Source organism: Tinamus guttatus, unplaced genomic scaffold (genome assembly GCF_059628265.1).
Source record: "Tinamus guttatus ecotype Peru unplaced genomic scaffold, ASM5962826v1 Tinamus_guttatus_pri_ptg000389l, whole genome shotgun sequence".
NCBI classification, from domain to species: Eukaryota; Metazoa; Chordata; class Aves; order Tinamiformes; family Tinamidae; genus Tinamus; species Tinamus guttatus.
In genome coordinates, this window is record NW_028288923.1 from 8,350,674 (window position 1) to 8,414,074 (window position 63,401).

At 40.4% G+C, this 63,401-nt stretch overlaps 1 protein-coding gene across 1 annotated transcript; it reads left to right on the top strand.

The window, feature by feature from the left end:
- The first annotated feature begins 27,294 nt into the window (after nucleotides 1-27,294).
- SMPD3 (sphingomyelin phosphodiesterase 3) lies at nucleotides 27,295-60,514 on the top strand. Its single transcript, XM_010221687.2, has 7 exons — nucleotides 27,295-28,768; nucleotides 41,872-41,947; nucleotides 49,726-49,881; nucleotides 54,248-54,337; nucleotides 55,512-55,575; nucleotides 58,674-58,836; nucleotides 60,017-60,514. Exons 1-7 carry the CDS (start codon nucleotides 27,434-27,436, stop codon nucleotides 60,116-60,118), a joined length of 1,986 nt encoding a protein of 661 aa, XP_010219989.2. The 5' UTR covers nucleotides 27,295-27,433; the 3' UTR covers nucleotides 60,119-60,514.
- The last annotated feature ends 2,887 nt before the right edge of the window (nucleotides 60,515-63,401 follow it).

A 63,401-nucleotide genomic window follows, 5' to 3' on the forward strand; every position in this document is an offset into this window, starting at 1 on the left:
TTTTTTATGCAGTGTCTGAATTAGTATAATCTTATTTCCTTTATTTCCTGTACTGCTTTTACTAAATCTTATTTTGATATAGCATATGATTAGGTCATGCTAAGAAATAACATGTCAGGGATTTCATTAAATGGTTTTAGTCATATTAATTCAGGCAGTGAAGGTTAGACTGGATATAAAGAGGAATCTTCTTTATATATAAAGAACTGAAATGCTTATAAATACTGTGGATTTTATATCAGTATGTGCAGTCATTTGCGGTCAGATCTTAGTGCGCTAATCAGTCTGGTCTACTGGGAACTTGGTAACAGAGTTCTGGACGTGAGCAGGTCTTCAGTTTATTCTGTATGCTCAGGTTTATGTAATCAGAGTGCTTCTTGAAACTGAATGCCAGCACGCACAACACTGAGAAGTGTTATGTTAAGTGTCAGCTTAAAACTGTAAAGTTGTTGTTGTTAGATTATTTTTTCTTAGCTGGAGAAAGAAGTGGTTTTGTGAGAAATGTGAGAATCCACAGTTCAGTTCACTATTAAGATATAAATGTATAAGTCTCACAGGAGAAGTATATCTAGATCCCTTAATCTAGGGGAGGAGGGGAGAAAACAGTGGAAGTACATTACTTTCATAGTAATGTATTTGTAGTAATGTACTGTGGTTTTTTTTGAGTCTTCGTTCTGAATTTAAAAAAAGGATGTGCTTATGTAACGCAAGCCTTGCTAGTTGACCAGTCTCAGCCTTCATAATTAATACAGCCTTATGCTGTTAGCTGAACTCTTGCCACGGCAAATGAACGCACAAATGTGCCTGGGCAGCCTTTGAGTTTTTCATAATAGTTTCTGGAGGCTTGTGGGTTGTCTTGCCATTGAAATGTGGACACTGTACTTGGCCATCTTTCACTCACATGTTTCCTAGACTATTCTGAAGTGAATGTGAAGAATTTGTACCTTGTTTATAACTCACATGCACTTGTCATTGTTTCCTTTTATTAACTCTGCAATACACTCTTGTTTTTTATTTTATTTTTGGAACTGTAGTAGCTGTGGAAGCAAGTGTACGCTATGGCTTGCCAGTCTGACTTTTATTAAAAAGAAGTAATGATAATAGTAAATGGAATAAAACTGCACCCAGTGTTGCTTCATATTCTAAATTTGCTGTTTGTAAACAAACAAGTCTTTCACTGAAATCTCCTTTGAGTCTAAAATGCATTTCCATTGCATGCACTAAAAGTGTCCCCGTCACCCTCCTCTTCCTCTCCTAACAGAAATGGCCACATCTTTCTGTAATTTAGCATTCTTAATGTCTGCATATTCTAGAAGAACTAGATGATCATGCTGATTTTCAGAATAAAAGTTGAAGAAGGTATTTCTGTCCAGCAGGAATAATGTGGAAACCTAGGCACCAATGCTTCTGCAAACACTGGGCTCTAATACAGCACTCCGGGGTCAATGGCTTCTGTTTCACTGGTGCAATAAGTGTGTTAGAGCCTCGCAATTGCCATGTTATATGAGCAAGGAAGCCTTTGTACATCCACTTGTCCCTGCGGACTGTGACTGAGGCACTGTGCATGCTGCAGGGGAAGGTCCACTGTATGGGTGAAGAACAAGAAAGGGCTTTCAAGGGCTTTTGGAAATATCTGAGTTTGGAGAATGGAGGATGGAGAGGTCATAGGTGAAGTGGAAGCACGGAGATGTGGGAGAAATCTTAAGAGCAATCAATATAATTGTTAATTACATTGCTTTTCTTAGTGGGCTTTTTTTCCCCCCCCTTTTTTTTTTTTCTTTTTAATAAGATGTGAGAATCTGGGAAGGAATGACGTAGATTTGATTAATGGTTGCCTAGACTGCAGTGCGAACAGCATGGATGAAATGCTTTTGAAATAGATTTGACTTTTAAAAAAGAATCTTTTATTCCTGTTCTGCTCTGTATATCATCTTAGCTGCAAAACGAGGTATGCTTTGGAAAAGCAAATTCTAGTCAAGATAGCAATGTGAATGTGACAGCACCTCTTGTTCAAAGGGATAGAAAATTCCAGGGGTTCCCTGAATTGTATTTGCCCTTTGTCTTCTGAGGGGAGACGGGCTGTTGCTGCAGGAGGGTGCAGAGCGGCAGTGAATTTACACGTGTGGTGGGAGTGCCTGGGCTGTGCTTTTTGTTATTATTACTATTAAAGAATTTCCTTACTACTGATGTGGCAAATGTAAAGCTATGTATATCTTTAGATGGAAGGAAACTGTCATTAGTAGACTACTTTTTCCTAAGGATATCTTCCTAATAGGTAGTTTTTCATTAGCCTGCAAATTATTCTTCCATGATAAAATAATGGAAGTGAATATGAGGCACTGTTTTGAAAATGTTAAAAATAATTTGCATGTTTTTTCCTATGTATAAAATGGAGCTACAAATATGATGATTATTAAAGTAACTTCAGATCAAAGTATTTGAAAAAGATTCTTATTTTGGAAAATGAGTTTTTAAAATGAACTATTCAGCATCTTAGGACTTTTTATGATCCAACTCCTGTTGTGCCTTTTCTGCTGAGATTGATGGTGAAGTCATGTGAGAAAAATGAAATGTAGCTCCTCTGTCCTGAAGGTAACTGGGGTTGGATTGACAACGTCTTTGACATTTGCTCTTTCTTGACACTGTTTTGAGCATATCTGTAACTTTTCCTGACCTTTTTAAATCTAAGCTGTGTTGATGTTTTTACCTCCTGTGGGGTTGGTGGCAGTTTCTAGGTAAACCCCTTCCTGCCCCTTTTCCTCCCTCCATAAAGAGTGCTATTGGTCTAAATTTACTTGGTCCTGAGGCTAACAAAAAACTCCTATGACTGTTAATAGGAGAAAAAAGAAAGCTATAGAGCCTGTAGTTACCATGCCAACCCTGTTCCCCAGGGTGCAGCCACACAGAGATGAATGCTATGAAATTAAGCTCTGCTTGATAGGTAGGGACGTACCTTTCTGTGCATTATTTGAAGCTTTTGTGTTTGTTATTTTCTGCCATTTTTATGTTTAATGATATGCATGAGTGTGATCTCTCCATTGTTCCCTTGTCCCTGTAGGTGCATGCCTTAGTCTCTGGTTTTTGTGTAGTGTGAGGGAAGTTGATGCTTCAAAATGTACAGCATATAATTCCCGTGAAAATGGATTTTAAAATGGATGTGATACTGTGAAGAAAGAGCAAGTTCTGTCTCAAATTCTGCCTGGTATCTAGTTGTTTCTGTAAAGTTGTTGGAGTTGTACTCTGCTGTCATTTACTTCATATTTGCACTATCTGTTTGTGGTGGCAACACTGGGATAAGCAGAGGACTGCTAACACAACCAAAACATCAAGCACTGGTGCAGGACAGAGTTTACTCTGTGTGTTTGCATGTGTGTATTTGTACTTTTTTTGCTGCAGCTGTATTTGTCTTGGAGTCACGTGGCTGTCGCATGCATTCGCATAGTTCATGGGATCGACCAGATTGCATGTTTTCCTACAAGCAGGAGATCATGAGACTCATATAGTACCTTTTGTCATTCTTGTACTAGAGGGGCTGCAATATGCTAGGATTTCAAGTTGTTGATTCAAACATATTCTACAGATCGTCATTCCTGGGCAGACCTGTGAAAAATCTGTGGGAAGCAGGATCCCAGTGACCAACCGCTTCCAGGTCACAGATGCTTAAGGCCTTCTCAAAGCTTCGTTAGGGTTGTGTGCTAGGACTAGCCTCTTGGAACATTTAGATTTAGTGACTTTGAAAGCACTTGTTGAGAAGTGAGCAAACTGGCATTGGTATCGAAACAAATCCTCTCTCTGAGTGAAACAACTCAATTTTACTTAATTTGCTTCTCAGTCTTCCAATCACAAGTACATGCGAAGTACACGCAAAGCTGTTCATAATATGTTTAGCTTGCCAGGCTTAATTATTTGAACTATCCTGGAAAACCATTGATTGGTTATGTAAGTGGAAATTCTGTTGGATATTTTGCTAATGCTTTTTCAGCCATCTGAGAGGTTACTTTGTGCCCTATAAATGCCAGCCTGGAAGATATAGACTGAAAGCATGATAAAGGTCGTGCAGCTCCAAAGTTTCACAGTCTCTTTAGACTTTTCTTGGATTAGATTAAATAAAACAGTCTGACTTAATTGCACCCGGTTTAGAATATTGTGCCTAAATTACAGTATTTTTACATACTGATTTTTTTAAGGTAAAAAGCAACAGAGTGGAATTAATGCTAACTGCACTTATATAATGTCTTGATGCAGCTTCCCTCTAGACGAAGTAAGTGCTTTTCAGCAGTATTTATTATTTAGCTCTAAAAGTGTAGTCAACGTGTTAGATGTCAGCCAAAAAGATAACAAAATATATTACTCTTAGTTATGTATAAAATCACTTATTATATATGTAAATGAAATGCAAACAGCTGGTCTGCATAGTTAGAAGCTTATGAAACCAAAAGGTTCACGATGTTGTTTAGATCAACTGGGTGCAGATGTATATATTGGAGGGTTAAGAATTAGAATTTAAGATGAGTGAGATATTGGTGCATCTGAGTCTTTCTTGTCAGACAGAAGTTTCTTCTTGAACTGCCTTTCTGATAGGGCAGCCAGGGCTCTTGGTAATTAAGCGATTCTGGTAAGAAATATATATTAATTAAGCTGAGGGAAGGATTCTGAGCAATAACTTACCAGAAAAGGGCAAGTTTCAGTTTATGTAATTTCCCTGAACAGACTTTTTTTGTTTTTTTGTTTGTTTACTTTTTAAAATGTTGTAGCCCATAGGGATTGTGTACTGAACGACTGTATAAATGTAATGAACTCCTCCCTTGATGAAAATATCCATAAGTACCTACCAACTTTACAGAATCTTTCTCCTAAGGAAAGAAGCTTAGGGTCTAATCTTATATTGCCAACTTTAGATACCTGATGGCCTTTAAGAATTAACTGCTACTTGAAGGGCCAAATTTTACTGTTGATACATGAGTGAAATTTCTGTTTTCTGAAGGAATAACTACATGACACTGTTATATGTCATATATGATTGCCTGCTGCTACTATATTAAAAAGAATTCTGCTATTCTTATGATTACAACCTTGTGTTATTTGAAAAAATTTGCCTTTCTTCATATAAGTTAATGAGTTGAGCTAGCCTCAAATGTAATAATTTTGTAAAACAATGTATAATTTTTCTTCTTGTAAGGTCTAACACAGCCGCTTTTGCAGTTATTTGAATTATTGCAGCCAACAGTAAGACAGGGGAGGTAGGTGAAAGTGGCAGTACCTGAAATTTACCTTTTTTTTTTTTTTTTTTTTTCCCCCCTCTCTCTAGCTAGTGGTTAATGCAAAGCTTTTAATCTTGAATGGCAACAAAGCAGTACACAGAAAATACTTTATTCTTCACACCCGGTGTTATCAGGCAGAACACCTGAAACATGTTTTAAGTGGTAACTCTATTCACTGTTTCTGCCTCCGTCTATACAGGAAATGAACTTTGTATTCTGGAGCATAAGAGAAGCCCTGCCTCTGAATTAAAGCGCATCAGACTGTCTGAATGCGGAAATTAACCACCTGATTGAATGTGTGCCTCATAAATATTAACTCCAACTGCATTCTAAAAATGGAAAGCACATTACAACATCCAGTTAATGAACAGATACCGTCCCTTTAGCATGTGTTGTTCTTTATCCGCTCCCATTTTGATTAGGAATGTTTTTAGAAGTGTGTGTCGCTTGTCTCTTCTTTCAGTGGACTCATCTGTCAAATAAGGACCAGAGCTTTGGGGTGTGCAGCTGGGTGTGTGTGTAGTGTGCTAATCTGTGCTGAGCTGCTTTCAGGATTACATTCTGGAAGATGTGCTTAAAATGTGGATTGTATCTTACTAAATAAGCCTTGAATTGTGAAGGAGGACTGAGGGGAAAAAAATGAAGTCAAGGAAAGGGCTAAAAATGAGCTGGACAGCGCTGATTCTAATCCAGTGCAGGCAGTAGGGATTATAGTTAAAAATGTTGCTAGTCATATAAAATTGGAAATATGTTACTCTCAGAGGAATCCATTTGAATATTTAAAGCCAGTGCAGCAGAGTGCTGTGAATTAGGACTTCCCAAGATGATAATGAAGTCTGCATATCCCCATGGAATTCTATAATCTGAGAAGAAAATTTACTTTCACCTAATTATTGCCCAATTAATACAATGTGAATTAACCATATATCTGAGACCTTCTAATTAAGACCTGTGTAATATGTTTTTGATTTGCAAATGTCGGAGGAAGGTAGTTCTAAGTTTTCTTGTGACACCTGCTGTCAGATCTCTCTGCTGCTGGACTCCTTGCTTTTCTTGTTAGGAAAGCTGGTTGGTCTGCTCCTGCCAGCAGATTTTGCCAGCTATTGACAAATGGAAAAAAGGACTTAAAACTGTCCGAATATCTTTCCTGTGACGCAGGTAGTGGTAATGAGATGATGATTGTTGTACTTAATGAAGGACCAAAGTCTTCAAATGAATTCTTGATTATTTCTTTTTTAAAGGTGTTGTCTTAATACCACTGTTAAAAATTCCCTTTGGCTGTGTTAGTTGTCAGACTGTTTGGAATTTTATGTAGTTGTCACTCTGTAAAGTTATTTTACAGCATTGCTCTTACATTCTTTATAGCCAAGTGGCTAAGTGTGTTTCTTTTTCATAGTGTTCGGGTAATGAAATGCAGGGAACTAATGCAGCTTATTTTGGGGGACGAGAAAGGAATATAACAGTGTCAATATGATCTGTTGATACATTGGGGGGGGGGGTTGATAGTAATATAGGAGTTATTTTTAGCGTGCTTGTTATTCACATACAGTCAGTCAAGATAAACAGGTCTAGCTGAAATAAATGTAAGTGGTTGCAGTGCAAAAAGAGATGAAATAATGTAAGAATGTAAGAAATAAAAAATAACTGCAGGAAAAATGCTTGAAAATATGGTTAGGGATTCAGGATAAAGGATAGAGTTGGTCCATGTGAGGAAAATAACAGTTTAAGTTAATCACATACACTGCTTTTATCATAGAAGTACTAACAGAGAAAATATGAGATGTTGTTAGGTGTCTGCTATTTTATTTGAATACTTTTTAACATGAAACACTTCAATGATCCTGTTGTATAAATTGTGATTCTGTTATTGCTACTTAAAAAAGACAAAATGGGTGCTGGAACCTATCCCAGGTTTTTATTTCATTGTCTATTAAATTGTAAGCCCCTAAGAAGTGCCTGTGCTGTTTGTTTTTATTTTTGTCTGTTTATACGTTTATCTATCTTAGAGCTTATGCTTATACTTCTATCATTATCTATGTTTTATAGCTTATGCTGCACGTGTCTTTGCACAGAGGCTTATGAAGGCATGTTATGCTGATAACAAATAATAGTATTTGACATCTTTGGTCTGATTCCGACAGCAACATGTGTTCTGTTAGCCCTCTGATTGCCGTGCTCTTGTCAGGATTCCTGTTTTTGCTGCTGGAGGCTGAAAGCACTTGATCAATTGATCTTGGAAAACGTGCTGTGTTTTTTCCCAGAGCCTTTCAGACTGCCCATGTGCAGGTGAATTTTTTAACACTGTAATCCAATCTATAAATCACTGAAATAGAGGTGGAGTACATATTTTTTTTATTTGTTTATTGTTTGAACTAGAGAAGCAGGAATCTATATGTAAACAGAGAAATTTTCTGGTTTTGTATTATTTGTTTTCAAAACTAGGTGAATATACAAGGATCTCGATAGGAAACTGCATGCTTTTCCTTGCAGTCTCTTTTCTCACTTGATAGAAAACTTCCTTTACCATTATGGTTTGCATCTTACCTATTTTAGGTTACCCTTTATTTTAATTGATATATTTTTTAATGGAATATCTTCTCCATGCTGTGATGATTGTAGCTGTCTAAATTTTTTCTGATGAGCAATACTATTATCACAGGGCTCTAGAAAGTTTTTACCTTGTCTTTCTTGTGACAAGTGCTTTCAGCTTCTTACTGGGGCTCTTTTTTCCCAACTTCCCTATGTTTCTTTGTCTTCCTTATTGGAACTGATAAAGCTTCAGAATTTTTGTGCCCTATATAATTTAGTAGAACTAATTTCATTTAGATCTTCTTCATAAGCTCTTTGGATTACTGTGTGTTTGAATACTGAAGTAATCACTGCCATTGATGTAACTATTATGTAGCAAATGGGGGAAAACTTTGAATTTTCCAGTTCACTGCAATTAACTAACTTGTGTGTATGTTTTGATTGAGAGCATGATCTGAAGTTCAAGCTTTGCTGAGTTTGATGTGTCATGAATTAAGGCAGTGGAAGAATAAATAAGAAGCTATATGATATGAGAAGCCTACAAACTGAGTGAATTTTTCAATATTTAGCTGCACACATCAGTCTTCTGGTGTCATCTTGAAGCCACTTGAAAATATCAAATGAATGAGTGAATTTTGAGATGGGTTCAGAAATATTTTTCAGACAACAAAAAGACTATTTAACTCCATTTATTCAATTTTATGGTTCTCTGGTTCAGATCATATTTGTAAGAAGTTGTACAAAACAAAGCTAAATAATGATTTTTTCCCCTCCTTATTTTTCTCTCCCATTACCAAAGGATCATTTTTTACTTACCGTTTGCAGACTTCTGAAAATTTTAAGATGTAGTTCATTCTTAATGATGAGCAGGATCTTTTTGGAGTGTACATAAATAAACACAGTAAATTGTGTTAAGATGAGTAGATAAGATAAATAATAGGGTATTACATTTTGCATTTGGAATATGTCAGTGTGCCTGTGGAACAGCGGTCATTGGTGTAAGAGAATGGATTACAGAATTGCAATGTTGTGGGATTGCTTTGGTTGCTTTTGCATGTGAGATGAGAATCTCTGACAGTGACCATATAGTGTTGTAATCATAAGTGTGGCTATATAGCAAGGCACTTGGAATGCAATCACACCAAGTAGTGGAAAAGTTTTGATCAGTGAATAAAAACAGCTAGTGGGAAACCTCATCAGAAGGGAGGCAGGCACTTACAGAACATTTCTGTAGATTCACAGGTGATGGCAGATTTGTAAACAACTTACCTGCAAGACTTGCGTAAAAAGATCTGTGATCATAATATCCCCCTTGGGGTCATATTTTCTTGAGGGGTTGTATTACTTCATTGGGAATGACAAAGGGAAAACCCATAAAGAATTTGTTTATGAAAAGAAAGGGAGTTCTGCAAGTAGCAACCATATGCAAGTAATTGCATCCTTACCACTGCTGAATTCATAGCGTCAACCAAAGCAACTTGGGAAAATAATTTTTATTTAGGGGTTTACCATAGAAGCCCCACTGTCTGGTAATTGTGGGACACCTCAGGATATTTCTCCTGTTGGTTATATTACAAAAGAAAAATATGTTTTAGGCTCAAATCTGAAATTCATTCCCAGCCCTAACAAGGGGAAGGGATCACTGTAGATGGCAGTGAATATAGGTCTCTTCAGTTGCAAAGTAACATGTTGAGATCCCATGAGTGCTTCACAGACCTTGTCAAGTCAACTGGAATGTAAAACAGCTCCCTCTTTCTTGATTTTTAAAATGAACTGTTTAACAAACTTTTAATGAACAGCTAGGTATATCTCAGACTATTAACTGAGTTGATTTTTTAACTGAATCCTTCTTCTGCCAACAGATGTTGCTAAGGTCACAAACAAAGCTTCTCCATTTCTGTCTTTCCTGGGCTGCGTGGAAAAGATTTAATTTTCTGTATAATCATTTGCATGATTATATTACAAACTCAGTACAAAATACTCAAAAGCACAACTGTAATAGGAAAAGATAGTGAATATTAAAACATTGAAGCTACAAATGTGAGAAAGTAATAGTATAGACTGTGAGGCCCAAGTTAGACTTGAGCTGAAGAGTGACAGGCTTAGCAGCTGGTTCTTGTCCTTATGTCTGACACACGAAAACTTTGACTTCAGTAACATATACCCTAATAGTCCAAACATTATTTAGTTTATGTATGCATTAGAAAAGACCCTTTGCTGTTGAAATCATTAATTTTTAATCCTTTTGAGTACTTTACCAGTTCTCTGACCCTTATCCCAACCCATTAGTGCAAGTGTGGCTGGATAAATCAGTATATACCAGTCTGAATGGTGTGATGTAGTTCTGTTTGCACAAAATAGCTAATAGCTCTGTTCCTGTTGTCTTATCACTAAATGATCCCACCTCACTATTTGAGCACTGGTGATTTAGGAAAAGCTACAATTCTCAAGCCTAGGGATTTTGCTTTCCTTCAGCATATTTCTGAGTGTTTTTTTTTTCTTTCTTTTTTCTTTTTTTTCCCTGTCTTCTGCTCAATATTGGCATGCTTTGGCCTAATATTCCTTAGGTTCACTGAGGAGAACATCTGCCTTCATGCTCTAACTGGCACTTTGATCTTGGATCCTATCAGGGACAGAAAACTATTGACTGCCTTAATATCTGAGAAACGTTAGCTGAGAAAAGTAAATAAATTATTACGTTAATCACTGTTGCAGGCTGATATTACAGAATTTAAACAAGAAATATTTAAGAAGGAATGTTGAGAAAGAGAGAGAGTTGTAGAAACCAGCCAGAGTTGGTTGAAGAAAGCAGATGTTATACATCACCTGCTTACTGGCATAGCCACAATTGCGTGAGACCTTTTTTGAGTCATGTTGCCCTTCTGCTGCTTTCTCCAATTGATTCTTCAGAGAGTGTTTAAGATTTAAGGAATACACAACACAGTGTCTTGAAGATGGAGAGTGGGACTCCAGTTTGTATTCCAATTTTTACTTGTTTCTTCCAATTTTACTTGTTCTTTCTGTAGTTACCCAGTTGCTGTCAAATGCAGAGACTGTACAGTTGAAATTACTGCCAAGAGTGCTCTTGATAAATCTTTAACTGAGCCCTGCTGTGTCCTTTGAAAGTAAGTGCATCAAGACCTTTCTGCAAGGAAAAGTAAGCCTGTGGGTACTAGCATAGTGGCACAATTCCATGTAGCCTTGTGAGATAACTCTGAGTTTTAGCCAAGTAAAAGAATATCTCTGAACAGCTAGTTCCAGCTAATACCTTGCTTGGTTTATGAACTGTAAAATAATTTTCATCTCTCTTTCTTCCCCTCCTTCCCCCATGCATTGCTTTAAATTACAGAATAATTTACCTTTAAAGCACCTGAGATTTGATACCCTTATGAGGTCACACATAAGAGACTAATATGTGAAAATTAATTGCAACCATGTATTTAGTTAAAAGGGAGCATAGTATGCTTCAGAATAAAGAAAGAAGGGACTTTTTTTTTCTAAGCAACGCAGCGGCAATGTGGTAGGCATCTTGTACTCAGATTTTTCAGCAGCTGGGTATGCTGCAGGAACTGCCATGGCAAAGGAGATTAATGTCAAAACATAGAAGGTTTTTTTTTTTTTTTTTTTTTCTTCAAAGAACAATTTTACTGAAGTTTGTGTATTTTTGAAAATTATTCTGTGTACAGTTCGTTTTAAAAGTGCCAATTTGAATAATAGTTCCGGCTTTCAGTTAAATGAAAACTGATCCTTAAGGCAGCTGGAGCACCCGTTTTGAAACAGTGTATTTGGAATGTGTTGTGTTTGATCATTGTGATTTGAATGTCTCTTCATAAGATAGGGCTCACTACAGAATCCTCAGATTTATCATAATAAACGAGCTTTTTTTGTTTTTCATTTTCTGTTTTCTTTTTTTAATGGTCCTACTTACAAAGTAATCTGCCCCTTCTGGCTGTGTATTTAGTCTGTAGTATAAACCGAGAGCTTTAAAAGCATTAAGGTAGGAGCAACGGGTCAGAAATCAACTGAAAGGCTAAAGCATCTTCTTTTATCTTTATCTTTTGTATTGCATGGGTAGGTGCCTATAAATGAGAAGATTGGGAAAGTGTCTATAAATGTGTGTATCGTATGTAAAAAGGGGTAAAACCTTACATGCACAACTTTTATTTATAGGCGTGAAGAGAAATATGGCCTGACCTAGTATTTTACTTGAAACTTTTTTCCTTTCCTAAAAATGTAGAGTTCTGACTCCTTATTAAAGTCTGACTTGCTGGGACTCGGAGTAACCTGTTACATATGGTCATTCTTTATATTTTTATCATTATTTTGTATTTTTAGTATGTTACACATGGAATGTGTTTTAGCAGCAGCTATATTCCTAGGGTCCTGTTTGGGTCCACATTTGCCTTCAGAAATGGATTTTAGAAAAAAAAAATCTGAAAATCGTGTCACTTAACACAGATTTGCTGTCAAGTGATGACTGGTACGAATGGCACAGACTTTCTTCATGAAGGTGATTATTGTAAATGTTCCCAGTAGAGGAGTGACCTTGAAGAGTGAAATAGATCATTTTTCAAAGACTGACATGGAAAATGGATTTTGGGATACAGTCCAAACCTATTGGAAATTATATTTGGTCTCAGTTCAGAGGGAATATTAAGCCTTGAAAATACATTCCTTTCGACTAATCCAGGTCAAAAAGAGCAAACTGGTATATTTGGTATAATTTCTTGCCACAAAAGTAGAATTGACATGACCCCAAAAACATATATAAACTTTAACATGGATATACACGTGCATGGACGCGTGTATACGCACACACAGTCCTCTAGTAAAAAGATCTATAGCCAAGTTAAGATCCTTATGGTTTGTGCACTTTTTCTTCTCCCAGTACTTGCCTCTTCAACAGATGAGAAGTTATTGAAGTTTTTTTCCACTTAGCAGAGGCTGTTAAAATGCTATTTTCTCGCTGTTTTCAGAGGGTTTGTCATAGCTCAAACTTTGAAGTGAGGCAGACTCTTCTACCAGACCAGCCAATTTTTTTTTTTTGGTGGTCCCATCCTGGAGCAGTCACTGAATTTCTCATCTATAAGTGTTCTTGTGAACAAACCTGGGTAGTAAATCTTGCAAACGCTGTACTAATTCTTCAGCAGCTGCTCACAAGAGCTTTTACTTTTTCATCCATGCAAGCTCAACAAGGCTTCCTTGACTGCTAAAAAGTTTTAACTTTTGTTGCTTATTTCTTTCCAGTACCACTTAATACACTTTCCAAGAATTTTTCACATTCCCTTTGTTCTCATATTTTGCTGAATTAGGCCCCTGTGCATTTGGAAGGAGGCCAAGTTGATTGTCTTTGCAGCCCAGCACAGGTTAAGCTCTCTGAGCTTTTTCGAGTAAGATGGAAGTTTAGTTTTTCAAGCTACTGATCTCTACAGAAACCAGCAAATCCCATCTTGGGTATTTTGTGAATAGGGAGGGTACATTGCATTCTTAATTTCAAGAAACTGCGTAAATCTAGGTGGTTGTTTTTGTGCAAGTGGAACAATGCACAGACTGGTAATATCAGGGAAAAACAGTCAATGTGTAAGGCTGAATGAGTTTCCTGGCAGCTTTCTGTCAAAGACATTTTTAAAGGCATTTAAGCACTAAACTGTTCTTTGTGCCTTTTAAAAATCTCTCATGTGAAAACAAAGGTGGTTTAGAAGGGCTTTTCCATTGAAAAGATTTCATACTTGTTTCACAATGTCAGGACAAACATTCTTCATCTAATAGCTACTTGTTTAGAAGAAAAAAAAAAAAAAAAAAAAAAAAAAAAAAAAAGCCTTCCCAATTGCATTCTTAGTACTAAGGGAGCATTTGGATACCTGATCTGGATACCTAAAAAAGGGTGATTTGTAAGTGATGTACCCTGGAAGAGCTGCCTCATAGGCAGCAGTGCTTTATGTATTGTTGCCTAAAAGTGGATTAAGTTTTCTACTGAGCATCTTCAGTTTTACTGCAGACTGGATTTATTTGCTTTTCTTCCTGTGCTTCCTTACTGCTTTATTTCTTGCTATTAAATCATGCTGGCTTAGGTCCTGTTGAAGTCAACACTATTTTTTTTTTTTTGATATTGTATGTATGAATGGTGATTTTGATCATAAATATGAATAGTAGTCAGGGATATCAATCTGGAAGATCTTTTCAGTCTTGAACTACATATTACTAGCATAATTTCTGCAAAGGACTAAAATAGACACCAGACTAATTTCTCTTCTTGGACCTACAAACTCCATTCCCTACTAATTAAAATCAGTTACATCATTAATTTATACTGCATGCCATGCAGGGGGTACCTATATGGTCAGGACCTCACTATGATTCCTGGAATATTGACATGGTGTAAAAAACAATCCTTGCTCTGTTTTTGTTTGTTTGTGTGTGTTTTTTTTTTTTCCCTTTTTAAGAAAGCCTAAAATATTTGAAGACAAGGTAGAGGGCATAATAATGATTGTAAAGGGCTGCTTTTTCTGTATTTGTGAAATATTCATCTCCTCTTCATCAGTTCAGAGTACGTGGTGTCCTTTTTCAGGAGCGTAGGACTAGCAGGGGACCATCTGGGTTATCAGACACAAGTCCCCCACAATTGCGGGCAGGAGAGCAGCAGATCTGGTGTGGAGGGACCTGCAATTTACCCTCCTCACCGACGGTTAGAAAGAACATCCCAAAACCTTTAAAGAAACTTGAGCTGTCTTAAATTAGAAGAAAGTATATTAGACTACAGTTCCAACTTTATCATGGCTAATGAGAAAGACTAAAGTGTAATGAATTATGTATAAATTTTAAGGAGGAAAAAAAAAAGCATAATTAACTGAAAAGAGGATTCAGAAGTCTGAGAAATTTTGCAGTTTGCTTATTGCCAGCTACAGTTTTGAAAGCAAAAACAAGCCATGGCTGGCCCATCAAGTGTTTATAAACCTCTTGGCAGTTTATAAAGGATTGATAGAGTATTGGAGAATGGCTATCCTAAGCCCTGCCATTCTGAACTGCAAGAAATGCCTCATTTTGTAGTATAAATCTTCTGGAAGATGGATATAAAGTAACTATTATGAAGAGAGAGCAGAGTATAATGATATAAGCATTCGTTGTAAGCAGTATTTAGCGGGCTGAATTCAGTTAATTTGGGAAAAACAGCATCTTTTGTTCAGAGAAAGAAGCTCTATGTGTTACCATAACATTATGCAGATCAGCGCCCATTAGAGTAGCATTTAAGCTGATTTTTGTAGGAGGAGGTTTTCAGAGGCATAAAGGGGGCAGTCGGTTGTTTGGTTCCTTAATGAATTGAAAAGACTGAGGTTCTTGTTTCCTCTGTAGCTTTTTGAAAGTCATATCTTTTGTTTATAGTGGGGAGAAAATGAATAGGTGAATACTTACTCTGTGTGTCTGGAGTTTCCTTATCTATGGGGGTACATGCAATACTGAATTCATTTGCTAAAGTGTTTTCCACACTTTCTCCCTTGAGTTCTCTGCATATACTAGATCGATTCCTGCTGATTTTTAAGTATTTGTGATCTTCTTCAAAGTATCTATTATTAAAGTTTGCTTCTGTTGCTTTTAGGATACTTTTATGTCATAAAAAATTTTATATCATAAAATATTGCCCCTTTTCTGAAAGAAACAAATCACTCCCTGGATTTTAATAATACCAATTATTTTAATAATACCAAATACTGCTCCCAAAGAGATATTGGGTGATGAGTGTTTTGGGCTTGTGTGGTTTTTGTTTTTGTTTTGCGTTTTTTTTATTGTTGGTTGGTTTTGTTTTTTTGATTCATCAGAAAATTATTTTGATGAGACCACATAAATCAATGCAAAATTAGAGAAACTTCATGTGACTTTATTGTTAAATAACTATAGCTTCTATGAACTACTCCTGCATTTATTATGAGCTTCCCCTAAAATACAAACTCAGCATATATATTTAATGTGTTCTGTATTTATGCTGAAAATTTTATTGATTCTGAATCAACAGAGGTGAGAACTACACATTATGTGTCAATATTTTATTCTTTCCCAATGAACTTAATCAGTAACACCATAGTTGATTAATTTGAGCAAATCTAAGAAGGCTGAATCTAAGCAGGACCAAGCAAATATTCATAATAATTAGGCAACACCTATACTAAATGCTCAGATTAAAATTATAACTAGAATTAAAATTGAAGTGAAGCCTATTTGCCTTTAACCCGTTTCTTGGAAATAATTATTGCTGAAGTACATATTGAGCCATTTTGTGTGACCTTTAAAAGAATGCCTCTGAGTGCTGCTCCTTGGCTCACATGTTAATACGCTAGTCGTGCTGGTGACCTGCTCACAGGGGCTGAAATACCAGCTGCATTGGCACTGATCTGTGGATGAAGAGGGCTAGTGCAGAGCTGAGGGTGCTTCTCACATCACAACTGTGTATACTTAGTCAGTGGTAATACAACAAACACTAATTACGTTGATGAACATGCGTAAAGGTAATTTTTTTTTTTTTAGTATGATTAGTATGAAATATCTTTAGGTATATGACAGGAATTGTAGTACAACAGGAAATAATTTGTATGTTAAAGACAATTACAGCAACATCAATGTGTCTCAACATTAATCAGGACCGTTCTGACCGTTGCTGTACAAAGACACCAGGACAGACGGTTACTGTTTTCCCCAGAGCTTATGATGTGAATGGGTGAGCTGCAGGGTAAGAGGGAAAATGATCACAGTGGGGAAAAGTTTCTCAGCTAACATCACACATCTGGATATAGTCTGAAGGAACAAAATTGAATCTACTTGACTAGTCTGCATGTTACTCTGTTCCCCTTCTTAATTTCTTTTTAACTGATCAAATTAAGGAAGAAAAGGTCAGGAATAGGAGATCTTCTTAGGAGTTCGTGGCATCTGACACCAGTCTCAAAGTCCCTTGAATCCTTGTGACAGAAGCCAGCATTCAGATGCTTGAGTGTTCAAAAATGGCATCACCATTTGGCTTCAGTAATAAAAGGGCAAATGAACATATTGTATTCAGTGTTACTCAAGCCCTTAAGACTCTGACGTATATATAAATATAGCCCTGGTACTGATGAGGATTAATCTGTATTTCCAAGCATTTTGCTGTTATGATATATTCTGCCCCACGATCACAAAAGAAGGTCTGAGCTCTGTTCTGAGCCCCACTGGGGAGCAGCTTAAGTACATGCGTGGGTAGCAGGACAGAAAAAAACTGGGCCTTTATTAATATCATTATTATTACTACAAATTTTGCCCCCAGAAAGACCGTAAACTTTTTTTTTCTTTGCCTTTTCTGTTTGCTTTGCAAATATTCTACTGATGACCCATTAGGGAAGCATTTTGAGCTGAAATCTATGCTATCAGATAATTGGAGCCTCTGCTGCAAGAATAATGCAAATTTTGAGGTTCCTGATCTCTTTTCCTTCACCTCTGTCAAGTTGGGCTTCAAAGTACTTTTTCAGGTGGCTGATGCTACAGGTAGATGATGTTTGTCTCTGTGTAAACTGGCACTGATAGCTGCTGCCTGCAGAGTCAGTGTTTGAATGACATGTTTGAAAAGCTACAGGCCAAGGAAGCCTTAGATCTGACTGCGTTTTCTGTTGCAAATGAATTGTGTGGGGAATTAAGTCTTCTTTCTCTGTCTCATTTGTGGTGATCAGGAAGTGCTGGCTGCTCAATCCTGATTTGTGAACTGTTGTAGATGGCCTTGGTGAATGACTTTCAAAAGTGAATCCTTAGAAAGCAGTTAAAATAAATATTTCATGGTTTCCAGTGGATACTGGTTATGTAAGTTTAATGTAAGTTTCTATGTGTATTTTATAACTATTGCAAGGAGCTCTAATTTAAAGTAAATAGCTTACTAGAGCCCAAAGACATCATGAACACCCAATACACATTTGCCTATAGAGATGAATGTTGATAATAAAAGCAGCTAAATAGCATCTTACAAATACTCAAAACCACACATTTAGTGTGCTTACTTGTTCTGTTCTGTTTCCCGGTAATGTTGCTGCACAGAAAATCCTCAGGTGTGGGGGAAAAATACCAATAAACCTGCATATGAATATCTAAGAGTTGACTTTAGAGAACAACTTTATTGATGTACAAGCATTTCTGGAACTTAAAGGACTTTGATTTTTCCTTTGTTTGCATGCACACCTGTCTTCTGTCATTTCCTTCATATATATATATATATATATATATATATATATGAGTATACAGTAATACCAACTGTATATTTAAAAGTATGGTATACTGATAGCATAATACACATGCAAAGAAGCACATGAAACAACCTTGGCTGGCTTGTGGTTTACTAGGAAGGAGTTCTCAAACTGACTGATGCAAGTTGTTCATTTCTCTTAATGCTGAAAATTAAGTTGCAACATCAGCTGAGTCAGCAGCAAAATTCCATCTTCACTGCCTACTGCTGAGGCCTCTCTGCCCTACTAGAGACAGTCAGGATTCACTAACAGATTCTCCTCTCTGAGCCAAGTCTGCTGCTTGCAGCTAAGGCAGTTACTTGTCCAGCTCACACCAGGAGTTGTGCTGTTGGGGTGCAAAGTGTGGTTTCTTGTTAGCTCTCTGCAGCTCCCTGTCAGTGCTTAGGAGGCCTTGGTCTCTAGGGCTGTCAGATTTTTATAGCCAGAATAAAAATGAACAGTCTTTTTTGTGCAATTCCTTCATCAGAGGTAATCCAAAAACTTTATTTTTTCAGCTTTGCTGGTGCATTTAACTGTACAAGGCAATAATTATCTGAGATAAAAATCTGTTGTACTTTGACTCCCATTGGTAGAGAAGCTCATTACACCCCCATTGTAATTATTACCATCTTTATGTATACCTCGTTAAATGCTTCAGAAGCAGGCATCCAGGGGATGCTGTTTTAAGAAACTATTTAAGTGATCAGGATGAATTATGTAAGATACTAACAGTGTGTTCCCTCCGTTTGGCTTGAAATCTTAAAAAATCTGGGATGCATAATAGTGCGAATTATAGAAATAATATTATAATGTCTAGCAGTGTTCTGATGCTTTCTCAGTATGCAGTTAGTGATGCAAATTTAAATCTCAGAATAGCCCTGTTTAAGGTAATAGAGGTGGAAGTTAAAGGTACCCTTTGGTGGTTGGCAATAGCGTGTACAGGAGTACTCCAACAACCAAAGGGTACCTCCACCTGTGTGCTTAGGTAAGGGGCTGCCCTGCAAAATGCAGCAGAGGCAAAGGGGTACCAGAGATGGAAGTGCAAGTAATAACTAATAATCATCACTGTGCATTTAAAATCACAGGGATTGCTGTTCTGTCACCAAAGATGTATGTAATGCAGATCTCAGAAATCATGTTGCAATTTCAGGCTTGTAGTGTGGATGAGGTGGGCCAAAGCCAAGGAGTTGAAAATTGTTATAACCAGAACGTTCCCTGTCTTGCCCATGTGTCTTTGACAGCTGTTCTGTCCTGCGTGAGCAGATGATGTAAACCTGCTCTGGAACATGGATGTCATTGCAGTGCTGAAGGGCTTCCCTTTCAAAATGTTCTGTGGTAGCTTTCAACATGTGAAAACCTACTTTGCTAGTAAAGACAATCTAATTTTTTTAGGAATGTATTCCTGCTCTACGAAGTGACTCCTAAAAACTCAATTGTCAGATGAATCACAGTGCCAAGGGGGTTTGTTTAACAGTAGAACCAGGCCTTCAAACGCTGTATTGGTTTGAAATATATAGCAGCATTCTTTCCAGACTTAGGTACTGCCACTAACAAAGATGCTGTGCTGTGAAAGCTGTACTTTTTAGCATTTTTATAGCCCTGGTAATTTATGCAGGGATTATGCATGTCTGAGGGTGCTATTTGAAAATAAGGTACAGTTTGCCCTGGGACAAATAGAGCAAATTTGACAAATTCCCTGATGAAACAAAATCCTGTTTAACTTCCCACAATGGATCTGGGTTTATATTGGCTAGTAAAATCAAGCTATTTGAAGCTAAAATTAGTTGTTTGCACTGTGAATGTGCATCAGAGATTTGGTGAATAAAGAAATGCCACTTTTTTTTGTTTGTTTCTGATAAAATTTTGATAAAATATGCTCCTTTTTTGTCTTTTTTTTTTTTTCTTTTTCCTCTCACTGAACTGGAAGTATTTATTTGTAGTATCTTGCCCTCTTGCAAAACAGTTGCAACAGTAAAGCTCACCAGGCTGAAGGAAGCAGCAGTGCAGGTCTCAGGTTGCTTTGCATCCTAAATGTAGTAGAGAGAGAAGCTGTTTAGATTGGAGATACACCCAAGTCTATTTAGGAGTGCAGGTTTCCAATTCTCAGAAGTTAGTTGAATTAAGATCTCATTTAGTCTTACATTCTAGCGCAGAAACTTGGACTAACAGGCATTCATCCACATGCCTCTGGTGATTTATTAGGTAACAGCTGTTTCAATTAAACATTTTACTTTTAGTCACAATGAAAAGACCAGTGATGGTTTGACTCAGTAGAAATTTTTAAAAGCATGTTAAATATTTAAACAAAATTTTCTTCCCCTGATTGCTCAGGCATCCAGTGTGCATCATCTGTTGGTGATCATATAAAACCACTGCAGAGATTGCTTTTAAATATATAAATCAAGTACCAGCCCCAGCTGCATTTGATATTATCAAATTGTCAGAGTTGCTGTTCATTTTTGCTTGCCGTCCCCCCCCCCCCCCCCCCCATTTAAAATCCTTTTGGGTTCTTTTGTTGGCTTATCCTGTTTTCTCTTAGTGGTGGAAGTGAATTTGAGTAATGATGATTTTGGTATTTCGGGGAGTTTTATGGTATTACAGTGTTGTGGTTTTGCTGAAAAGAGAATTTTAAGAGACCCTTATTAAACATTGAGAGGAGCTGAGTGTTTCTTGTAGTGCGTATCTCAAAGGAATTTAAGTTTAAAAAAGAATCTGGATTTCAAACTTTTTTCTGGTTTTCTTGCATTTTTTTCAGAGGGGCTGCTGTTATTCTTAGAACAAAGCAAGTCTTTTGGGGAACATTCAGCATTTCATGGGGAAGATCCAACAATCTCACTATTATATGTTGAGTGTGGCCTAATGACAATTCTTTAACAGTTATCCACAGTGAAATTAGATCTCTGCGAACCCTGAGAAACACAACTCTGTAAAGCAGGAACTGTGGAAACTTGCTTAAGTTACAAATGTTCTTTTTATTCTGTTTATCTGTACTTTGAACATGGCTAAGTGTCCTTCAGTTTTCTTTATAGAGATAGTTATATTTTAATTTAGTTGTATTGTGTCATATTTAAATTTTCTTTATAGAGTAATTGGAGAATTACAGGTGACTTTTTTTTTTTTTTTCTGAACAGTTATTTACTGGCAGGGACTTGTGCTGTGTTTATTGTAGGATAGAGCAACTTCTCTTTGCCAACTGTTAGGGAGCTCAGCAGGATAAAGATACTCGTTTCTGGGACAGCTGATTTTGCGTTCTTTATAGCTCTATCTGATGAGCCATGTTGGTCTAACCAGAAGCCTGAAGAGTTAAAAGTGCTGCTTGAGAAATTCCAGCTTTTCATGTTACAGGGAGCCTATCCCCCCACTTAAAATTTATGGACTAGGCTTGGCTGCAGTCAGGCCTCTGGTTTCTAGATGGTGAAAGATGAGCAGGGAAAGTTTTATCTCCAATTCTGTCTTGGGCAGCCAAAGCTAATATTGTTTCATCTCGCTAAGATTTGTTAAACAAACCATCTACAAAGATCAGATTTATGTAGCTGTTATTGAATTACGCCAGCTCCTATAAAGCAGGCAGCTGAAGCGCACCGAAAGGGGATGTTGTAAATAGAGCCCCTTCCATTTCGGCTGTATAAACAGAGCTTAGTGTCACGGATTCATGCCTTAGGGTGCTGCGATTGTCTCACTACCGAAGTGCACCAAATAAGGTCTCAAAATAGAGTGTGTTTAGCTTTTCCAGGTACCGAGTGAGAACAGCAAGTAGTGAGGTGGGTTTTTTTTTTTTTCTTCCTCTTTCTAAATGTTGTTTGATAACAAAAGGTTTTTTTGAAAATTTCAGGCTCTAAAAGTGTCTGGCAGTATTTTCAAGCATTAGAATACATGGAGCTCTGCCCAGATGCTGTTGATTCTACTTCTTATCTGTTCTTAAGGCTTTTAATATAAATTCATAATTTGGAACTAATATGATTGTGCAGTTTTGCAGTTTGGAGATTCTGTACATGAATTCCTAGAGGGTAATTCAAAGCAAGCATTTCATTTTCAAGTTAATATCCTTGCTGATTGTAAATGGCACCAGTTGTTTTATTTGGTTTGTATAAGGATGATTTTTGAAGCAACCAGCTAATACGGAGAAGTTTATTGGTGGCACAGGAACTGTGAGTTTGCTTCTATTTTTACTGTAATCAAGAGAATTTACAAGTTTTAGGGGTCAGATTTGTAGCTGGCTCTTTGGCTCCCTTTAGTGGAGTAGCCCTAGCAAAAACTTTTCCTCCTCCCCTACTCTTTTGGATAAATCCTCAGGATTTAGGATTAGGATGGAGGCTGCTGCCCCCATCAGTATGGGTAACACACTGAGTTTGGCTTCTTGTATAGATCCAGAAGATCTAAAATGATCTAAAAACACTAGTTTTTGCTGAGTTGGATTTTTGTCAGTTGCGATGTTGTTATTGACTTAAATGGAAGCTCAAGCGATTTCATGAAGCAAGTCTTGTGCAAGACAAGAGAATTTGAGTTGAAACTTTAGCCTATGTGAACCGAGCAGAAGGAAACAGGAAGCATCTCCACTAGAGCAACTGCTGACTTGAGTAGCTGCAGGCCTGTAAATACAGGTGACTTGGAAAACAGTTTGTGTGGATTTTCCTAGGCTTGTTTGGGTTTTTTCGGTGAGGAAGTTAGTTGTTGAACTAGACTCCCAGTAAGAGCACATAGAAGAGAAAGAATTTATGAAATTTTATGAAGAGAGTAAAACCAGGTAATGCCATGGAGGAAAGCAGAGATTAAGTTGTGGTGGTTCTAATGAGCAAAGATGAGAGTCGGGCTGGGAATTGTGTCCTTTCCCCATGCGCTGTGTGGGAGCGCTGCCGCCAGCTCCTGTGTGACCCGCGTTTGCCCGAGCATGGAGAACCATGGAAAAGCAGACAGGTGCACAGATGTTCATCGTGCCTCCATCCGAACCAGTTTGGATATTTAGCATGGTGTAGGATGGGTAAGCTCTGCACCTCAGAAACAGAACCACTTGAAAATAAAGACATGAAATTAGCAGATAGTTAAAATATTCTAAATGGCTTCTCTCAAATCCAAGAGTAGAAGTGGAGTGGGGTTGCTTTTCCTGAAGGCTACGCAGCTTTCAGCACTTGAGAAAAACTAGTTTGTGAATTGTGTGAATAGAAACTGCACTCAGAGCCTAACTTTCCAAATGAGCGATGTACTTGAGTAATTTTGCTCACTTTTTATTAAAAATATATATTCTTGCTATGATTTGCGCACATGTTTAACTGAAGGCTGCAAATATTTGGTATTTGAAGAAATTTGATCTGCCTCAATGTAAAAGTGTGTCTTTATTTTGCAGGGAAAAGAAACTTGGAATTTTTCTGACAGTTTCTAGACTGTCACTATGACCTCATCATTGCAACCTCAGTTGTTTATCGTTTTTTTTTTTTCCCCCTCTCCTCCCTCCCCGCTCTATTTGTTGACTTGAATTGTCCTTTATTTAGTTTGCAAGTTATATTGCAGCTAGGAACATCTCTCTCTTGATCTGTCTCTATCACACTTCTGGGCATAATTATAATCATAAAGATCTCTGAAGCCTTTCTACCTGATGTCTTGTTATCGCTAAAGTTGAGATGTTCTATACTGGCACCATTAAAAAAAAAAAAAAAAAAAACTTTTTTTAGACTTCAAACACTTAGAAAATAATAAAAACAACCAAGCAAGATTGCAGTTTACATCTTGGCAACATACAAAAATACCTGTTTCATTGCAATATCTTAAATTCACGCTTAATCTCCCAAGCCCCTATGAATAAAGCATTGGATTACCAAATAATATCCTTCGTCACAAGGAATTATGCACTTTAGCCTTAGGCTCCATCTAAACCTTTGCATTAGGAGCGATATTACTGGCGTCACATTTGCCAAGTTGCAGCTGGCTCGCGCGGTGCCTTCCTTCCTTCCCCCTTTAAGATCTCGCCAAGATGCTACAGCGTCCCTTGTGACCCTTCCTCTCATGGTCTGTTTTGGGGTGGCTTTGAGGCCTACATGTGGTTTTACAGCTCAAACGCAGGAGGAGGAAACCTGAGTGCTGTTTGTGAGTGAGTTGCAGAGTCTGACGGAGCTTTGGCGAACTGTGTGGTTTTCTTCATCTATACTAACAAGTGAGAATAATATTTCTGAGAAAGCGTTTCTGATTAGGGCCCTGATGCGCTCATGTCTGCTGTCTGCAGTATGTAAGGATTCAAGTATATTAGCTCATGATTCCTTCTTCCTCTTTTCCAACTATTGTATTTTAAAAATTAGCCAGAGTTTCCATAGCTCTGTAGCTGTGAGACTAGTATCAGAAATGTGTATAGAAGTGGCTGGGCTGACTGTCCGTGTTGAGCTGCCCGTTGCCTCCCCGCAGAGCTGCCTAGCAGTGAGGAATGCAGCTGGCAGCAGGTTCCAGCAAATCTTGTAGGGTTTGCCAACGTCCTAGCCCTGCTCCAGGCGCAGGAAGTGTACGAGTTGCCAGCTACGGCCTGGAGCCATCTTCAGTCCTTGGTGTTTCTTGCTAACCGTTGTTAAGACAGACCTCAGGTTGAACCAGTTTGCTTTAGGCTGTGCAATCCTGCCTGGAGGAAGGAGTTCTGGCTGAATTTGTTCTTCGTTTCTAGCTAGTATATGTGCAATGGTGAGCGTGAGTTCCTTGGCCTTAGCCATAGTCTGGCTAACTGCTTTCGTGAAGCCATTTTAGTAGAGCGTTTCATGGTGTGTTAGCCAGCTGTTTACCTTGCAGCGTATTAATGCTCCAGAACGGCACAGCATCCACTCTGTGCTGGCTTCCCAGAGATCTGGGTCAAGTTTCCCTGTCACCTTATAAGAAAATGCTTATCTATAGATGATGAGATAAGACAAATCACAGTGGCTCCATTGCAGGTCTACTTTTTTTAATGTGTTACTTTAATAAAATGCAAGTGATAAATGCAATAATAAAATGCACCTGTGCCATGAACCAGATAACTGTAGCTTTCCCCAGAAAGGTCATTAGCCTGAACATTGCAGCAGGGTTTGCAGTCCATCCGCATGTCCTATATCCCAGCCAGCAGTGTGCAGTCTGCCTGGGACACTGCTGCTACCAGGAAACTTCTTGCTCTGCTCAGTGATTATGTAATTAGACAGGGATTTAATAAGCCTAGTTAAGTATCCAGTAGATCACTTCTTTCCACTGTTTCTCATCTAGTGGTAATTACGTAATTGAACAGGTTTAAAGTTACTTTTCGGTCTGATGTGTATTTGCCGGGGTGTCTCTGAGCACTGTTACTAGAGAGTCCTAAAAATCTTCAGGAAAAGAAAGATCCGCCCTACTTCCCCCTACTGGCACCATCCCAGAATATGGCTGGCGTTTAGTAATGCTAAGAGTTTGGTATTTTACTAGTCAATCATTCTTGTAAACTCAAACATGTTGTATAAGATTGTGAAGGGTATGCAGAGCTAATAATTCAAAAAAAGCCTCCCTTGACTGAGCTTCTCTAATTTTCATCTGAATGGCTCCATCAGCCCAGACCTGCACAGGACTGCATAAACCCAAGGAGTCTGTGTGACTGCCTGGCTAGCACAAACAGAAAGGCTATGGGAAGCAGACGTGTGTTATTCTCGCAGGGGGGCAGCCAGGTGTGTTAGAACACTGTGGTTAGAAGTCCTTCTCTCTAACTGTGGTGCTACCACCCTTTCTTATACATCCTTCCACTGGCTCTTCGTTCTCTACAGTGTTCAGCTACCAATTACTTGGTTTCCTTTTCAGGGACTCTTTAATGTTGTTCCCACCTAAATTGTCTTTTCTCATTCAGTTCTAGGATTGATTCCTGTCTCTGGGAGTTCGAGCCTTTCTCACCCTCTTACTACATTTTTCAGTCTAACACGACACTCGCTTTTTCCAGGGATGACTTTCACACCTGGGAAAAAACATCTGCAAAAAGTTCTCACCTTTGTGTGGTTCTTTTATTAAAATAATTTTTGCCATGGTGCCTTGCAAAAATGCATGGCTGCACAAGTGATGTTCTGCGACTATTCTTAATCCTGGTGCTTGTCAATCTAGAGAGGGCGAAGAGTTTTCCTATCATTAATAGATAAAAAACATATGTGGTAAAAAGAGAGCTAGTCAAATGATGTATTTTAGTGCCTTATTTATTGCTTCTGACCACAGTACAGTACACTCCAAGGCTGCAGTCTGGTATTACATGTATGCCACAATTAAAGATGTGCTGGCAGTAGGAACATAAATCATTTACAAGGGCTTGCTTTAAAGAAGCAGAAGTCTAAAAGGTGAGAGAATACTGAAGAATTGCATTTTCCTTATTTTGATGCTAATAAAGTGGTATCATTCTTCAAATCTGCCTCTTCTCTCCCCTGCCACCATCTAGCTCTGTTCTGCCGTTTGCTATTAAGAGTTATAAAAATGTCCATCTGCCTCAAGGTACCCTGTATGGTATTTAAAATATAAATCAAATTACTCTTTCCCCAAACAATTCCTAATGATCGAGCCCAAATTTCAAATGAGGACATGCCAATTAATATTCTCATCTCTTTAGATGCCAAAAATAAAAAGGCTTCTGAAGCACATATTTTTTCCCTAGCAAACATTTTTGTCCTTGAACACGAGGTGCCTTTGCACTTACACCTTCACCACATCACTTATTTGAAAGGTGCTGTCACTTCAAGAGAGGTAACTTAAGTATTTGTTAAAAATAGTAGAAGCTCTTTTAGAGCTGCCTAGAGATAACTGCCGTACAGCGTTTGTGAAGGTTTGAAAGTCACTGATAAAAATGAGCATGAAGTGTTAGAGAGGGGTATTAGAAAACAAAAGAAACTCTAAAGGATATTTTTCAGTATAAGAGTTACAGTTTGTAATAGAAATATGTTTTATGACAACCTTAGTCATTTGGATTAAATGGTCAAATCACTAATTTCCTCTGCAGAAATACCAGTTGCTTGTAGTTGGAGTTTCTCCAGATCTGTGATCTTCCAGGAGGCCATTAAAAATACCATTTTATATTAAACAAAGGAAAAAAAAAAATCTCACTTTCAAGGCAATACTGGTGTGAGAAAATCTGCTTGGAGCTTTTATTAACTGTTACATATGTTTTTTGGTTTTTGTCTTTACAGGTTTTCCCTCTGCCTCCTGAGAGCTTTGGCATGGCAGCGTGCAGCAAACAGTGACGTCCTCTGACAAATGTAGATGCCAAAAAGCCAGATGAAAACTGTGGCCTTGTTTCCTCTTTACTCCAGCGCAGTGAAATGGTGCTCGTGCTCCTACGGTTTGGTTACTGACTCTCGCTGGAAAAGAACCCGTGGCCGGACAGTTTTCCGCAGCCCCGTCACCGTGTTCTGCTGGGCGGCTGACCGTGACATCATGTAGTAGGCCCTCAAGTGTTGTCATCACTGAGCTGCAATGGTTTTATACACTTCCCCATTTCCCAACAGCTTTCTGTCAGTGCTGCACTCCTTTTCCTGGGGCCTCATTTTCCCATGTTACTGGCTTGCAGATCGGCTTGTGGCCTCTTTTGTTCCAACCACCTATGAGAAGCGTCAAAGAGCAGATGATCCCTGCTATTTTCATGCGCTCTGCATCATCATTACCACCCCCATCTACCTGGCGCTCTTGGTAGCCTCTCTCCCGTTTGCTCTGATCGGCTTCTTGCTCTGGTCCCCGCTGCAGTCGGCGCGAAGGCCGTACGTCTACTCGAGGCTGGAAGACAAGAGCCATGCCAACGGAGCCGCACTGCTCACCGAGTGGAAGGCTGCGGGAGCTGGGAAAAGCTTCTGCTTTGGCAGTGCCAATGTTTGTCTGCTGCCAGATTCTCTGGCGAGATTTAATAATGTTTTCAATACACAGGCTAGGGCTAAAGAGATTGGCCGGAGGATCCGAAATGGGGCGAGCAGACCGCAGATCAAAATATACATAGATTCTCCTACTAACACATCCATCAGCGCAGCAAGTTTTAGCAGCTTGGTCTCCCCTCAGAGTGGAGATAACACCAACCGTACTGTCAATGTTGGCATGAAAAGGACAACATCTATGGAGTATAAAGGAGACAATTCTGGCTCAAACAACAGTGAGGATGCTAGAGAGGATAAGCCTGGCGTTGGAGAGCCAAATGAAGAAGAAAACTCTTGCATCGTTCGCATTAATGGAGAAGAGAACAGCCTCATGTCAGACACAGAAGCAGACACTGTCAATGGGCAGCCGAACGCCAGCGGCCTGGCAGAGCAGTCCTTGGACGGCGATGCGGAGAACTCAAAAATGCCCAACCACAAGCAAAAAGAGGGAGATTCTGGGAGTTTAGACAGCTACACTGCCTCACGAGAGTCCTTGGTTAAAGTTCGCATTGGAGATGGTACAGTGGACCAAAGCACTGTCAACAACAAGCTTCTCTACAAAGCTTCAATCATGAAGAAGACTTCAGTACGGAAGAAGAAACACACGGATGAGACCTTCGATCACGAGATCTCAGCTTTCTTCCCTGCCAACTTGGACTTTCTGTGTTTGCAGGAAGTGTTTGACAAAAGGGCTGCAGAGAAATTGAAAGAGCAGCTTCATCACTATTTTGAATACATTGTCTACGACGTTGGTGTCTACAGCTGCCACGGCTGCTGTAGCTTTAAGTTTGTGAACAGTGGTCTGCTTTTTGCCAGCCGCTATCCTGTTATGGATGCTGCTTATCACTGTTACCCCAACGGAAGAGGAACGGACTCCTTGGCTTCCAAGGGAGCCTTGTTTCTCAAGGTAAGAGCCTTTCTTTTTGAAGCCTTAAGTGTTACTGCTACAGAGGTGACAAGTTACGCAGATGTTTTCTTTCAGGCATTTCTGTTAGAGTTCAAAGAAACAATATGCAGATCTCAATTGCCTGATGTAGTCTATATATAGGTTTCGTGGCCTATATACTGTGTTCTTGATGGATGTGCAGGAAATAATGAGGGACTTCTGCAGGTAAGTTTTGAATGCCAAAACTTGAAGTGGTTTTCCTGGAATTTTGGCTTTTTTTCTACAGAATTCTCTTCAGTGAACAAATTTTGAGCACAAATGTGGTAAAATGGGCACTGACCAGAAGCTGCTTACACATCGTGCACGTCAAAAGACACAATCAAAAGGTGAAATGCCATTTGGATAAAACTGAAGGAATTTCAATGAACTGTGGCTATTTTTCTCTCTCCTGCTAATAAAATAATTGCTAAGGAGAGATAAGAGTGTAAAAAATAATAATAAAATCTTGGCATGCTGGAGAGCACTAGAAGTGTCTTGTACAGCTAAATTAATTTAAATTAACTGCTAATGCTGAGAGCAGGGAGCCTGGGGTTGTACTTGTGCAAATCCTGAAAAGCAGAAGTGACCATGTGCATGCAGTGCTTTGCGTTTCCAAGACTGGTAGCTGCTCAGGCTGAAGTCCTCAGAGAATCTGGGCAGGTTCTTTGCAGAGTGGAAAGCGGGTCCATCTAACTGGGGACTAACCCAGAACCAAAAACTCTGAGCAGAGGTTCAAATCTGTAGCCTAAAACCCAGACAGTTCTAGAAACTTCCTAGCATGCTGCATCTTAGGTTTTACTAAATTGCAATTGAATCCTTTTTTTTTTTTTTTTCTAGAACCAGCAAAACACTTCAGGTACTCGAATTTTATGTACTGTCTAGGGTATTGCTCACTAGACCACAACAAAAGCCACTGCTAGACAACCGGGAAGAATCTGGGTTGCTGTTAAAGATCCGTGTTGTCGTGTGTCCCCTGTTTGCAGTTTGTGAACAAAGCAGAAATGTTGGATATTGTAATTTACATACAGAAGCAAATATTACATTTCACAGTCAAGCATTATCTCCGGTATCATCATGTACATTTGACATAAAGGCCTATCCCTGTCTGAATACAAGAGGGTCTTTTTTGTTTTGTTTTGTTTTTCAAAAATTGAATTTAAATCTTCTATGCTCAGCTCATATGCGTTTATAAACATCTAATGCTTATTCTCTCATCATAAAACACTGTAAAAATAATATTTTTTAGAAATATTGTACAATATAAAAATGACTCGGGTGGCAAAATGTACCCTTCAACACATGCATAGATTGGGGATTAAGAGATTAAAACCAAGCTGCTTTCTGCTGCCCGTTGCTGAGTCAGAGACCTGATACCCTGCAGCCGGGGCTCCCTTTCCCTTGCAGAAAATTGAGCTGCTTTTCACAATTCCCCTGGCATGAAAAACTTAATTAGGGACTCGAGCTGTTAAACAATGTTGCTCCAGAGCAGGGAATAGGGACCAATTACTCCAAAGCTTCTCGGGAAACTAAATTCTTTTGGATATTATGGACTTCTGGCCTGATGAAAAAACCCCTTACCTCATGTCTGTGTTTTTTTGATGCACTGCTAAAATATTCATTTGGAATTAAGTATGCCCTGGTATGAAATGATTTACACTCCGGACTGTACATTAAGTGGTCAGTGGTCATTGCTTTCTTTCACAAAAAATATATAGGAATGCTCTGTTTCATATTAGCTTTGAATCAAAGTATGCTCTTAAACAAAGTATATTTGAAGGTTGTTTTTGTAATGTAGTGCTCAGTAAGTAGCTGTGTGTGTGTGCACTCCAGAGTCGAGGTTTCTGTGGGCCTGGCATTTGTGAAGCCACTGAGATCAGACCGTTGACTTCAGGAGTCCTCAGGTGAGGTGAGAGGGAATGATGCCGTGTGAGTCTTGTTTTTATGGAGCCTGTGCCCCTTCCACAGCTCTCACCCCTGAGTACAGGAGCAATTGCTCTCTGCACTACTTAAAAAAATGAAGTGTGAAAAGCAGATGAAGGGAGAAGACCTGGGTATGTTGAAAATACAGATGTAATCACTTGCCCTGGGAGCATTTTATTCAGGTTTTTCAGAACCTCACAAAAGACCCAACTCCCAAACTGAAAGGAATGTGCAGAGAAGGGAATTGGGCGGTTTCGTTTAATAAGTGTTTGTCTTCTCACCACAAAGCATAGCTATCAGGGAGACAAATTGAAGGTCTCAGAGCTAAACATGTACCGAGTGTCGCATTGTCTAAATGAAAAGGCAGAACTGTTCCTGGGGAGCCGTGTTACCAACACATCCGTGCCAAGGGAAAAGTGTTTCATAGATTCATTCCTCTTGGAATGGGTCCTGTTTCCAATGAAGAGGAAAGGCTTTTCCTTCCCACCTTTCCTTTCCTGCCTCCGCCATCCAGGCCGTAATGCTCAGGTGGAGATTTTAAAGGATTTGTGAGATTTGCGTGATGATACAGAGTATTCTACCTAGGAGATTTAGACAGCTCAAGGACTATTGCTAGTAGCTATGATAATAATAATAATCAGCTCCTATGTACTGCTTTTCATTTACACGTCTCCAAGTGTATTTGAAAGAAAGGTCAATATCCTGTTTCCTGCTTGAGGGAAGGAGAACTAAAGCACTGATTTGATTTTTTTGGTTTAACACCTGAGGTCGCGACCAAAGAAAGAAGCTGACATAGAGCACAGACACTTCTCACGCTTCCAAGGTAGCAGCTGTGTGCTTTCCAAGAGCTGTCCAGAGACCCATGCCAAGGAATTTAGCTTGCCTTGGTGGATTTCTCTTCCCAAAGGTGTTTTCCACGCAAGGTACTGCTGCTGCACTGGGTTTGTTCCTCCGTAAAGGCTGCTGCTCTCTAAGTCGGGAGAAATTCCCAAGCCTGCCGTGATGTGAGGAGCTGTGGTACAAACTCTGCTTCCTGCCTGTGCAGAGGAGTCATCCGTGGTCAGGGCTCTGGTCTCTGCACACTCGAGCAGTGTTGGTGTCTTGGGTGTTAGAGGTTCTCGTTGGGACACAAGAGAGACACAGTCCCAGAAGCAACAGCATGTCAGAAGGGGAGAATGTCACTTGCATCCAAGTGGCAATTTAATGCCTGAAGTGGTAAACCACTGTTCTTAGGTGCCGTTAAAGACTCAGAGGAAAGGTTAGCAAATATATAAATCAAACAGTCGATTTTGATGTTTTGACAGTCCGGACCCTTGGGATGTTCTGCCGTGACTGTGTTCTGGCGTAGTGTTTCCCATTAATGTAAAACGTCTAAGAAAAGGGCCCTTGAGACTGCACGATGGGTTTTGTACCTGCCGTTACCTCGCACTGGGGCGGATAGCGGAGGGAGGCGGCGCCGACACCGCTGCTGTCCCTGGCCTGGGATTCTGGCTGCCGAGCCACGTCGGGTGGAACTGCGCAGCGGGATGCAGATTGCAGTGTCCTCGGGTACTCTGCAGCTCCTGATTTGGCGCATACCTAGTTTTAATTCACAGGATTTCTGATGAGCTTAAAGAGAGTTTTGAAAGGCTTATCCCTTTGCAGCAAATCAAGGACTGCAAGGTAAGATGGAGGGAGGATGAGGGCTGATCAGACATTGTTCAGTGCATTCACAAGTTTCAATTCGTTAGCAGGTTTTAAAACAAAATCGTAATATTCATCTTAAAATAGGGGTGTTTGTGTCAACATCCTTTGCCTTTCAGGAATGCTGGGTACCTTTTTGACAGTAGTGCAATAAAAACAGACCTTAAACCTTAGCTTGACCTGGCGGTTTGCCGAGCTGGAGGGCTCATCCATATTTTTTTCAGATGTATCAATTTAATAAAACCTGTCAGCTGTAATGGATTTAACTCTGGCTTAAATCTAGTCATTTCAAGACATGTAAATGTGTGATCACAGAGGTCAGTGATGGAGATATCAGTCTCAAAATGGCTATTAACTGGAGGCAGTTTTTGGAGTGATTTCCTTTCCTCTGAAACTGAGATCCATGGAAGATCTTGGGACGGAGGTAGTTCTCCCTGAAATCCTTGGTGAGGGACTACGTGTTCTTTAACATGTGCCAAAAGAAAGAGGTTTAATTATCAAAAATAAGAATTCTTGCTTAAAGCACAGTGTTTGAATCTGGGGCAAATGCAAAACCACAGTTTGATGTGGGAAGTTTGAAGCACTAATAATACTCTAACACAAAAACTGCAGGGCTTAGGAAAAATTATAAGTCTTGTGCGCTTTTCTAAATTTCTGAAAGAGCTTGTGTTTAATTAATATTAATTCCTAAGCCTATTAACAGATTTACTTTTCAAATTCTTTGAAAATTAATGCTGTTCTCAGAAAGCAAGTACAGGAATTGCGCAGAGAATATGCAGCTACTTATTTTAAAGGAAACTCAGCCACCTTCTCTTGGGGGCAAAGCTGAATGCGGAAGAGGTGATCGATGTGGGCAGAACACGCAGTACTTCTGATTCACCAAACTGCAGATTTACCCTATTTCCAATTTTCTCTATTTGTTACTTGCTAAATGTTGGCTTTATAGGATGAAATGGCAGTTCCTGAATTTCCCTAAGTGATTTTTTTTTTAATGTTACTGATGCAAATATATGGTTTAAGCTGTCTTTACTGTCCCATACCAGCTCTCCTGGGGAGAGGTCAGTATCTTGGTGGACTAGCTAGTACTGTGGTAGCAACGTGCTGGGTGCCTGCAGGCTGTGAGGAAGGGAGGCTCCCAGGCCTGAGGCCCCGTGATCAACTCAGAGGGTTGTGGAAATAGTTTATTTCTTTATTTGCCCAGAGTACCGACTTTCCTGTTGCGTTTGCTCAGCCTCCATTGGGATTTCTTCAAACCCGTCCCGCAGCGCCCTGCGTCTCGTGCGCGTGGGCTGCCCGTCGGCGCGGTGGGAAGCGGGTGCCTGTTGGGCTGTGGAATCGAGGTGGTGCTGCCAGGTTTGTGACCCTGTGAAAGGTCCCGTGGGGATTTCAGTGGATGGGTTTTCTTGATCAGACCTCTGATAACTGCAGTTATCCCAAGATGTGTAAAAGAAATGGCTGGTGCTGTTCATAAGTTTGTTTAGACAAGTCTAAAGCTTTCCCAGTTAAGTCAGGGGAGAGTCTAAACATCTTCTACATGTTTCACTTGCTGCTGTAAAATTTTAATGTAAGAACTGGATAGAGGCCAATAAACTGACCGAGGCATTTTTTTCTTTTTTGAAAAAGGCTGCTCTGTCCATTAAAATGTTCCATGTTCCTTCACTTTGATATAATTAATTTATTTAATTGTGATCTTTTTACCCTTTGCTAATGGGGACAAATTAAAACTGTTGTGCTGTACAAAGTACAGGTTTGGGAGACTGAGCTCTGGGTTTATCCGCTTCAGAAGAAGCGCCCTTGATTCCTGGCATCAGTTTACAACCACGAGGGGCTTTTGCTCACACAGAAACGTGCAGAGGCTTTACCCAAAACCCACTCTGCTCGCGGGCAGTGGCTCTTGTCACGCTGTAGGTGGGCAAAAATCCCCAGGGTTCTGCAGGAATGGCAAGTGCTAATGTGGCTGAAGTGAGATGCCAGCAAGAGTTGTGTGCTGATCTCATTAATGGTTTGAAATTTTATTAAATATGCTTTAATAATATTTATAAAAAGAAATCAATAATTAGCTGCCACATCTTTAGAAGTTGTTACACATCCCTGAAGGCAAAAGACAGAGCTGTCCAATTACTAAGTAAGATTTTCTACAGATTTTTTACAGTGTATCTAAGCTGACCCAAAGCACTCAAGGGAAGCACTGTACAGGAATAAAATACACCTTGTTGGGATGTTACCACTGCTCTGAGTCATGTCTATGGGCCAGGAAAGTGTATGAAGTGCCAGTACAAGTGGTTTGAAATTTTCCTTGGCGTCATCTTTTATCAATGATGAAATGAGGATGCAGGTGCTTAGTTTGAGCAGCTTTTTTGGTTAGTTTCTTGGGGCTGACTTTCCTTTTAGCCTGGGAAAAGAGCTGAAATGGAGGAGAAGTAAAAAGTTCAGGAGTGTTTAATGCAATTTGAGAGATGCCAAGAAAAATCATGCTGCCAGGAAGGACAGGCATCTCCAGGCCTCTGTTTGCATGATGTTCTTATGAAAGGCAGCGTGGATGGGCGTAGGTTTTCCGTGCACTTTTGTTTTTAAGGAGAGATTTATTTTTCCTGCTGGACATGAGGTGTGCCCTGCAGTTTAGCTAGTTTTTCTTCAGAGCATGAACAGCATTGGTTTTTGTCATGCAATAAGCAAGTTTGCCCCAATGCTGTGTGATTTGGAGATATATATTCTTCAAGGGAATAATTCAGTAGTACATTTCGTATTATTCTAATGACACAAATGGCACTTTAATGTTTAACTAAGCTGGTGAAATGAGGAGTTTGGTTCATTTATAGTCCAAAATCTGATTAAATAGTAATAACGGAAGCTAGAGTTATTCTGAGCAACATCCCATCTCTCTAGAGGATTCTTCATGTTGCACTGAGATTATTCAAGTTTTCCAGCTCCAGGCTTATGGGCGGCACGCGGACTGCGGGGCATCCACTCGAGAAGCTGTTTTCCAAGGAATCTGCGGAAACTTCAGCTCCCTGCCGGCTCACGCCTCTGGATCTGCTTCCTGCAGAGAAGGAAGAGGCAATTCCACGGGCTTGGGCTCGGGTCTTGCCCGACAAGCGTCTCGGCCTGCGGCCAAAGCAGCAGCTTTGCCAGGAGCGGTCAGACGTTCCCAGACCTCTGAGTCTGCACGTGGCCATTCTGACTTGGGAATTGCTCTTATTTGGCTCTTATTTACAACAAAATAGAGCAAGTATCATCATAGTGACTCACACCAACTGTTTGAGCCCGTAAGGCACAGTGCTGGTTTAGAGGAGACTTTGGGTAGGGTTTTGTTTTTGTTTAGTTTTATAATATTTGTCTCACATCAAACAATAGATTTATAGGTTATAAATAAAGGAGGGAACCATTCTGTCCCGGTTAGATTTGCCCGGAGCCACGCGTAGCACATCCTTCTTGGCCAAGGTAAAGGGGTCAGTGATTGCTGCATCCACTGCTGCCCTTGACAAACCACTCTGATGCCTGGTTAAAACATCTAATTCTTGTTTGAGTTTCTGTAGCAGAGCATAAAATTCAAGCATTGGATCCTCTTTTCTACATTAATCTGATGGACTGGAAAGAAAACTATTAACTTTTCTTCTCCGAGTAGACATTTATACCCAGTGATCACGTAACCCTAGATACAAAAAAGCACCTGGAGCTCGTGGAGGCATTCACAGCAGTGTGTGTGTTTAATCCTGGTAACGTATTTTGAAATGCTCAGAGGTCTCTGAAAGGCAGCTTTTAGTTTCATGTGCACCAGGTTAATTTTGTCTCCTTCCAAGTATTTTGCTAGAGTGTTTTGTATAAAATTGAGTATCTTACAGAAGTTTAAATATAGCACCACTAATGGCATAATTGCCCAGGCCTCTAACCTCATCAAGAAAAGATTTCTGGGCAGTTTGAGAAGACCTGCTTTCCATAAGCCTTTGTTGATTTGGTTTAATTGTATTACTTTCCTTTAATTTTTCTCTAATGTAACTCTGTCAGCGGCCAGGACCCTGCTGGGTAGGTGTTGGGCTGCCTGGCAGGCAGGGATGGAGTTGGAGGGAAGGAGGTGCCGCTGCGGGAGCCTCTGCAGTTGGGCTGCAGTCGCCCACAAGTCCCATTTGATCCATTGTGAACCATGTTTGGTTCTTATTTGTACAAAACCTCAATTTCCATTTATATTTATTAGTCTAAGATTTCATTTTTGCCTCTCTTCTGTTCTTTAATGCTGTTTGCTGTTCCCAAACCCCGGCATGAAGCTTCTAAAAAATGTCCCTGAAGTTGAAGTTTCCCCCTCAAGAACCTGTGGTTCTGCCCGTCCCTCACTTGAGCAGCAGTGTCGGATTTATCACGTACTGGCCCAAGCCACATTTTTAAATATCGAAGAACTTGACTTTCCCAGTAGGTGGTGATTTACTAACCGGTCAGTGATGTGTCTGAAGCTGATTTCTTACCATGTTTTGAAATACCCCGAGTATTTATGAACTGTTTCCCTGATTTTTTGTGTAAGTATCTGGTGATGCTGTTTTGACATCTAGATATGATAGAACTGTTTTGCACTACTGGGATGGAAGTATAGAAACTGTTAAAGACAAGGTATTCATCATGTTGGCAGCTCTGTGCACTTATTATAGTGGAGTGTAGTAAACATGAGATGTGCAAGATTTTCCAGTTAGCTCAGAAAATTCCCATGATAGCAAGTGATGTGATTGAATTCAGAGTTATTTCTTTCACTCTAGCTCTAAAATTTCACCTGTTACTCCTCATTCCCTTTTTTTCCTGCTTGTCAACCAGAATCCTTATTTTACTGTGAGCCTTGCTGGCTTGATCTCATTCATGAACGCTGTTTATCTCTTGGTATCTTGTCTAGTTGGAGGACATAGCACTGCATAGTCTGCGTTAGACAAGATTTTTAGTAAAGAAGTGGGGAGAACAGTAAAGTGTTTAAGGAATATATACAATTTTGCATAGTACAGTAACCTATCAGCACAGTATATATATCTCCAGTATATTTCATTACCATTCATCATGGTGTGTGAGAGTGACTCTTTTACTAAAAGTACTTGATTTCACTTTCTTTTGAATGAAAGTAACAATTTTGTTCCTGTCAATTTAGAATTATGCAAGTAGGACATTTTATTAAACCGTGGTTATGTACTCTCCATTTCAGTTTACCTCTGGATAACAGCAGAGTTTAACAGGATGCTACATGTGACTATTTCAAGTTTCTTCCATATTAAGCAGTAAGCAGAGGAAACCTGTGGCCCTGGCGAGGTGCTGGCGGTGCGGGGAGGTTGGTGGACACAACAGCCGTGGCGCAGCCTGGGCTCCGGCCGCGCTTAGTGCGGGATTCCAGGCCTTGGGGTACTCGGGAGGTCAAATAGTTTCCTAGTCTGCACATCTCCTGCTGCTTGCCCATCTGTGAAATGCCAAATTAGACTGAATAATCAAATTTTGCTTGCTGTTTTATTCCAGACCATATTTAACATACTGCTGCTTCTGCTGTAGCTTGAACTGACCTGACAGTATCGAGGATATTTACTTTTTCTCTTGGTAGTTGTCCCAAATATTTTCCTCCATCATAACCCTTAGGAGGCTCAGAAGGGCCCTCATAGGTGGGCTACATTAATACTGCCACCTAAAAACATGCAAATAGGGAAAGTTGGAGGAAATATGGAATCTGAGAGAAGAGCTGCTGCGAGTGCAGCTCCCTGCGGGCACCTGCATGGACATTCCAGCGCTGCCCGGGTGCTCGCGCTGACACCGGTCCCTGCAGAAGGTCACGGAGGCCAGGCCGCAGCTCCAGCGCAGGGAAGCAGCGCTTGTGTCTTGGCCGGGGCCCTGTGTCCCTGCAGTGCTTGGTGCCGGGGCACTGGTCATGCCCCAGGTAGCGGCCGTCACTCTGTCTTCTAGGCCGCTTGTTACAATTCTGTGGGAGCTTTCAGTGTAGATCTGTGTGCGCGTGTGCCCCGTATGTTGTGGATCTATTCGTGATTAACGGGTGTGAGTGTGATCCTGTGTTTAAATGGGTTTCTGCATATCAGGCCCTCCATTACAGCTGCATAAGAAATTCTAAAGGCAGTGTGCTTTGACTTCTCTCTCGCTGGCTGTCAATTATAGTCTGACGTTCAGCTTTGGATCTTAAATCTTTTGTGTGTTTTGGAGAGTGAAGATGGCTCCATCCTGTAGGCAGCGCAGGGCTGGAAGTGCGTTCCTGCTGTAAGACAAAGCTCGGCGCAGCGATGCCTTTCAGCGTGGTTAGGGGAGCTGGCCTTGTCAAACGTGCAGCGTGCACATCTCCTCTCAGCTGGAGACCAAGAGTCCTCTGTGTCGAAGTGAAAATCTCACTCAGAGTTATGTTAGCTTGGAAAATATAGTTCATATATTCACCTACTTGCCTTAGATAGAAGAGGATTTAAATTAACGTGTGTCTGTCTTCCATGGAATATGTTGCGTGAGGAAGGAGACAGCACCCGCTGCGGACTCATCCCTGACCCAGTGCTGCAGTCGGACTGTGCAGCCTGAGGGGGAAGCGAGAGGCCCTCAGAGCAGGGCTCTTGTAGCAGCCGGTGGCACTGAGCAGGTCCTCGCTCCATGGAGACTCTGCCTGTCCCCTGGGAGCCCAGGAGAGGCCCCTGGCCTCCTCTGCGGGTTTTCCCTGTCCTCCTCTTCCCTTCAGCCTGCCTGAAGGAAGCTACTGCAAAGGGAACAGCCATAGGAACAGTATCGATATCAATGTGGAAAACCCTCCGGAAAGAGGGCTGAACAGAAGGAGCGCATTGTAACAGAGGATGCTTTCCACGTACTCCTAGCTGGAACAAAAAATGAAAGTTAACAAGGCATTACTGAGTACAAACAGCTCCTAAATTCAATTACTGCAAAGCCTTGCCAGTTCTACAGTGAGTCAGGTGTTTCTCAGAGAGCTGCAAACCTAGAAAACCAACCAAGCTGGCAATTCTGTCTGTATAAAATGTAGTGTTGTTTTTTATTTAAGGGGTGTTGGGTGAAATTTGAGCTTAGCTTTGTGAAGCAGAGTCATACCTGAGTCAGCAGCACATCTGTGGTTTTGCTTTCTGGGCCCTAGATAAAACTCCTCTGTGGGCATTTCCCTTAGCAGTCTGGGCAGCTTTTCTGTTATTGTAATGTTGTCAACAGGAAAACGCAGCCCTCAAAACAGCTTCCTACCTCAATCGTTTGAATACTGGTCCTCAAATCATTGGGGGTTTTGGTTCTAGGGACTATATCTGTTAATATGTTGATTTTTGTATTGAATTTTGAGCTTTTTGCACTCTCAAATGATGTTGTGTGCTACATTTCTGTTGGCTGCCTTTCTTCTGAGGGGCCTCTGTTCCCTTCTGGAAAGTTGGCAGAACTTAAGTAGAAAACTTCTGTAGGGAGATGGCAAACCTGGCATATCCCTGGCTCCTGTGTGGTAATAGGTATATGTGGGTATATGTGTTCACGCTGCATTTACCCTTTGTTGAGGGTTTTTTAGATCTACTGTTGGGTGAAAAATTTCCCAACTTCAGTGGGATTCAACTTTCAGTCTGCCTTTTTTCTGTCTTTCCTCCTCAAGCACTGAGAGCTTGAAAGCTAATTTCCTTGTGTGTCCACCAGCAAATCTGTTTTAAAAAAGCAACAGTGTACAATATAGATGAGGCATTAGACTGCCCTGTGTTTCTAGAGGCACCTGGAGACATTATCGTGTGATTCTCAGTAGGCCTCCCTGGAGCCCTGCCATGTTTCTGCCATCCATAAGAGCAGGGTTTGGATCTGGCTGGCAGACATGGAGGCTGCTGCTGTGAAATTGTGCAGCTGAACATTGTAAACACCTTGCTGACACACAGCAAAAATCCCTAACACCTCTTCTAAATCATAGAATGCTTAAGGTTGGAAGGGACCTCTAGAGATCATCCAGTCCAACCCTCTGCACACGCAGGGTCACCTAGAGCACGGGGCACAGGACTGCGTCCAAGCAGGTTTTGAAGGTCTCCAGAGAAGGAGGCTCCACAAACTCTCTTGGCAACTTGTTCCAGTGCTCTGTCACCTTCACTGTTAAGAAATTTTTCCTTAAGTTCCTGTGGAACTTTTGATGCTTCAGTTTGTGGCCCTTTCCTCTAGTTCTGTCGGTGGCCACCAGTGAAAAGAGGCCGGCCTCATCCTCCTCACTCCCTCCCTTGAGGTACTTGCATACACTGATTAGATCCCCTCTCAGCCTTCTCTTCTCCAGGCTGAACAGGCCCAGCTCCCTCAGTCTCTCCTCATAGGGCAGATGTTCCAGGCCCCTGATCATCCTTGTGGCCCTGTGCTGGACTCTCTCCAGCAGCTCCACATCCCTCTTGTACTGAGGAGCCCAGAACTGGACACAATACTCCAGATGTGGCCTCACCAGGGCTGAGTAGAGGGGCAGGATCCCCTCCCTCGACCTGCTGGAGACGCTCTTCTTAACGTACTCCAGGATCCCATTGGCCTTCTTGTCCACGAGGGCAACTGCTGCCTCATGGTCAACTTGTCGTCCACCAGGACGCCCAGGTCTTTCTCCGCAGAGCTGCTCTCCAGAAGGTCGGTCCCCAGCCTGTACTGGTGTCTGGGGTTATTCCTCCCCAGGTGCAGGACCCTGCACTTGCCCTTGTTAAATGTCATAAGGTTTCTCAGCACCCAAAGTCCCATGAAAACATTACCACTACTGAGATAGATAGATAGATAGATAGATAAATGTGTGTGTGTGTGTGTATATATATATATATATATATGTGCGTGTATATATGTGTGTGTGTATATACACATACACATATGTGTGTGTGTATATATATATGCACACGCATACATATATATTGTACAGTTATTTCCAGTTAATCTTCTAGATGTACGGAGCAAGCTTAAGGAAATACAAAAGATAAAGATTAATTTAAAGATAAAGAATAATTTAAAATCTCTACCAAAATCCCACACCTGCAAGGGAATAGAGTAAACATCATCAAAACCAATATTCGTTGCTTGCTTTTCTGTTTTGTGCCTTTGTTTTTTTTTTTTTTTTTTCCCCAGAGTTGCTTGGCATTTTTTCCTTCTGCCTTATAGTCTTACACTGAAACCTAGAATTAGACTGCTCATAATATTAGCATCATTTGTCACTTCAGTGTGGGGCTGTGCTCGTGCATGTAAACAGGAAGAGGTGGAATGAACAAAAGGTGCAAAACCACTGGGGACAGACACCCAGTGGGACTGGGGAGAGGCCGGGAGTCCAATATGTGGGTGTCATGACTCCTCATGGAAGCGCTCAAGTAGCAGTGAGCAGGAGCGAGTTCGCTGGGAGCCTGCCAACCCAAGTGTGGTGACAGGATGTCCCTTGAGTCCTGTGTTTAAAATGGAACTAGGTGGAAAACCCAGCCCAAAAGGCTACTTGTGAGCACACGGGCTGCACGGTGGGGCTGTGCGAGCTCTCCTGTTAACGCTCTCTGTGTTTCTGCCTTCCCTTCCAGGTGCAAGTGGGAAGTACACCTCAGGACCAAAGAATCGTGGGATACGTTTCCTGTACTCACTTGCAAGCTCTTGCAGGTACCGTCCCCGTTGGTGTCTCTGCCTTTCTCGCTGTCCTGGGGCTCCGCGGGGGTTTCTGTGCTCACACAGCAAGCGATGCCCCTCCAGGCCTGCTGGGGTTAGGGGTGCTCTGCAGATAGCCGTGAGCTGCGAAGGAGGCAGGGCAGGCAGCTCTATCCCAAAGCTGCACTTTCCAGTCTCGTACATTGTAAGAAACAGTAAAAAAGCCCTTGAGAGAGTTTTCCCTTTGCTTCCTTTTATCTAAATAGCTACTTTAGCTAAATACTACCATCATTAGTCATACCCTAAAAGAATAACCGTCAACAGCATTTATAAACCCATACTACGAATGTCACCACATAACCCACAATGTCTCTGTGTGTAACAGGGATTTATCAGAAGAAACAAGTTGAGATGGTTTTTCCATCAGAAATCAGTGGTAGAAATAAGCCAAAATTGTCTGACCTACCAATTTCATATATAAATTTCTAGCATGCTTATTTAAAAATTTTAAAATTTTTGTTAGTCATGTTTTTCACTGAATTAGCTTCAAAAAGCAAGTGAAAATCTTGTGCAGTAGCACATTTCTGTGGCTGTGAGATGTGTGGATTCCAGCACTGCCCATAACAAGGCTGGAATTTCACATTAGCTCTCTATCTCTCAAGCTGTGGGTAGCCGTGTTCTTCCTCAACTATCTTAGGTACTCTCATGACCCTGTTTCAGGAGAGCATCTCAGCACTTAGATCTTTTTTAATGTCAGTCCTCAGAACAAGACGGAGTGAAGTTGGCCACTATAGCTGAGTAGCTTTATCTCCATTGTACAGACCAGGTCTGGAGAGATAGGGAAGGGAAAAGATAGTAACATAATGTTTTTATTTCATTTCATTTTTCCCTTGTCCTCATGCATACCTGAGAATACTGAATCGAGAAATCTTTCTATTCTAGCTGTTGGCCTGAGCACTCATCAGTTAAAACTGACACACAGTTGAAATCTGAATGCGTGCATAGAGAAAATTTTCCATGCATCTCCTCTCTCCTTTGCATCAAAAGTATCAGCCGTAGCCTTTCAATAGGGGTTAACAAAGCTTTAATTGTGTGTAAGATCAAATTTTAATTTGGACGGGGTGATCCTTGCATTGAGCATAGCTGGGGAGCAGAGTGCTGCCCTCTGGCCTGCACACCACAGCGTGGGGCAGCACGAACACGCTCTGAGCTCCGACCCTGGGCTCCGCAGCACGTCCAGGCTAACACGGGCAGGCGTGCAGAACCAGCCACACATTTCCCTGGTGCTCCAGTTACAGGGAGACAGACTTTGGAACAGAGCTGACAATCCCCAAGTACTTTAGAGAGACTGAATAGTTTTAAAAAAGATTCATGAATTTTTCAGCTACTTTTCAACAGTGTAACAGCCTGTGTGTTTAACTCCGGAGCTGTGCTGATGTACTGGCAGAGTGCTGCTGAGGAGCAGAGATTTGTTGCTGTTCTAGTTAATGTTATAATCCTCTGGTTTTAGTTCTGATACTTTTTACTACCTAGTCGTGCATTTTCAGGTAGTCTTTGCTAACCACACTGTCAAGTCCATAAAATATTAAAGAGGAAGGGAAATAATGTTCTATTCTCAAAGTTAGTCCAAAGCTTCTCGGGGGGTAAAACATAACCTTTCATTTTTCTGCTTACACTTTTGCTTCACATTTTTAGGCTTCTGTAGTTCAAGCTACATTTAAATAGAGACAAAGACTTAAGAGTCTGAATGTGTTTTGATAAATCACATTAGTTTATGTAATGAAATGGAAAACTAACGTTCATAACAGTCTGGCAGAGCTGTGCTTTCTGATTTGTATCATCCACTTCAAAACATTTCATACATTTAAAAAAAGCTGTCCGAAAAACAGTTCAACCATATAAAGATGTGGTAAAAACAAGCCCGGTTTAAAAGGTTAACCGTTTAAATCATCTTGTCACACACGGCTGAGTGTAATTCGGCTCCCTTTAGGATACACAGACTTACATTTGATGGCTCTGGTAATTACATGAACATAGAAGGAAGGGATCCAACTGGTCATGGTCAAAAAGCTGCTTTTGCAAGAGATGTGCTGGCTAAACACTGTTCTGAGCAATTACTATTTGTTTTAGAGCTGACGTGCACCTTCAGTAAAATTTTAGAATTAGATGAAAATTACCAGCTTAATTCTGTACCTATTACACAATGTTGCTATGAAGCAGCTCCTCATTTCCACTGTGGAAATAGCTGCATTGCAGTGACAAATGAAGGGATCCTGTAATGAGACTTGAATGTAATTATTTTCCAGAGGGCCGTTAAGTTATATGCTTCTTTTATGTCTTTCAATTAGACAGTGATTAATGGTCTGAGCAGGTTTTGCTGTCTGCAAGCAGCAAAAATCTACCTTCCAAGTCCCATTAAATTGGGTCTTGGGGAGACCCCCACAAAACCCCCGAGCCCCAACCTGTTCCGGCTTGGGTTGCACACTGGGCACTGTCCCTTCAACTCCCTCATGGTTCAGTTTGCACAAGCCCACACACAGAGAGAGCAGAATTCAGGTCAGGTCTGGGAGGGATCCTCAGTGTTTGAAATCCTGGCTGTGCCGTTTCGGGAGTGTCATGTTAAATGCCCCCAGGCAGGATTCTACATCTGCTCCTGCAATAGCCAAGCTGGCCTCTCGGCACCGTGGCGGCGTGTCCTGCCCTTGCCCTGTCCTCGGTTGTGCTAACGCAGCAGTTCTGGTGTTGCCCTGAACTAGAGAGCTGACCTAGCTGGAAAGTCACCCAGCAGGATGAAGGTGGGGGTGTGTGGGGCATCTCTTACTGCCTCCTTGGCCCAGGGGAAGGTCTGGGTTAGAGCTATGAGGTGGGGGTCTCCTTGACACGCTGATGGATTCTCTTGTGCTTGGAAAGTGCTGCTTCTCTAACGAGGCCTTGCACTTACCTCCCTCTTCTCCTTCTCTTACCCAGATTCCCTGCCTGTGGGTGCTGTGGCCCTTCTCAGTGCTGGGCTCTCCAGGCTGGGTCTCTCCCTTTCTGCCCCAGGCAGGGCTGCCAGCTGCTTTTTCAGCAGCCTGAGGGCTCCTCCTGGTAGCACCTTCCATGTCTGTAGCTAAAGCAGAGGGTCCTCCTCGGTGCGTGGTACCAGCCTGCACTGCTCAGGACAGGATCTGGCTTGGGAGTTTCCAAACCAGCTGGAAAAAGGCAGCTCTGATTATCCCATTGTGAACAAGGCTGCAGGGCATATTGGTGCTGGCTGAGGTTTCCTACACTGCTTTGTCATCCTTCCATGTAAAACTAGAAGCTGAAAGGAACTTGCAAAGAACTCGAATATGCTGATGGCAGGGACCAGTCACAACACAATTACTTGCATTTTTCCAGACCAGTTATTGAGGGAAAAGGAAAAAAAAAAAAAAAAAAAAACTGCAGAGCAATTAGTACAAATCCATTTCCTCTGGTTAATCATTGGTGACAGTCAATAAGCTGAACACTTAATTGGAGCTGAAGGCTGGAGAAAAGAGGTGGTGAACATTGGAGTTGGAAGGTGGTTCCTAGTTCCCTTTGCCTCCTGTTTGCAGGAGCTATTTCATTTCAGCAATAGGCCGTTTTTGAAACATCTTCTCCACTGGTTGTTCTGGATTCACGTTTGGCTTCTTCTCTATTTTGGTGTCTGATTAGTTCAGTTAGCTCCAAAGTCATCATCACTGGGGGCCTGTAAGTCTGAGCCTCACTAGTTCTTTTGCTTCTAAATATGTAGAGCCTATTGCGAAGCTGCTGGAAGCTGGAGAGCATCATGTAATAGTAATCTCTGACAGTAATTGCATTCAGGTTGCATTAAAGGATTCCTTCATCTGCCGTTGACCTGTCGCTCCCTGGGCTGTGCACCCTGCATCCGCGTGGGACGCGGAGCTGCTGCGGGGCCGGCGGTGGCAGAGCAGAGATGTCGCTGTTCACACGCTGCTTCTAGGGAGAAGGAAAGATGGCCTGTTCCTAGAGCTTCCGGGGTGCCGTTTTCCTATAGTCCTGAGGTGGTGCAGTGTATGGTGCTTCTACAGCCCAAAGCTCAGGACTCTCGACAAGTAAGGTGTAAGCCACTGTGTAGTTACTGCTTCTCCCTGCCTTTCCAGTAATGGCAATGCATATTACAAGACACACCTCACGGTAACATGTTTTGCTTGTTTTTCTCCAAAGTTTTCTGTTTCTGACAATTTTACCTTTGTGCATTTGTTTGCTGTGTTCTTCTCATTGATCTGCTCCTGGTTGCTGCCTCAGTTTCCTGCCCTCATAAGTACTTGTTCTATTATTTTATTCTTTCCCTAGTGAAGGACTGCTATATATTTCACAGAAGACACAAATGAAATCTTGACCCTTAAGGGATGGAAAGGCCGTCTTAGACATATAAGCAATTCATATAATCAAGGCTTTGTGGGGAGCAAGATTAGTTACTGTGTTCTTGTAAAAAGACTCGAGGCTAAAAGTCAGGTCAAGAGGAAAGTGCTGGCATATGGAGATAAGGAAGATTCAGATGCTGCAGAAATACCAGGATCCAGTACGACCTTCACTCTACACCCAGATGGGCCGTGTCGTGAACGAGGCAGCTGGGACTGTTCGGCTCATGAAGGGAAGGCTTGGGATGGGGGACTTTCTCCATGTGTTTAAATACCTGCTGGGAGCATAAGGAAGCTGGAGGCAGCCTGTTCTCAGGGCAAGAGGCAACGGGAACAGACTGAAACACAAAGAATTCCTTTCAAACTTAAGAACAAAAACTTTTTTACTCTAAGGGTGACTGATATCTGGACCAGGTTGCCTGGGGCAGTTATGGAGTTCTCCCCCCATGGTTACGTCCAGAACATGTGACCCTGCCTTGGGCAGGGACACTGGGCTACATGATCTCGGGAGGCCCTTACCAACCCCAGCCGGTCTGCGAGCCTCCTATTTCATCTGTGTCTTTAGCTGAGCAGAACGTGTGTGTCAGTCACGCGCACGTTTCACGGTCAGTATCACCTGCTCCAGGCTGTCATTTATTCCGTGCGACCTATTTCTTGTGCTTTTGTCTAGCTGCATCTTGAATGTAGGGCTCTTTCTTGTGGCGAGCACTGTATCAGTATGTTTGCCAGCAGCTTTTATTAACGTGCAGTTCTGTGCAGTGCAAATAAGCACTGTGGTAGCAAGGGATGCTCCTAAGAATACCTTAGACTCTCAAGCTGCACAATTAGATGTGTTATTAGCTAAAATGGATGTATAGGTAACCAGAAACTGTAGATCTGGGAGTAGTTTCAGATAGGACTTATACTAGTTTGTATATTACATCCCAAATGGTACAGATTTGTCAGGAATAACTGATGAGTAGAAGGAAAAAAAAAACATATTATTTGGCAGTGGAATTAAATGTCTAAGGAGATGAGTCAGTGTCAGGATGTATTTAAAGCTCTCTCCCTGGTCATGTTCTTTTCAATATTCCATTTAATTATTGAGGACTCTATCAAGTTGTGTTTAGTTGAACATTTCTGATGCACTTTATATTTAACTGTTACTGAACTCCCTTATTCTTGAAAATGAAGCCCTGCCCAGGTTAAGAGCGGTAGGAAAGTGAAGTCACGATGCCTGAACTTTCTTTCTGTGCTCTAAGGCAGCTGCTGTGCCCAGAGCTCACACTTTAAAAGTCTTATCAAGTGCTGGCAGCAGCCGCAACTGAGTGGAGTGACAAACAAGCTTTGAGGAGAGATGTGACCTCCAGCCCAGTAGAGCCAGGGCGGCTGGTTTTAAGAATGAGGCTTAGAAGGAACCACTGCTGTGAGCCAGCCCCTTGCCAGGATTGCCAGCTCTGCCTTGGAATTCTTGCGTGCAAATCATTTTACCTCCCCTGGCAGTTGCAGGATCCTGCTAGTTAGTATCTGCATTATTTCTTTGTTTATCACTTTAGTATGAGTTAAGCTGAATTCAACGAACCATCTTGTTTAGAAATATCCAGAATTTGAACCTTTGTTGTCTGTTCACTTATCTGTTAACTGGCACATAGCTTCCAGCCTTACGATACTAAATCCACAAGGATGTAGTTTTCTATCCTGCTGTAGCATTCAATTTGGTATTTTTTTTGTTAATCCCCCTGCAAGGTATTAGATGAGGGAAGCATTCCTACTGCTATGCCAAACTGCTCCCATTGGTGCGGATGCATCAGACATTCAAGGAATACTTTATCCCTTTAAAATTAGGCAAAGGATGCTTAAGCAGTCTAGGTGAATAGAAACCTTCCAAAAAGGCTTCACTTAACAACCTAACTGAAAACTTTAACAACCTAAGTATCATTGAAAATCTGCCTTCGTCATCTGCAGTGTGTAATCTGTAAGCAGTATCTATCTTCTCTTGGGTTTGGAAAAAGAGAATTTGCAAGAACTTCTATATCCCTTTCTTTCCTGTAAAAAGAAGTCAATACTTTGAAATGGTAACTGACTTACCGTAAGTTTTTATGAAGAAGCAAAGAGAGTATTTCATATGTGCAGAATTAAATATTCACCATCTCCATAGTAAGTGACACTGAAAGCAGCTTTAGACATAAACAACTAGGCTATTTTTGATTTTTTTTTCCCACCTTTTTAATAGCTATCACAAAGCAGTAAGGCTAATGTAAAATTTAAGTCAGAGTGACATGAGCTGGCTGTTTTCTTCTGATTGATTGTGGTATTTAAACACAAATCTTTGTTTTATTTTGAAGAAAAGCAAAGTTGTTCTGATTTGACATTTATCACTCCAACAAACAAAAATCATAATTATTTCTAAAATATCTTTCTGCTCCTTTCTCCTATATCAAGCTTTTACTAGCTCTCTTGAAATAATTACAGCAACTATTTTTTTTCTTCACACTTAATATCAACTAATCTGCTTGAAATTAGATATGTTTAGTTGCTCTAATTAAAGAGTTGGTTTATATGTCAAGTGGCTTCACAAACTAAAAAATATTTTGTAACCATTCAATCTCAGCCCTTTCATAGTACTTCATAAACTGGGGCACATCCTTGATCTGTAGCCTCCTATAAAACTTGAAACTGGCAAAAGGGATCTGGTTCTTTTTGAAGTACTGCCTACTTAAATCTGTATCATATATGCACCTTTAAAAATACGGAAATACTTCCAGTTTGCCATTTCTGAACATGAGTAAAATCCTTCTGCCTGTAGATTACTAAAGTATGAGTAAGCTGAACAAGTAAGTTTTTGATCTTCACGTACTAGGAAGGAAGCAAAGAAAGAGTAAGCGTGATGCCCAGGAGCACACGGCCCAGTTTTGGCATAGGTAGGATCTTAACTCTGGCCTCCTAGTTATGGATCTCATGCAGCCCTCCCTCCTCCTGCGGCTCAGAACGTCACCGTTCGCTTGTCTGTCTGGGGAACGGGTGACTTGTCTCTCTGTTTCTTCAGAAGTGCTTAGTGTGATTCCAGGAGATACTTAAATCGTCAAAAAGTGTGATTTCCAAAGTTCAAAATTAACTATGCACCATGTACATAGTATGCTGTTATCTACACCATTGCTTAGCAACTAATGTGACTATATTTTATTTCATTAGAGACATAAATGATGGTTTTTAAGAGGTGGTTTTAAAAAAGGGGGAAGTATTTATCTTGGTAGTTTGCTTTAATCCCTATGTCCTTGAATTCAACAGATGACATTTGGACCCAGCTCTGCAGAGATATCTAGGACCAGTTTTGCTGGATGCACTCTGACACTCTGAGCACCCAACTCTAAAATGCACATTTTAAAATGAAAATGAAACATTTTTTTGGAATTCCTTTGTTTGCTGCAGGAGATACTACTGTTCGATGTGAGCAACTGGATATGCTTCAAGATTGGCTGTCTGAATTCAGAAAATCTACCTCCTCCTCCAGCACAGCCAATCCCGAGGAGCTGGTGGCTTTTGATGTCATCTGTGGCGATCTCAACTTTGATAACTGCTCCTCCGGTAAGATGAGCTTTTCCTTTTCCTGCTCTGTACCTGTTCTGATAATAATGGAGCAGTTGTTGTTTTCTTCCTCTTGTGGATAGTTGCAGTGTATGCAAAGCTGTGCCTGACTTTTGCAGCCATGCATAGGGAAAGACTTCAGGGGTACTGAAGCCATTAAAATAGGGATGAGGCCTTTGATGACCCAGGGAGAGCATCTCTCACTTACAAACTCTGTCCGCTCTTAAGCAGAGGCTGTATTTTAAGGTACAGTGGGCTACTTCTGCCTTGCAGTAGTAAAAATGGGGGGATTCAGTGGTCTCGTTTTACTTGATTTGTTTAGATGTACTCTGTGACACCTTTTGTCTAGAATTTTAGTTACTATCAAAGTAAGTGTTGTGGGTTTTTATGGGGGAGGGATGGGGAAAGCAGTAAAATCATACAGTTAAAAGATTTTATGGTTTATGTATATGTATCAAAGAGGGTAATGTTGTGGAGAGAACTTAACATTGCCAAAGCATTTATGGGGCGCGTGGGAATGAACTGTGCTGGTGTGGTTTTATATGTTTTTAAATAGTAGTCTATTTTTTCTTCTATATTTGGATACTGGGGGCACTATTTAAAAAAAAAAAAAAAAAAAAGCAGCTAGCAGGTGGTGAATTTTCAGAGATGCTGGTCTCTTCCCCACGTAGATAGCGTGCTCCCTGACCAGCTAAGCTGCCAGCACTGGGTGCAAAGCCCTGTGTTTGCATGCGTCTTCTCTGCCTCTCGCCCGGGGTGCAGTTCAGCCCCTGGGGGGCTTCATCACAGGGAATTCCTTGGCGCTGGGTGTCACCAGGGTGATGGGCTGGCTGCAGATGAGCTCACATTCACACTGGACTTCAGCAATTCAGACCACTTGAGTTTGTGGAGTAACAGTTTGTGGATGATGTGTGTAAACAGCATCCAGTGTGAATTCAGCAGTGTTCGTGAGAAGCCTAGGTAATTTAGCAAGGCTTGAGAGCATGGACTCTACTAAAACAAAGCAACTAAACCACAGAGAGTAGGCCTTATCTATCTAATAATAAATAACTAGTATTATCTAATAATAAATAACTAGGGTTATCTAATCTCATGGCTCCCATCAGACACTTGAAATAGAAGACTTTTGTAAAGGATGAGAAATGCTTAACTGAGTGGGAAAGACCTGCAGCCCCAACCCACAGCTGTTCTGGGGTTTGCTCTTAGCTCACGTATACTACTGATCGTGACTGCCTGGTCCAAAGCAAACTCCAAACGGCCAGAGAATGAGCTGGCAACAGCTCTGCCTGCTGGAGAAAGCAGCTGTGCATGGCAGAGATGAGGAGCAAGTAATATTGACTACAGAATGCTGTAGAGGAACAGAATTTATTAGGATGAAATGCCAGGGTAGTAGTGGTAGTGAGTTTATAAGAAAGGGAGGAATTCACTGAGTCAGAGGCAGTCCAGCCAGCCAAGGTGCTCTGGGGCAGATTGGAGATGTAATTTCAGCAGCCCTGATAAAGGGAGACAGAAGCTTAGGGGATACTGAGCGGACCCAACTGCTGCCTTGTGACGCGTAATATTGTTGGATGGAGGCTCAGATGGACAGAGTGGCCTTGGGCAAAGACGAGGGGCGAGAGAAGCTGCTGTAGAGCACAGAGGGGATGCGCGGGCAGCACGTGTGCGCCAGCGAGGCCGGGCAGCGCCGGGGAGCAGGACATGCACGGGCAGAGCAGAGAGGAGCGCACGGCGAGCAGCCCCTGCCTGGGAAGCCTTGGCACTCTGACCAGCTCTACCGATTGGGATGCTCCTCACAGTTGGGCTTGCTAAGGCAAAAGAAAAAGCAACGATCTGCTTCTGCAAACAACCTTTACAGCTATTGCTTAAGAGGATTAAAAAGTACGTTATAAAAATCCATTTTGTTTTTACCATCCCTACAGCTCATTTACTTTTCTCCCCTTTAAAATTAGCTCAGCCTGGAAATTGAAATTAAGTTGGCTATTTCATTTTTTTATTTGTAGATTACTTTATTTCCTATGCATTAAGCAAGATTAATGCTTTGTTCTAAGGCTGTCTTCTCCCTTTTTAAATTATGTATTGCTTTACAGAGATTGGTTAGCATTGCAAAGAACCGAATGTTTTTACGGTAATCTTTTTTTAAACAATAATCAGCTTTCTGTAAATCTGTATACAATTTTGGGTATTGTTACCCATTCCACTGACTGACATGGTAATTTTTTTTTTTTTTGTACTAGTGACTATCAGTTTTCAAAGATCTCTAGGCTTATGAGTGATCTTATACTTGGCATAAACTTTCAGTAACTTGGTTTTCCCCAGTGTCAGAGAGCATTATCTCAACATTAGTACAGCAAATTCTCATTTATCAGGACCATTATTAGAAAGTTGTCTTCAATGTCATGTTACTTTGGAGGGAATTATGTAAAATTCTTCTCTATTCTTAAAGCATAACATAAAAAGCCTTCTAGTCACATGGGTGAAGTTCATTTTGTGAGCTGTGGCTTTTTAGCTATCATTGCCATAGTGAATTAATCATGAAAAGATTTTAATCTGTCTTGTCTTTGAGGGAACTTTTATAGACATATCCTGTAATGAGGGAAAGCTTGGAGAAATACAAACTGCACAGAATTTATTGTAGTTTATAGTTTATAAAGAATAAACAAATCTATTGGCTGTTCAGGCAGAAAGGGAGATTCTTTGCATTGCATACCTGGAAAATGTGGGCAAATCCTCTACTGCAGCTCCAGGATATGCTGGTAAATTTATTTTTCAATCTCTTGTGATTATGAGGATCTTTAAGAGCAAGAACTAGCTGGAGGAGAAAAATAAAAATAATTTTTTAAAAAAACAGCCAGAAACAGTACATGTAATGAGGCTGATCAGGGTAGATCAGTTGGTGTGGATGTAGTAACTGAGGGACAAGGTCTATTAATGATGCAAAAGTGCCTGCAGCAATTAATGCTAAATATTACTGTACTCCCTGCTGTCATTTGTGTTGCTCTTCCTTGTTAATAGGGAGAGGCCAACAGCTTCCTCACACAGTAAGAACACTGTTTTGCAGAGTAGGTCTGATTTTGCTGCATAAGTGGGCTAAGCTGCAGTCTGTCTAATCTGCCCAAGAACCAGGTCACAGCTCCAAGTTTTGTTTCTTACTTTAAAGCAGTCCATTTTGTGCATACTGACAGATGCTGTTGCCTTGACAATAGACACAGACAAATAGCAGCTCCAAGTACAGGTGAATATTCCAGTCATCCCAAGAGAAAGCTTGAACCATTGCTAAGAAATGTTGCCACTGTAAAGGGTAGAAGGGCTGCAATGAGGAAAAGAGTTATCAGGGAATACTATTGCCAGTCTTTGTCATTTAAAAAAAAAAAAAAAAAAGTAGCAGCAATCCGTGTTTTTGGGTCCCAGTTGTGCTTATTCCTAGGTATAATAATCACTTTCTTAAAAAGCATGTACAGAAGAATTTCCTTATGTTGTTCATTGCCTGAAATTCAGGATATATGATATATTAAATAATCTCAGGATGTGGATGCACTGTATGACTCTGAATATGTTAAGCGCAGAACCAGATTAATCTGAAAGCTGAGGGGTTATGCTGATTCTGTTTAGGACTGCTTTAATGCTGGTGATAATATCCCAATGAAATATGTGTCTCATAACTATTATAATTTGAAAAGCAGTCAGCAAATTTTTCAGAAGCAAGCAAAGCCAAAGTGTTTGTCTTCAAGCTTACCAAGCGATATGTATACACCAGTAAGCAGCCCTATAAATTGCTGTTGTGAAGTCACTTCAACTCTCCATTTTCTGATCTTGACAATTGTTTTGTATTAGCGTAAATAATGCAGTGTCAATGTGAAGATAAGGAAGTATGTTAGAAAACTTTCACTTCAGTTTACTGTTAAAAACTATTGGAAAATGCCTAGAAAATGTTTGTAGGAAAGCACCATTATTAGCAAACATTTTGCTAGAGTTTCTGGTTAAGATAAAACAGCGAAGTGCAGCAAAAGTACAAAGCTTGTTTGAATCAGTCTGCCTGCCAGGTCATGGATATGAGGAAATTGTGCGATTATTATTTTTTTTTCTCTCCTTATGCCTTCTTTCTAGATTAAAAAAGAGCAAACAAAAAGCAAAAGGTTTTTGCTTATTTGCAATGTGAAATAGAAACTGTTGAAGCCCCAAAGGCTTTTCCTGTCCTCTAAGAACCATATAGAAAATACATAAAACATAGTCAACATGGCCATAAACACTCCTGACCAAAAGAACACTAGTGGCTACAGACTGGGAAGACAGGCTTGCCTTTTCTGAAACTCTGCTCGCAATTTACACCATGTAACCTCCTTGCCTTTTCTTTGCTGTTTTCCTGCAGAGGACAAGCTGGAACAGCAGCATTCTCTGTTTACACACTATAAAGACCCATGTCGAATTGGTCCTGGGGAGGATAAACCATGGGCAATCGGTAAGATCTGCTCTAAGTACCAATATGTGACCAAAACTCGTTATCTTTTGTCACAGACACAGCAGCTGCAGGCAGCAGGTACTGCAGCTAATGAGCAGTGACGGTGTGATAGAGACTTGGTATTTACAAGTGGCCTTTCTGTATCACAGTGTATAGTCTGTAGCCTCAGCACTGTCTTATTAAATTGCAATCAAGATCCAAAACCTCGGTCCACATTTGGAATGGCATGTAAGGATCAAGCTACTTGAATGCCGTCACACACCTATTCTACTTTAAAATAGGTTACTTTGAAAAAACATGTTTCTGTTCTTTCTGCATACAATGAAAATCTGCAGTTTTTGATCAGAACATTCCCTTGGTGATGTAGGGGTGCTGGAAGGGAGGCTGTAACAAAGTAGTTGAACATTAGCAAATCCTAGGGTTCATCTTAGGCTGGAACTCTGGTTATAATTGCGTACTCTAGGGGAAAGCTAGTTCTTGGTCTAAACCTTCACTGAATTCAACAGAGTTGTACCAGTATTGGCTATCCCAAAGATATTAAAGTAAATGTGGAACTATGCAATATTGTGGCTGAATCCACTCATAGAAAACAAAGAAAAATCAGACAGGTTGGGACTGAGACACGGAAGCAGAAGGTGTTTGCTTTTGCTAAACTCTGATCTACCTAGAATGAAAAGGGGCTACAAGGAATAAAAATTGGGGCAAGAATTAGTAAGGAATAAGTGAGCATTACAGACTAGAACAAGTAGAAGAAACAGAAAATGTTGAATGTTAAATTTAGACTGGAAAATCTGCTAGGAAAACACTAAGATAGGGACTGTACTGTGGGCAAAATGGAACAGAAGATATATGGAAGGAGACAGAAGAAGAAAAGCTAAGATCAAGCATTCTTATTCTGTGTGCCAGAAGGAATTGTTTTTCTACATTTATTCTGAAAAGAGAGAATCTACTAGTCTGAAAGCATCACATAGTCAAGTGTGAGGTGCCATCCCTGTAAGGATAACTGTTGTGCGTGGATATCACTTGTGTTCAGAAGCAAGTGAATAAAGAATGCACAGTCAGAAGAGCCCCCTTTCCCAGCATTTATGCAGTCTTCACCCAGCTGTAAGACTTCCTGAGAGGACAGGTAGCAGGAGGAATGCCCAGACAGTCATGTTTCCCTCTCTGTCCACAGGTACCTTGTTGGATCCTGAAGGATTGTATGATGAAGAAGTGTGCACGCCGGATAACCTGCAGAAGTAGGCATTGCTGCTCCTCACATACCTCAGACCATTGCTAAAAAGTTCCCTGCTTGCTATTTAACATTTCACAGGTTGATGGTGTTTAATGGCCCATAAGACATGTTTACTCAGTTCAGTACTGCTGGGGACTTGAGGTGGAGAGAAGACAAAAGGAGGAAAAGTGTCTACTTCTCAAATTCTATTCGAATTGGCTTCAGTGAGTGAATTTTTGATCAAAGTGGTTGCAGTCAGTGCCTTTATATTGGAAGAGATGCTCCTACCTGGACAGGCCCACAGGAATAGGACAAGCAACTGCAAGCACTGCTGGAAAGGGCGCTGTCGACAGCTTGTTCAGAGATCTGTGCACACAGTCAGTCCCATGGTTCTGGCACTCTGGAGGAGCAACAGAAACAAACATCATGTCCCCTCAAAAAGAATTTAAGCTACCACCCCAATCCAACAACCAATTACTCCTGCAGAATTCATGATTAAAGAGGCAAAGTCACAAATATAGAGAGGAATTAAAGAGCATATCAAACAACTAGGAATAATACTGCTGAGCCTTTCGGGGGTACCAGTCTATCATTACTTTGAAAATTTGAATAATGGGAAATAAATCTTTAGTGTGATTTAGTGGACTTAAGAGAAATGCAAAAGAAATATCATCTTGTGGAAGTCCTAAGGTAAATTTCCTGAAGTCTAATACTATTTGTTAAATAACATGCCAAAGAAGAGATAATAATAAGCTGTGTACATTGCATAGCAGTGGTTAGTGACTGTGGTAAGGTTCTGCACTATTTCTCTTCCTGGAAGGCTAGTTGTTGAAGACTAAATGTTATTAACATGACTAACTACAAAAGATGTTCTACCTTTGATTATCAAAGTATTCTAGAGGTAAAGATCCTTGAATTAATGACTTTGCATTTGCACAAAGCTGTACAGATGGTTCGGTTAGCACATATACTGGAAATGCTACACTTACTTAGGCACAGTGTGTTTATCTTGGCATTTTAGCTTACTAAGAAGTGCAATGTAGTGTTTGATATAGATGTACCCTTTGTTGAGTACATTTGGTGACGCTAACCCTTAAAGTCCTTCTTATATCAGATTTGAGTGAAGAAATTGAATTTATATCTAGATATAAGGTCTAGGTTTGTTTAGCTTACATAAAAAAATCTTGTAGAGCAAGTCACACTTTGCACATTCAAAAACCTGCAGAATTTCTGGACATTTCTATTCACATGTTGAAAACAGATTTAGTACATGTGAAAGGGATTTTCGGAAGCTGAAGTAATTTGGCCTCTGCAATTAAGTTTGCAAATGTAAATCTGCATGTGGGTGTAACATTCTATTTTATGATTCTAAGAACAGGCTTGGAGCTCTTTAAAAAAAAAAAAAAATTAAATGTGTTTTTAAGCAGCCTTTTGAGACCATCTGTCATCAAATTAGTTCGCAGATATTTTCTTAGTTACTTGTATTCAGCAATTAAGCTCCACAGATATGCGTGTGACTGACAGATAAATAGCCATGAGATAATCCGTCGAGTTTTATAGGATTACTTGAGTTCCTTAGATGTATCACCTCAGAATGAGATATAGCTGGAAAGTATTCTTGGACTTTTCTAACAGTATATATATCTATAATGCTTTTGCCTACTAAGAGTAGCTTTCCGTTTTCTGCAATACATGATAATTGTTTTAAATAGATCTCTTAAAAATTCTACTTAACAGCAATTTCTACTAGCTTTGTATTCAGATCTGCAGGGAAGACAGGATCTGCATGTTTAAGCTACTTAGAAGTTCTTTCATATTTAAGAAACCATTGCCCTGACGAGAGACAGGAAGCCTCTCTTCCCATCTTTGCATGCAATCAGTTAGTCTTGTCAGTATTAATCATAGTAATTAGTAATAATTCATAGAAATTGCTATATTTGCATACATCATACTATTTTACGATAATCATAAAAAATGAATTTCAACATCACTAATGAAACCTGGTCTTTAAAACTCTAAAGCATTTCTCTAAATGTCTTTTCTAACACACATAAATTAAGTGCCTGGAGACTATAAGCCCTGTTGACAGCGTAGAAGCTGGGTAGCACTGCACAGCTAACAACAAATATCATTTATGCAGCAAAGCAAGGTACAGCGTAAAAATGATTATTTCAGAAAACTTTCAGTAGTATATCTTGATCTAGTTCTAAAGCCATTTAAAACACAGTTACATCAGCAAGAGGAAGCAACGTAAGCTCCCCAGACAGTTACTTCATCAGCATTATTTCAGTAGTTTATAAATAAAACTAAGCAGTTGGCATTATTAAACTAATTAGTCCATGAAAACAGTAGCATAGCTAGTTCTTTACTGTTTCTTTAAAGTCCTGCATACATTAAACATCAGATTAGGAGAGCAGACTAGGTACAAATAATTAGCAAGCTTTTAACAAGGGAATAAGTTGAGCATTCTGGCTCCCCCCTGAGGATTCTGCTCCTTTGTTCACTGCAGCTATGGGCAGCAATTACCAGCCTAAGCTGATCAGCCTGAGAGTCGCACGACAGACAGAGCTTTTACACTTGCACTTGGTAGATCAGTTACATTGAGAATAAAACCAGCCGCCCCTTGCCCAGGTATGCACTTTCTGAAACCACTGCACTGATCCATACCCTCTCTGTAAAGGTGGTTATCTAATTTCAGAAGGAGTTGCACTGACCAGATTGGACAGGTTTGTGTCAAAGTAGCTACATGTTTTTCTAAGGGAATCCATGAGAGAGCTTTTGCAAATGGTACATTTAAAAATACTGGAAGCAGCCGAGGGAGGAGCGGCCTAGGCTGCAAGGTACTGGCGGAGAGCAGACAGGCTAGATCCTGCTGCCTGATATTTGCTCTCCCGGCTGCACGGGTTGGTACCCAGCTCCACTGTGCAGTGTCCGTGATGAGATTCACCATCAGCCTCGTATTGAAAAACATGGCTGGGGAAGACAGGCTTCACACTGCAATTTTACTAGTTCTTTTAGATGGGCATTACTCTTTCTGGGGGTTTGCAGAGAAGCTAATGTAAAATGTACGATGGGACAGAACGAGCAAATATTTAATGCACTTGGCCTTTCTTTGTGATACAGAGCACTGGAAAGTGAAGAAGGAAGAAAAGGCTACTTAGTCTACCCCACCAGCAAGAACCATAGTTCCAGTCAAAAGGGGAGGAAGGCATCACTGAAAGGAAATGGCAGGAGAATTGACTATATGCTTTATACAGAAGAAGGACTCTACCTGGAATGGAAAGTGGTGAGTTTTACAAGAAAAAGCCATAACCCACAACTGCATTCCTGACTTTGCAAACATGAAATTTGTCTATATATTTTATGGAGTTTGGGGTGGTTCTAATAGCAATGCTTATAGATATGCTGCCCTTCAAAACAAAAACAAATCTTTTTTTCTGTTCTTTAGCGTTTTACCAGACTAAGTGTTTTGACTGATGCTTTCCATGCCAGCAGTCTGTTTAGGAGATAAGAGGAAAAAGGCTTCTTGCTCATTTTAAAGCTGTATAACTGTATTGTTAAAAAACTCCCTCTCAGAAAAGTTATTCCAACTATATGTAGTTCATTGAGTCTGCTCAAGTGTCTGACTGTGCTTTTACTATGCCTAGGAAAACATGCCTAAGTTGTAAGTCTGCAATATGCAGACAAAAGTGCTAGGCTAGAAAGAGGATTTGCAGCATGTTGTCTGCTTCCTAGTGCATGATCTTTCCTGGGGGAATTCTGTATAAGGTAAATGAGAATCTAGTGTGCGTTTCTTGACTATAACTCCACTGCAATTACTCTAGATCTGTACAAGTTTTGCACATGGTACCTTGATCTGCCTGTGCTTTCCATTTGCAGGCGCTCAGAAGACACGCCAGCTTAGCAGCTAAATTATTCTAGGGCTCCTGGTTTCAGATGTGCAGATGTCTGTGGTGCATCTGTGTGCTAAACTCGTCCTACATTCAAATGAACAGTAGCAGAAATATTGGGATACTTTTGACTGAGAATAGAATCTTAATAAGAGAAGTACTTGTCTGAGTAAAAAATGTTTGGCTAAAAGGGCTAGATTATTTTGTCTGGTGGGATGCCAGTTAATGCTAGCTAAAAGGTGCTTATAGAACTGTAATCTACTATCTATGCTTCCTGCAAACCATTATCAAAGTACTGGCAAAGTAAGTACCTGGCCCATAGAAGTGGACAACTAAATTGTATAAGGAGAATGCCAAAGTTGCTACATGAAGTTTTCAAAAGCTGAGAAGTAAGCGGTATTTCCCTCCAGAACTTTAATCTAAAGAGCCAGGCCCATTTCAGGCCTTTATGGTCCTATATGTCTATTGATAATAGAGTGAGATAGCTGTAGGAGGCATAAAAGGTGAAGCATGAGATGCGATAACACACCCTGTTTTTTGAGTTCCTTTTGCTTACTTTTTGTCTTCCTTCTGCAGGAAGTGGAAGAGTTCAGCTTTATCACACAGCTAGCAGGCTTGACTGACCACCTACCAGTAGCAATGCGTCTAATGGTGTCTACAGGAGAAGATGACCCCTAAAAGCAACCAGCTTTGAAATTAGGAGAGGGAAACATTGACGATATTAGGAAAAAAAAATAAATCTCAAGATAAGAAAGAACTATTCTGGTGCCACATTAGGAAAGATGAGCAGACCTGACCCAGGCTACGCTCCAGAATGTACCAACAATAGAGGATATAAAAAGGGAAGAAATTGAAGGGGTTGTGGCCAAAAAACACTGTCACAAGTTGCTCAGGCAACAGGGCAGGCCTGTATTACAATGCTTTCACTGTGGACCGAAAGGAACTAAGATGGAAGACCTAATTCCTTCTGAACCAGTGCCATTCTTATTAAAACATGTTTTTATACTAATATATAGCACAATTTAGTTTGTAATTAGTCTGTGAGTTAGTGCTGCTCAATGGTTTTTTGCATAATTTCTTTGTATAACCAAGAAGCTAATGCTTTTTTTTTCTTTTTTAGCCTGTTAATGTTGTAGTAGCGTGCTTGCATCGGTAGCATGCGCCCGCACTGCATGCCACTCAGATAAAATAGTAAGACACCATGGGGAAAACAAGAATGGAAGTGAATTCAAAACTCAGAAACCAGCAAAAGTAAGGCATTCTGGGACTGGCAAACCTTTCTGTCAATACAAATGGATCTTAAAACAATTCTACAATTTGCAGATGAAGTCTCCTCTTGGATGAAAGATGCTTAAAAAGTAGGAAATAGACTTTATAACACAGTTCTACCATCCTCTTCCAGTGTGTTCCCACTACAATTATGAAGTATTTTGTCTGAATAATGACTCCAGAATTGGGCCTTTAGTTTTCTAAGCACAAGTTAGTCTTTGAAGAAATACAGTTCCCTGAAATGTCTGTTATTTCCTTCCCAAATGTGGGGCAGTTCTGAATTATGGTATGGGATGATATATAGTGTTACAGTGGAATGAATAGATTCCTGTAGTACCATTGGTAACCTCAAGAGTCAACATTCTGCCTTGACTAGAAAGAGTAAATGGGAAAAATAGCTTGTAAAATGTATGCTAGATATAGAGTTAAAATGAACGTCAGTGACATTTTTGGAAAACAAAGTATAGAAGAGTGTATGACTGATAAGGCAGGGTAAAGTAATACTTTCCAAAGGAATTAATACACTCAAAGAGAAGCATGGCTAGTTTACAGAATAAATAGGAAATAGAACTGTGACTTGCAGTGTTAAGTAACTTCTGAGCAGAGGTAGGTTCATATCTGTGGGACACAATACCTGTATTTGCTATGCACAGACTTTAGACAACAGGAACCCCTATTAATTCATATATTCTTTTCACTGCTGTCCTTTAATGTGGGGCTTTTCTCAGCAGTCTTATCCCAATGTCCAGATCTACTCAACCTCTGTGACCTTAACAGAACAGGAATGGAGAGGTGAGTCAAATTCATAACTAGACGGCTTGACATTTTTAGGGATTTAAGTTCAGAAGAGAGGAAAGGTGTTGTTGGAAGAGCAAGATCCCTTGCCTTTTAAACCAGTGCTCAGTTTCCTCTGCTTATTTTTCCCAAAATCCCTGTGTTTAAGAAAAAGGAAGGTTAATATAAAACTTATTCCTTTAAGTAAACTGTTTTAGTTATGCTGGCCACAAACACCTGAAGATGCTCTTGTTTTGGTTGAGTTTACCTGCTAGGAATAAGCTTGAGATGTTTTAAACTAAACTAGATTTAAAATAGAAATCTCAGTCTGCACAGCCTCTTGTACTGGTTTGAATTAGCTACAGTAAATAGCAGAACTTCTACTGATACCTACTTAAATAATTTCCAAGCAGAGAAAATCTTACCTTAATAGTCATGAAAGTACTAATAGTTTTGGCTAATTGCAAACCAGTGGTAGAGGTCCTCTTCACACTATCCCAGTGTGTCCGATCCTGACATGTTTTATGCCTCCTTTTCCAGTCCTGGCATCCCTTCAGCAGAGACTGCCTCTTACAAGCGTAGTGTGCCAAACCATGCGGTAGTCTGCACAGTGCAACCCATGGAGACTCAAAAATGGAACCAGACTCAGCTTCCTTTTTTGATAAAATTAGGAATTCAAGTTTACAGCATCAGAGACTTCTGTGTGCCACCCCAGCGCACAGTTCCCCACTTTGTATGTTTCTCTTTATACAGAGAGCGTGCATATGCGCAGTGTGTTTTTTCTGGTTTCTTATCTCTCCAACCAGTTCAAAAGACTTGTATCTGAAACAATGCTTTTAATCCTATTTTCTACCTTGCTTGTATTTTATTAACCTTTTTAAGAAAGAAAACAAACAATAACAGTAGCAATTTGTGTGCTGTCCAGCAGCTCTTTCTCAGTCGTAAGATGAAATATACAGTACAGTATTTTTAATAGCTTTCCTAACAATGTAAATTACAATTTGATATCAACTTCACTGAGCATCAGTTGCAGTAGCTGAATTTGACACTGTGTGGGATATAATCATAAAACTCTACTGCCAAACAGTCTTGCATTATTTACAGTAAAACTAATGTTGTCTAAATTACTTTTAAATTAGTTGTGACTTTGTGCTGACTAAACCAGGCACTTTTGTCAACCTTTTGAGATATGTTGAGAAATATTTTTTCAAAATTGAAGTAAACAGTTTTAGATTTTGATGTTCTTAGCTTTTCAGTGATCAGGAAATGGATAGTTGTAAAATGGTCTCTTTAAACAACATACTTGCACACATTTAACCAGTCTAGGTAGTTCTTACTAATTTACTGTCTTAAGGATCTAACTTGCAAGAGTGATGCTGGGAGGTACAGCATTGTGGCACCACTGTACAATTGCTCCCTGCTTTTTTGCATTGACCCTGTGCCTTCTGATGCCTTGATATGCTTGCAGGAGTTAGAGAGCACATCTACTGGTAAACTGTCAAGACTTTCCTTTCCAGAGAAGTAACATCCTGGAGAAATCCAGCTTGTCTTCACTACTCCTACAGTTCCAAACACTAGCTCAGAAAAAAAATATTCAGACAATAACTGTACTGACAGGATATCAATCATAACAAGCCTTAGACTGATACTATTGTAATAGAATATTTGCATAAAAATAGAAAAAGGAGCATCATCTCTAGGAAACTAAATCATGGATAGCTTTTCAGATGTCAATCCTACCTTGCCTAAGGACAGCATGACCCACTTTATTAGTAGGATGTTATTTATGAGAAATTTGAGTTAAACTTACTGTATTGTGCTTACCCCACTGTGTACAGGGATTTCATTTACCTTCAAGAAGTGGGTGACAATGCTATTCTTGGTTTAGTAACTGCCGCTCACTGTGGAATCTGTAGAT

Bases quoted from the DNA above. Each gene is read 5' to 3' on its own strand.
- SMPD3 (XM_010221687.2), top strand. From the start codon at position 27,434: ATGGTTTTATACACTTCCCCATTTCCCAACAGCTTTCTGTCAGTGCTG. The intron at 41,948-49,725 runs GTACCGTCCCCG...TGTTTGCTGCAG, and splicing joins TCACTTGCAAGCTCTTGCAG to GAGATACTACTGTTCGATGT. The intron at 54,338-55,511 runs GTAAGATCTGCT...CTCTGTCCACAG, and splicing joins GGATAAACCATGGGCAATCG to GTACCTTGTTGGATCCTGAA.